This window comes from Pseudophryne corroboree, unplaced genomic scaffold (assembly GCF_028390025.1).
Source record: "Pseudophryne corroboree isolate aPseCor3 unplaced genomic scaffold, aPseCor3.hap2 scaffold_1789, whole genome shotgun sequence".
Taxonomy (NCBI): Eukaryota; Metazoa; Chordata; class Amphibia; order Anura; family Myobatrachidae; genus Pseudophryne; species Pseudophryne corroboree.
In genome coordinates, this window is record NW_026968427.1 from 20,099 (window position 1) to 92,187 (window position 72,089).

The 72,089-nt window shown below is 43.5% G+C and overlaps 5 non-coding genes across 5 annotated transcripts; 1 reads left to right on the forward strand and 4 right to left on the reverse strand.

Annotated features, from left to right (window-relative positions):
• Positions 1-48,389: 48,389 nt before the first annotated feature.
• On the reverse strand, positions 48,390-48,553 carry LOC135002411 (U1 spliceosomal RNA). Its single transcript, XR_010203608.1, has one exon. It is a non-coding gene; the product is annotated as a U1 spliceosomal RNA (small nuclear RNA).
• A 1,965-nt stretch (positions 48,554-50,518) lies between these two features.
• Positions 50,519-50,681, reverse strand: LOC135002413 (U1 spliceosomal RNA). The gene has a single exon (XR_010203610.1). It is a non-coding gene; the product is annotated as a U1 spliceosomal RNA (small nuclear RNA).
• A 152-nt stretch (positions 50,682-50,833) lies between these two features.
• Positions 50,834-50,997, reverse strand: LOC135002410 (U1 spliceosomal RNA). Its single transcript, XR_010203607.1, has one exon. It is a non-coding gene; the product is annotated as a U1 spliceosomal RNA (small nuclear RNA).
• Positions 50,998-51,672: 675 nt separating this feature from the next.
• On the reverse strand, positions 51,673-51,835 carry LOC135002412 (U1 spliceosomal RNA). Its single transcript, XR_010203609.1, has one exon. It is a non-coding gene; the product is annotated as a U1 spliceosomal RNA (small nuclear RNA).
• Positions 51,836-55,733: 3,898 nt separating this feature from the next.
• Positions 55,734-55,807, forward strand: TRNAN-AUU (transfer RNA asparagine (anticodon AUU)). The gene has a single exon. It is a non-coding gene; the product is annotated as a tRNA-Asn (tRNA).
• The last annotated feature ends 16,282 nt before the right edge of the window (positions 55,808-72,089 follow it).

Below are 72,089 nucleotides of genomic sequence, written 5' to 3' on the forward strand. Positions count from 1 at the left end.
CACTGTGCATATGTCATCATTCCAGTCACAGTGATATCTGGTATCTATCTAGTGGTATCTAATTCCAGACATTACCACCGTCTAATTCCAGATATATTACTGGCATATAATTCCACACATTAAAAAATGGAGAACAAAAAGGTGGAGGGTAAAATAGGGAAAGATCAAGATCCACTTCCACCTAGTGCTGAAGCTGCTGCCACTAGTCAAGGCAGAGACAATTCAATGCCATCAACATTATGTAATGATTATACGATACATTATATATCATATCATTGTATGGTTGTAAAATACAACTTAAAAACTTTAATGAATAAATACATAAAGTAGCTTTTATGTAACCTTTTTAAACCTATTAGCATAGACCGAATCTCATCGTGTGTATAGGCCTTTAGTTCAACAACAGCATGGGACCAGTTAGTGTGTTTTGACCACTGCACAGCACCTGGTGTTATATAGTAAGCACCACTATGGCATAGTATACAGCATTATGGGCCTGATATGAGTGTGACCAGCGGTGATGTGGAATGCAGTAGGAGGTGCTGTTTAGCAAGCACCACTTCTATATTCACCATGCAGTATATTGTGTGAATATAGAAGTGTTGGCTGTGTTATGTATTAGAGTAATTATTGCAGCTCCCAGCTAAAATTGCAACAATGTAATTTAGTGACAAGCTGCAGAGATTAACCCTTTCTGTGGCTGCTGCACAACCTCTATTCATATCGCTGAATTCAATTAGGGAGATGTTCTCACCCCGCGAGCAAGCGCAGGTATATGCCACACTTAAATGTATGGGTATGGTCTCCATAAAATGAGCGTAGCCTTGCAGGCAAAGACTACCTTACACCCTAGTTCTTGACCCTGCACCAACAGACCTCGGCCACCACAGGGAAAAAAGTACAGTAATTTCCACCATGTTAAGCCCCACACATTAATGCCCTTTGGAACATATTATGTCACACACCACAATATCTGTGATACACTATGCCCTACAGTAAAGCTTCTAATTACTTTTACAAAAACTGCTCAACGCCAAGAGTTTCACGTGCTGGGTGTCATGCTCATTGCCAGGGGTTTCACTCTCTGGGTGTCATGCTCATTGCCAGGGGGAACGCAGTAGGAGGTGTTATATAGTAAGCACCACTATGGCATAGTATATAGCATTATATATATTGTGAGCACTGGTGATGTTGAGTGCAGTAGAGCTGCTGCTGGGTAATTACAATTTACTTCAACCACCAATATATTCTGCTGCACTATATATATGAAGATCTAATTCTGCTGGGTAATTACAATTGACTACAACCACCAATATATTCTGCTGCACTATATCTATATTTGCAAAGCTAATTCTGCTGGGTAATTACAATTGACTACAACCACCAATATATTCTGCTGCACTCTATCTATATATGCAAAGCTAATTCTGCTGAGTAATTACAATTGACTACAACCACCAATATATTCTGCTGCACTATATCTATATATGCAAAGCTAATTCTGCTGGGTAATGCAAATTGAAACATTATTGCATAGTATGTGATTTTTAAGTACTTTTTTAAAGTTTTGAATGATAAAGACCCAGTTTAATCTTTGTGGAATGCCTGGTTGTTGTTTTTAAGGTAATTTATTGCCTGGCATTTGAGGTGGGGGGGGGTTTGGTTACAGATTTCAATTATTGATTTTACTTGTAATAGTCTTCTACTTAAGTCCAATGGTGTAGGCTGTGCAAAGCCGTTTGGCTGTGCATTTATTGATCCAAGCGTGCATTTTTATCAAAGCGTGATAAAATTGACACATAACAGCAGCGTTCAATCAGCGTTAATTTATCTTCAGCTGATATCGATTGTGAATTGACGTTTCTTCTCTTCTTGTCACCTACAGTTAATTACAATTGACTACAACCACCAATATATTCTGCTGCACTATATCTATATATGCAAAGCTAATTCTGCTGGGTAATGCAAATTGAAACATTATTGCATAGTATGTGATTTTGAAGTACTTTTTTAAAGTTTTGAATGATATAGACCCAGTTTAATCTTTGTGGAATGCCTGGTTGTTGTTTTTAAGGTAATTTATTGCCTGGCATTTGAGGGGGTGGGGTGTGGTTACAGATTTCAATTATTGGTTTCACTTGTAATAGTCTTCTACTTAAGTCCAATGGTGTAGGCTGTGCAAAGCCGTTTGGCTGTGCATTTATTGATCTAAGCGTGCATTTTTATCAAAGCGTGATAAAATTGACACATAACAGCAGCGTTCAATCAGCGTTAATTTATCTTCAGCTGATATCGATTGTGAATTGACATTTCTTCTCTTCTTGTCACCTACAGGTAATTACAATTGACTACAACCACCAATATATTCTGCTGCACTATATCTATATATGCAAAGCTAATTCTGCTGGGTAATGCAAATTGAAACATTATTGCATAGTAAGTGATTTTGAAGTACTTTTTTAAAGTTTTGAATGATATAGACCCAGTTTAATATTTGTGGAATGCCTGGTTGTTGTTTTTATGGTAATTTATTGCCTGGCATTTGAGGGGGTGGGGTGTGGTTACAGATTTCAATTATTGGTTTCACTTGTAATAGTCTTCTACTTAAGTCCAATGGTGTAGGCTGTGCATTTATTGATCTAAGCATGCATTTTTATCAAAGCGTGATAAAATTGACACATAACAGCAGTGTTCAATCAGCATTAATTTATCTTCAGCTGATATCGATTGTGAATTGACGTTTCTTCTCTTCTTGTCACCTCCAGGTAATTACAATTGACTACAACCACCAATATATTCTGCTGCACTATATCTATATATGCAAAGCTAATTCTGCTGGGTAATGCAAATTGAAACATTATTGCATAGTATGTGATTTTGAAGTACTTTTTTAAAGTTTTGAATGATATAGACCCAGTTTAATCTTTGTGGAATGCCTGGTTGTTGTTTTTAAGGTAATTTATTGCCTGGCATTTGAGGGGGTGGGGTGTGGTTACAGATTTCAATTATTGGTTTCACTTGTAATAGTCTTCTACTTAAGTCCAATGGTGTAGGCTGTGCAAAGCCATTTGGCTGTGCATTTATTGATCTAAGCGTGCATTTTTATCAAAGCGTGATAAAATTGACACATAACAGCAGTGTTCAATCAGCGTTCAATCGAAGTGAAAAAGAAGGAAAACAGAAGCACACCAATCTAACAAAACAAAGAAAACTGAAGAACTAATAACAAATGTGAGTCACTTACTCCTCAGATCACTCACCTCCTGATTGTTGCATCTGATTACATAGCACAGAACTACCTTACTTGGACATTTCATAAACCATCCATTTCACCTACAAATGCCTGTATCTGTATTATTGTAATTTTGTTTTTTAAGCACAGCTGCACCAATGCAATTTTGCCTGCAAACACTTAAAACATCTAACATAATTACCATTGCTTCTTAAACCTCTCACAATCCTTTCATTTCTTACACTCCAAATACATTTCTGCACCCACTTTATCTACGCTTTTGACTCATTTCATACTAAATCTACACCCCTTGAGCCTACACTGCTTTTCTCACCTGCATTTCTGCAATTCTTCTGCTCGGATTGCCTTACAGTCTCCTCTCCTACTTCCACTACTTCAACCTATTTACCTACTTAACACTATGTCAAGGTTTTCTTATACTCCCCACATCACTCAGTGTCTACCTAATAATGTATCTTTATCCTTCCCCACTAGTCTCCTCCACCTCCTCCTCTCTCCCCTCCTCTGTCTCCCCTCCATCCCTCTGTTTCCTTCCCCCACCTTTCCTGTTACCCCACTTTCATTCACCTCTGCCCCATGGTCCTGCTACCCCACAACTCAGCCCTGCTCCCTCTCTCCCTTCCCTGTCACCTCCCCACACCCCCATCCACATCACACTGACCTCCCTCCCTGCCCACCTCCTGCAGTTTCCACTCCTAGCTCAGGCACCCGTACCATCACTACTCTCTCATCATCCCTGCCCTCAAAGTTAATCCCACCTCATCGCTACAGCTACCCTGAAAATCTAATTCACATCTCTCCCACAAACTCATACCCCCTATCCTGTGCCCTCTGGAATGCCAGATCTGTTTGTAACAAACTGGTCCCCACTCATGACCTTTTCATTTCCAACTCCCTACACCTACTAGCCATTACTGAAACTTGGATTACGCCCTCTGACACTACTTCTGCTGCTGCTCTCTCTGCTGGGGGCCTTACATTCACACACACACCCCGACCTGGGGGTCGCCATGGGGGTGGTGTTGGGATCCTTTTACCTTCTAGTTACTCCTACCAACTCATACCACCAGAACCATCCCTTATATTCTCTACATTTGAGGACCACGCCATATGCCTCTTCCAACCAGTCCATCTTAGAGTAGCTGTCATTTACCGCCCCCCTGGCACTGCTTCCAAATTCATCGACAACTTTGCTTCCTGGCTTCCTCACTTCCTCTCTTCTGACATTCCCACCATTATCCTAGGCGATTTCAACATCCCTATTGACATCCCCACACAATCCCCTGCCTCTAAACTCCTTAACCTCACCTCTTCACTTGGTCTCTCCCAGTGGACCTCCTCACCCTCCCATGTGAATGGGAGCTCACTGGATCTGGTCTTCACTCACCGCTGTGATATTTCTGATTTTTCCAACTCCCCATTTCCCCTCTCTGACCACCACCTGCTCTCCTTCAACCTATCTCTCTCGACTTCCCCATCTCTACCTCCTAAGGCTACCATCACTAAGCGTAACATTGAAGCTATTGACACCACATTCCTTTCCTCCCTGTTTGACTCACTTCTCTCTCCTATTCTCTCTCTCTCATGCCCTGAACAAGCCACTTCCACATACAATGCTTCCCTTACTTCTGCTCTTGACTCTGTTGCTCCACCAACCACTATCTAGTGAAACCTTTGTTTTTTGATGGCTCAGTGTACACAAACTTTGTTTAATACTCAAAGTTATTAAAAATATTGTATTAAATGAACTTCAGACTGTGTGTATAAGGTGTATATGACACATGAATGAATTCTGTGAATGTACACACACTTTGTTTAATGCACAAAGTTATAAAAAATATTGGCTAAAATGACCTTCAGGCTGTGTGTATAAGGTGTATATGAAACATAAATGCATTATGTGCTTAGATTTAGGTCCCATCACCATGATATCTCGTTATGGTATGCAATTATTCCAAAATACAGAAAAATCCGATATCCAAAATTCCTCTGGTCCCAAGCATTTTGGATAAGGGATACTCAACCTGTAATGCCACTGTATAGGTCCTTGGTACAGCCACATTTAGAATCCTGTGTTCAGTTCCCGAAGCCATATCTCCAGAAGGCTGTAAATACATTAGGGCAACTAAAATTGTGCATGGCCTACATCACAAAACTTACCTGGAAATACTAAAAGATTATGTGTATAGTTTGGAGAAGGGAAGAGGGAACATACAGTAATAGAAACATTTAAATATATAGGGAGGAATGTAATAGGGTGTGAGAATCAGAAAGTGAGAGATTTTGTGTTTTTTCCTGTTGTTTTTTTTTTTTTTATTGTTTGTTTTTTAAAGTGGCAATCCTTTACATGGCAAAACCAGGTTGATATTTGCCATGTAAAGGATTGCCACCGTGGGCATGTGTAGAAGGGGCACTGCTACTGTTGGCATTATGTGTGTAAGCTGCACTGATATGGTGGTTATGTGTATAAAGGGCACTGCGACTGTGGGTATTATTATTATTATTATTATTATTATTATTACATGTGGTGTAATGACAATAAGATAGTGCTACTGTGTGGCGTATTTTGATTTGGGGTGCTATTGTGTGGCCATGCCCCTTCCTTGTGATACCACACCTTCTTTTTTTAAGGAGCGCACTGTCCCTTTATTAAGTATTGGAGAGAGGGCCCAAATTAATAGTTTGCAGGGAGGCGCCAAACACCCTAGCACTGGCCCTTTGGTAGGGGACAGGATTTGCTTCTGCTTGTGCACATATGTTATGATTGCCAGCCAACAGCACTGGTTTTGCACCTTCCTGATCATAGTATCTCACCTGGCAGGTAAGTAGGAGTTGGGCTAGAGCTGGGGAGGGTCGCTGCTCGGGCACCCCCCTGTCAAGTGAAGGAGATCCAACTGAGGCAGCACAAGGGAACTCTCGAAAGCGCAACCCCACAAAGGCCGCCATGCCCTGCGTGACCCTTTTCTCTTTTCATATGCAGACGAGGGTTGCAGCCAACTATGCCCACTGCTTGGATGACATCACTATATGCAAATCCATCTGCTGCAGGCCTTCCCCCAGGAATGCTTGCAGTAGTTGTTGCATTTGGTTTGTTGTTTGGGGGTGCTTCAGTATTAGGCAGCCTTCTGCCCTCCCACATTCGTCTGAAAATGTGTTCTCCCTGCAGTTGTTGTTCCCAGATGAGAGTTCCCTTGTGCTTCCTCAGTTGAATCTCCTTAACTTGACAGGGGTGTGCCCGAGCAGCCGCCCTCCACAGCCCTATCCCAACACATACTTATCTTGCATATGAGATCTCTTGATCATGAAGATAGTTCTCACAGGGTGAGGTTCATCCATTACATTTTAAAGTAGGAAGGTACAAATTACATATTCAAATTACATATATGTGCTGGATTCAAATGTTTTCCCCCCTTCCTTTCTCAATTGTGCCCATCGGCAGCTATTCTAATGTTGCTGCCAATGGGTGTGACGCATTCATTTCTTCTGTGGGGTACACTGGACTCCACAAGGATTCACATTGTATATGTACACCAGAGTAGGATCTTGATCTGAGGCACCAACAGGCTCAAAGCTTTTGACTGTTCCCAAGATGCTCAGCGCCCCCTCCTCTATAACCTCGCTTCCATGAACAGGGAGCTCAGTTTGTAGTTGGTGCCTTCAGTAGCAGGCCACTTAACAGGGGGCTGCCTCAGGCAGCCTATTCTTAGCTATTAATTTTGGCAAGAAAAGAAGAACTTTTTTTATAAGAATCTACAAGGGCTGCAGCAGGCTAGGTCTAATAGACCTCTTTACTGCAGCTCCATCACTCCCAGTGGCGCAGTATACTCCCGTGCCCCGGTTGCTGGGTCACTGCAGCGGAGGCTCCGGTTTCTTCCTAAGGTCAGTCACACACACACCGCCCTCCGGGATCACGAGGCCGCTGATGGGGGCGGGCCGTGTGCGCACTGGCGTGGACACTGATTACTGGGCAGCCGCTCCACTAGCCACCAGGGACAGTTAAGGAGCACAGCTCTGGGGTTTTTTCTCCTATATTAACCCCATTTTGTACTACCCGCAGTGCATTGTGATAGGTAATGGGGCCTGATTCAGGTTGGATCGCAATCCAACTGCAAAAACTGCTAAGAGCATACGCATCCACCTGCATTTTCTGCGGCACCCCGCAGATAATGCGATCACCTCTGCCTGTGAATCGGTGAAGGGGGGGGGGGAGGGGGGTCAACAACACTCCATTTCCAAGTCAGAGATGGAGCGGTGCGGGGCACGGTTTCAAAATGGGGTCAGCAACGGAGAAACAGGAGGCGTGGTCAGAGCAGCTGCATGACATCACATGGGCCGGACTCTGCCAGTGGAGCCCCAGCGTCATGAGGTAGATTTTGTAGAGGCCGGGGAGGACTTCTGTTCCTGGGAACTAGCTGTGTTGTGCAGCTTTATTCCTCTGCACCTACCTCTGGCAAGAAAGGACGCACCTCGCACTTTCTTGTTTCTTTGTGACCGAAAGGACTGCATTTGATAATGCGGAGCTTTCTTATGCTGTGAGGGAACATAAGGTAAAAAATTTGATTTTCCAACTGTAGCTGTGCGTGTTAATGCTTTGTCCATCCTACGGGAGGATTTCCATCGTAACCTATCCGTTGATGGAAAAGGATACGCCATAAGAATCCTTTTGGAAATCTGCAGTCTTTTATCTGGAGATTCCAAAGCTTTTTCACATAACTCGTTCAGCTCGTGTGACCCCCTCAAAGGTTACCTCAGGCTTCTTTCCCTTGTACATATGTACCCTCTTGTCAGGGACAGGGGGTTCCTCTGTGATGTGCAAAACATCTTTTATTGCCATAATCATATATCGAATGGATTTTGCCAATTTTGGCTGTAACTTTGCATCATCGTAATCGACACTGGAGTCAGAATCCGTGTCGGTATCTGTGTCAACAATCTGGGATAGTGGGCGCTTATGAGACCCTGACAGTCCCTGCAACATAGGATCAGGCATGGGTTGAGTCCCTGACTGTCCCAAAGCTTCAGCCTTGTCTAATCTTTTGTACAATGAGTTTACACTAGCATTTAAAACATTCCACATATCCATCCAATCAGGTGTCAGCGGAGACACCACATTAATTTGCTCCCGCTCCTCTCTAATATAGCCTTCTTCCTCAGACATGTCGACACACGTGTACCGACACACCACACACACAGGGAATACTTTTTCTGAAGACAGTTTCCCCACAAGGCCCTTTGGAGAGACAGAGAGAGAGTATGCCAGCGCACTCCCCAGCGCTATATAACCCAGGAATAACACAGTAACTTAATGTTTGTCCAGTAGCGCTGCTGTATGTAATTTGGGCCGAATTATGTGCCCCCCCTCTCTTTTCAACCCTCTTCTCTACCGTGGTATAAGCAGGGGAGAGTCCGGGGAGCTTCCTCTCAGCGGTGCTGTGGAGAAAAAATGGCGCTGGTGAGTGCTGATGGAGAAGCCCCGCCCCCTCGGCGGCGGGCTTCTGTCCCGCTTAAACTGTAAAATTGGTGGGGGCTCATACATATATACAGTGCCCAGCTGTATATATGTTATATTTTTGCCAAAAAGAGGTTTATATTGCTGCCCAGGGCGCCCCCCCTGCGCCCTGCACCCTTACAGTGACCGGAGTATGTGAGGTGTATGGGAGCAATGGCGCACAGCTGCAGTGCTGTGCGCTACCTCAGTGAAGATCATGAACTCTGTGGAGCCCGTCTATCCCCATGGTCCTTACGGAGTCCCCAGCATCCTCTAGGACGTTAGAGAAACTAGGATTTTAATACCTACCGGTAAATCCTTTTCTCTTAGTCTGTTGAGGATGCTGGGCACCCGTCCCAGTGTGTACTGTGTCTGCAGTTATTAAATGGCCCTTAACTCCAGAACATTTATGTGGAGACAACTTTCCTGACTTGACCATCTTCCTTGGACGTTTTCCCCAGCCTCGGAGGGTTGCATCTGTGGTCCCTAGGATCCAGTCCTGGATCCCGAACCATCGCCCCTCTAGGAGGTGAGAACTGTGCAGCCACCAATGGAGTGAGATTCTGGTCTTGGAAGACAGGATTATCCTCCGGTGCATGTGTAGGTGGGATCCGGACCAATTGTCCAACAGGTCCCACTGGAACACTCTGGCATGGAACCTGCCAAACTGAATGGCCTCGTAGGCCACAACCATCTTCCCCAGCAACTGAATGCATTGATGGATTAACACTCTTGCTGGTTTCAGAATTTGTTTGACCAGACTCTGGATCTCCATAGCCTTTCCACTGGAAGAAAACCTCTTCTGTGTCCAGTATGTGTTATGATTCCAGCACTCTGGTCAGAGAAGATCTTATGGCAAGGACCGGAGCACTGGAACGGAATGCTGGGGAAGGGAGCAGGACAGGAAAATAGCCCCTGGCGCCCTAACTCTGTTGTCTCACCCGTGTTGTCAGAAATCCCCTGCGAGACTATGGTTTCTTGAGCCCTTGGCAGCCGCGTTTGAAGGGCGGATTATGTCTGCCCAACTTCGATGCCCCCCGGTCTTAATGAGAGACAAAGGGAAACCCGAGACAGGGTGATAACAAGAGGCCCTCTAACTAAACAACCAGGCCAGGGGCTAAGCAAACTCAAAACTATAATATGTGCGGAGAAACCGCCAGGAAAAAGGACAACCAAAATATCCACTTGTCCAATTCTCCTACCCGGCACCGCCGAGTACCAGAGAGGACTTGTGGAAGCGGAACCCTCCGCAAATGCTCCAAACACAAAATATAAAAGGTAAAGCGGCTGAGCCGCAACACATGGCAGAGCCGCAACTCACGAACACCACTGGATATAAAACGGTGATCAGTCAGGACTCCAGGGAACCAAACGACCTCTTGGGATGAGATGACAACTCCCGAATACCGGACTTCTGTGGACTGGAATGACCGGATACAGCAGGACTGGAAACAGACTCTCAGCAAACAAAGGCAGCATGCAGGAAGCTATTACCAGCATCTGTGAGAAGCCCTGGGAGTGTATTTAACAAGGAGTCCTCCAATCAGCTGCTAAAGGCTGATTAGAATAAATGCCGTGCAGCTGCCTTGCTGCACGGCCAGAGAGCAGGTGAATATCTTAATTTCCTAAAGCCTAGCAACGGGGAACGCGGTCCACCAGTGGCGTCCCCGTTGCTAGGGTCCGTGCGGCTCAGCGCGCCCGGCGTCTAGCATTGCTTGGGAGCCGGCGGCTGTACGTGCATGGCATCTCTAGTTGCTAGGCGCCGGGCCGCGCAGACCATCAAGCGGACCCCGGCGCCTAACAGTACCCCCCCCTTGAGGAGGGGTCAAGGAACCCCTAAAGCCAGGTTTCTGAGGAAATTCCCGAAAAAATGCCCTCTTGAGCCTCGGGGCATGAAGATCCTTATCCAGGACCCAAGACCTTTCCTCCGGACCATAGCCTTTCCAGTGAACCAGAAAATACAGCCGATCCCGGGACAATTTGGAATCGAGAACCTTCTCTACCAAGAACTCCTGTTGTCCCTGTACATCCACTGGAGATCTACCCTGAGAGATCTTCCGAGGAAATCTACTGGAAGAAACGTATTGTTTCAACAGGGAACAATGAAACGTATTTCCAATCCTGAGAGATCTTGGTAAACGTAACCGAAAGGCAACTGGGTTGACTCTTTTAATAATAAGAAATGGCCCAATAAATTTGGGTCCCAGTCTAGCTGAGGATTGTCGAAGCCTGATGTTGCGAGTCGACAACCACACCCTATCTCCCACCTTAAAAGTGCAAGGACGTCGGAGCCTGTCAGAAAATTTCTTCTCTCGAAAGGCCGCTTTTCTGAGAGCAAGGTGCACCTTTTTCCAAATGGCTCTGAGATGGGAGGTTAAGGTAAGCGAGGAGACTGAGGAATGATGAAAAAAAGAATTAGATCTGGGGTGAAAACCAAAAACTGAAAAGAATGGAGACTCTTTAGTGGAGGAATGACAAGAATTATTGTAAGCAAATTCAGCCAACGGAAGAAACTCGGACCAATCATTCTGGAGTTTGGCTGAATACAAGCGCAAATATTGTTTCAATGATTGGTTAACTCGTTCGGTTTGCCCGTTGGATTGTGGGTGGTAACCGGATGTTAACGACAATTTCATCTTCAATGAGGCACAAAAACATTTCCAGAATTGTGCGATGAATTGTGGACCCCGATCAGAAACAATATCAGTAGGCAACCCATGAAGCCTGAATACATGGCGGAGAAACAAAACTGCCAACCCTTGGGCAGAAGGCAATCGGGGAAGAGCAATAAAATGAGCCATTTTACTAAAACGGTCCACTACCACCCATATGACTCGGAATCCGGCTGAAAGGGGAAGGTCAACCACAAAATCCATGGAAATATGAGACCACGGCCGGAGAGGAACATTTACGGGCATAAGTTGCCCGATGGGCAAGGAACGGGGAACCTTATGCTGTGCACAAACCTGACTTGAATAAACAAATTCCTTGACGTCTTTAGAAAGACCAGGCCACCATACTGAGCGAGAGACTAACTCCAATGTCTTAGAGACTCCTGGATGCCCTGAAACTTTGTTATCATGGAATTCCGTTAAAACAGTAACTCTCAAAAACTCAGGGACGTAAAGACGACCAGCAGGAGTAATTCTAGGAGCTTGGTGTTGAAGCTGTTTTAACTGGGTAAATAAATCTTGTGTGAGGCCCGCCCAGATGACCGAAGATGGAAGTATGGGGGTAACAGGATTGTTATTGTGAACCGGAAGAAAGCTATGTGACAGGGCATCAGCCTTAGTATTCTTGGAACCAGGCCTGAAAGTGATTATAAATTTGAAACGCGTAAAAAATAATGCCCAACGTGCCTGCCGGGCATTAAGCCGCTTAGCCGATTCAATCTATTGCAGGTTCTTATGGTCAGTCAATACCGAAATAGTATGTTTTGCTCCCTCCAGCCAATGCCTCCACTCCTCGAAAGCCCATTTTACCGCCAGTAACTCCCGATTACCAATGTCATAGTTGGATTCAGCGGAGGAGAATTTCCTGGACATAAAGGCACAAGGATGTAACTCCAGAGACTCCGGATCCTTTTGAGAAAGGATAGCCCCCACTCCAACCTCCGAGGCATCAACCTCCACCACAAAGGGCAATTCCGGATTAGGATGTCAGAGGACTGGAGCCGAGACAAAGGCTTGTTTCAAGGCCCGGAAGGACAACTCAGCTTCACGCGACCAGTTGGTAGGATCCGCTCCTTTCTTTGTCAGAGCTACAATGGGAGCAACCAGGTCAGAAAAAGAATGAATGAACCTCCTATAATAATTCGCAAACCCTAAAAAACGCTTAATTGCTTTTAAATTGGTGGGTTGCGCCCAACTAAGGATGGCCTGGAGTTTCTTTGGTTCCATGGAAAATTATGTACCCTAAAAAAGATACTTCCGTGACATGAAACTCACACTTCTCCAGCTTGGCATATAAATGATTCTCACATAACTTTTGAAGAACCAGACGCACCTGGGTAACATGTTGTTCCATTGATTTAGAAAAAATCAGGATGTCGTCTAAGTAAACGACCACGAATTTCCCTAGGAAGTCACGGAGCACATCGTTAATGAGGTCTTGAAAAACTGCCGGAGCATTGGACAGGCCGAACGGCATCACCAGGTATTCGTAGTGACCCGACTGAGTACTGAAGGCCGTTTTCCACTCATCTCCAGATTTAATTCGGATGAGGTTGTACGCTCCTCTAAGGTCAATTTTAGAAAAAATCACAGCAGAACGTAACTGATCAAAGAGTACAGAAATCAACGGCAAAGGATAGGTGTTTTTAACTGAGATCTTATTCAGGGCTCTAAAATCAATGCAAGGTCTAAGCGAGCCATCCTTTTTCTCCACAAAGAAGAAGCCTGCACTTAAAGGAGATTTTGATGGTCTAATAAATCCTTTCTCAAGGCTCTCCTTTACATAATCATTCATAGCCGCAGTTTCTGGCCCGGATAATGCATATAATCTTCCCTTTGGCAATGCGGCACCAGGAATTAACTCAATAGCACAATCATAAGGCCGATGGGGAGGCAGAATGTCCGCATTGCCTTTGGAGAAAACATCAGCAAACTCCTGGTATTCCACCGGAATGAGTTCTGGAATGATAGCTGCTACTCTGACTGGAAACGTGATACATTCCTTATCACAAAAAGTACCCCAATGTGAAATCTTCCCCGACCGCCAATCAATGGTGGGATTATGAAAGGCCAGCCAAGGGTGACCCAGAACAACTGGAACTGCTGGGCAATGTGTAAGAAAGAACTCGATTTTCTCGGAATGTAGAGCTCCTACTGTAAGTAGTACAGGGGGTGTACGGAGAGAAATAATCCCATTAGACAGCGGACTCCCATCTAAGCCATGCATGGTGACACACCTACCCTACAAGGTGAAAAAGCCTGAGGTAACCTTTGAGGGGGTCACATGAGCTGAACGAGTTATGTGAAAAAGCTTGGGAATCTCCAGATAAAAGACTGCAGATTTCCAAAAGGATTCTTATGGCGTATCCTTTCCCATCAATGGATAGGTTACGATGGGAATCCTACCCTAGGGTGGACAAAGCATTAACACGCTTATCCAAGAAGGTAGCCCTCCCGTCCCAGTATACGGCTACCCTCAAAGAGTCTGCTGACCGCAAACAGGAGATTACCCTGAAGTCCATTTATACACATTCAGGTACCTTACTCAGACCGGCAATTGCGTCGGCCTGGGTGTGTAGTGCTGTAGCGGCATGGACGGATACCTTATCTGAGGGGATGGATACCCTAGATAAGGATACTATTTTATTGACCCTGGGGCATATAAGAGATGCCGGGCATTAAGCCGCTTAGCCGATTCAATCTATTGCAGGTTCTTATGGTCAGTCAATACCGAAATAGTATGTTTTGCTCCCTCCAGCCAATGCCTCCACTCCTCGAAAGCCCATTTTACCGCCAGTAACTCCCGATTACCAACGTCATAGTTGGATTCAGCGGAGGAGAATTTCCTGGACATAAAGGCACAAGGATGTAACTCCAGAGACTCCGGATCCTTTTGAGAAAGGATAGCCCCCACTCCAACCTCCGAGGCATCAACCTCCACCACAAAGGGCAATTCCGGATTAGGATGTCAGAGGACTGGAGCCGAGACAAAGGCTTGTTTCAAGGCCCGGAAGGACAACTCAGCTTCACGCGACCAGTTGGTAGGATCCGCTCCTTTCTTTGTCAGAGCTACAATGGGAGCAACCAGGTCAGAAAAAGAATGAATGAACCTCCTATAATAATTCGCAAACCCTAAAAAACGCTTAATTGCTTTTAACTTGGTGGGTTGCGCCCAACTAAGGATGGCCTGGAGTTTCTTTGGTTCCATGGAAAATTATGTACCCTAAAAAAGATACTTCCGTGACATGAAACTCACACTTCTCCAGCTTGGCATATAAATGATTCTCACATAACTTTTGAAGAACCAGACGCACCTGGGTAACATGTTGTTCCATTGATTTAGAAAAAATCAGGATGTCGTCTAAGTAAACGACCACGAATTTCCCTAGGAAGTCACGGAGCACATCGTTAATGAGGTCTTGAAAAACTGCCGGAGCATTGGACAGGCCGAACGGCATCACCAGGTATTCGTAGTGACCCGACTGAGAACTGAAGGCCGTTTTCCACTCATCTCCAGATTTAATTCGGATGAGGTTGTACGCTCCTCTAAGGTCAATTTTAGAAAAAATCACAGCAGAACGTAACTGATCAAAGAGTACAGAAATCAACGGCAAAGGATAGGTGTTTTTAACTGAGATCTTATTCAGGGCTCTAAAATCAATGCAAGGTCTAAGCGAGCCATCCTTTTTCTCCACAAAGAAGAAGCCTGCACTTAAAGGAGATTTTGATGGTCTAATAAATCCTTTCTCAAGGCTCTCCTTTACATAATCATTCATAGCCGCAGTTTCTGGCCCGGATAATGCATATAATCTTCCCTTTGGCAATGCGGCACCAGGAATTAACTCAATAGCACAATCATAAGGCCGATGGGGAGGCAGAATGTCCGCATTGCCTTTGGAGAAAACATCAGCAAACTCCTGGTATTCCACCGGAATGAGTTCTGGAATGATAGCTGCTACTCTGACTGGAAACGTGATACATTCCTTATCACAAAAAGTACCCCAATGTGAAATCTTCCCCGACCGCCAATCAATGGTGGGATTATGAAAGGCCAGCCAAGGGTGACCCAGAACAACTGGAACTGCTGGGCAATGTGTAAGAAAGAACTCGATTTTCTCGGAATGTAGAGCTCCTACTGTAAGTAGTACAGGGGGTGTACGGAGAGAAATAATCCCATTAGACAGCGGACTCCCATCTAAGCCATGCATGGTGACACACCTACCCAAAGGTAACTGAGGAATGCCTAAGGCCTTAGCCCAAGTTAAATCCATAAAGTTTCCTGCAGCTCCACTGTCAACAAAAGCCGACACCAAAGAACTGAGGCTGCCAAAGGAAACTTTAACTGGGACTAAAAGGGAGTTATTCGAGGAGATAAGCTGCAGACCTAGGTGAACCCCCTCACAATTCACCTGGTCAAAGCGTTTCCCGACTTGTTCGGACAATTACGAGCAAAATGTCCCTTACCCCCACAGTACAGACAAAGACCAGAATTTTGCCTTCTGGCTCTTTCTTCAGGAGACAGCCGGGAGAGACCCATCTGCATGGTCTCCTCTACGTCTTCAGGAATGGAATATACACACGGACTTGTCCTTACAGGTGCTCCTTTTTCAGCCCTCCGCTCTCTGAGACGACGATCAATCTTAATAGAAAGCTCCATGAGTTTATCGAGAGTCTCAGGAGCAGGGTACTGAAGGAGACTGTCTTTTATAGACTCTGATAAGCCGAGGCGAAACTGACTGCGCAGGGCTGGGTCATTCCAGCCACAGTCGTTCGACCAACGGCGAAACTCCGTACAATAAACCTCTGCAGGATTTCTACCCTGTCTGAGAGGGCGCAACTGACTTTCAGCGGACGCCTCTCTATCAGGGTCATCATACAAGAGCCCTAAAGACTCAAAAAAAGCGTCAATTGACAACAATGCCGGATCCTCTGCTCTTAAACCAAATGCCCAGGTCTGAGGATCCCCCTGGAGCAAAGAAATAATAAACCCGACCCGCTGAGATTCAGTACCCGAGGAAGTCGGTCTTAAACGAAAATAAAGTTTACAGGATTCTTTAAAATTAAAAAACTCTTTTCTATCACCAGAAAAACGGTCAGGCAAATGCATCTTTGGTTCAGGGACTACCCTTGGGGAAGCTCGCAAAAGATCTTCCTGCGACTTCACCCGAAGAGAAAGATCCTGAACCATCTGAGTAAGTTCTTGAATCTGGCTGACTAAGAGCTGACCAGGATTTGGCCCTAAACCTGTTGGATTCATGAGGCCGATAAACTCTCACAAAACTGAATGAGAAAAAATTAAACCCCGTTTAATTTTAAGTTTTGGTATGGCCGGTAATAATGTTATGATTCCAGCACTCTGGTCAGAGAAGATCTTATGGCAAGGACTGGAGCACTGGAACGGAATGCTGGGGAAGGGAGCAGGACAGGAAAATAGCCCCTGGCGCCCTAACTCTGTTGTCTCACCCGTGTTGTCAGAAATCCCCTGCAAGACTATGGTTTCTTGAGCCCTTGGCAGCCGCGTTTGAAGGGCGGATTATGTCTGCCCAACTTCGATGCCCCCCCGGTCTTAATGAGAGACAAAGGGAAACCTGAGACAGGGTGATAACAAGAGGCCCTCTAACTAAACAACCAGGCCAGGGGCTAAGCAAACTCAAAACTATAATATGTGCGGAGAAACCGCCAGGAAACAGGACAACCAAAATATCCACTTGTCCAATTCTCCTACCCGGCACCGCCAAGTACCAGAGAGGACTTGTGGAAGCGGAACCATCCGCAAATGCTCCAAACACAAAATATAAAAGGTAAAGCGGCTGAGCCGCAACACACGGCAGAGCCGCAACTCACGAACACCACTGGATATAAAACGGTGATCAGTCAGGACTCCAGGGAACCAAACGACCTCTTGGGATGAGATGACAACTCCCGAATACCGGACTTCTGCGGACTGGAATGACCGGATACAGCAGGACTGGAAACAGACTCTCAGCAAACAAAGGCAGCATGCAGGAAGCTATTACCGGCGTCTGTGAGAAGCCCTGGGAGTGTATTTAACAAGGAGTCCTCCAATCAGCTGCTAAAGGCTGATTAGAATAAATGCCGTGCAGCTGCCTTGCTGCACGGCCAGAGAGCAGGTGAATATCTTAATTTCCTAAAGCCTAGCAACGGGGAACGCGGTCCGCCAGTGGCGTCCCCGTTGCTAGGGTCCGTGCGGCTCAGCGCGCCCGGCGTCTAGCGTTGCTAGGGAGCCGGCGGCTGTACGTGCACGGCGTCTCTAGTTGCTAGGCGCCGGGCCGCGCAGACCATCAAGCGGACCCCGGCGCCTAACAGTATGACTCCCAAAAACAACAACCGCGTCATTGGGACCAACTGCGATTTTGGCAAGTTTAGGAGCCAACCATGTTGTTGAAGAACTGTCAGGGAGAGTGCAATGTTTTGCACCAACTGGTCCCTGGATCTCACCTTTATCAGGAAATCATCCAAGTACGGGATAATTGTGACTCCTTGCTTGCGAAGGAGAACCATAATTTCCGCCATCACCCTGGTGAAAATCCTCGGAGCCGTGGACAGACCAAACGGCAATGTCTGAAATTGGTAATGACAATCCTGAATTGCAAACCTTAGGTAGCTTGAGGCAGTGGCTAAATGGGAACATGTAAGTAGGCATCCTTTATGTCTACCAAAACCATGAAATCTCCGTCCTCCGGACTGGAGATCACTGCCCTGAGAAATTCCATCTTGAAATTTAATTTCTTTAGGAAGAAATTGAGGGATTTCAGATTTAAGATTGGTCTGACTGAGCCGTCCGGCTTCGGGACCACGAAGAGGCTTGAATAAAAACCTTCTCCCTGCTGACTAAGGCCAATTTGAACAATCGGTGAGGGGGAACGTCTTGAAACCCCAGTTTGTACCCTTGGGACACTATTTGTAAAACCCACGAGTCCAGGTCCGAATGAATCCAGAACTGACTGAAGAGTTTTAGACGTGCCCCCACTGGTGTGGGCTCCTGCAAGAAAGCCCCAGTGTCATGCAGTGGATTTGGCAGAAGCAGAGGACAATCTCTGGTCCTGCGATCTTGAAGAGGCTACAGACCTCTTCCTTTTCCTTCCTCTACCTGCAAAGAAAGGGGAATCTAAACTTCTTGCATATCTATTGGGCCAAAATGACTGCGGTAGATAATGATGCGTCTTCATCCGTTGACAGGGAACATAGGGCAAGAAGGTTGACTTACCATTGAAATGAGGATGCATCTTGCTGCCTTTCCAATGAAGCAAGTTTAATTTAGTAATAGGTGAAAAACCATCCTTACAAAGGTGTTAATCAGAGACTTGGCTTTGTGGACACTTTTCAGAGAACAAATTTGTTAGCATAAAAATAAAGCCAGAAAATGAAGAGCTGTTTAATCACTCAATTGGATTTTTCTGCCAGCATATTTTTTTTCTCTGCAACCCACTGCTAAATTGTGCTTCCTAGCTGTTTTTATAAAATCACTGAATCAAATCTAACTCTGATTACATCAGAGAAGGCCAGGTACCCTACACCATAACAGGGGGTTTGAAATTTTGACTTGTCTACTTAAAGATCACCAAAATCTGATAACAAGGTCAATTAGGTCCCTGGGTGGGATTGAACCACCAACCTTATGGTTAATAGCCGTACATACTAACTGATTGCGCCACAGAGACACTTTGCGAAAGACCATACTGACAAAGGCTAATAAGCATTCATCTAAAACGTTTCCTAGAAAAACTTTAAAAAGTCAATAATCTGGAGAGTTTTTGTAAGATGTTTCTTCCATCAACCAACGAAGAAACACATTGGTACTTTCCCATGATGAGTGAGTGCTTCAGGATCTCTTGCACTTACATGTGCAGCAGAGTACTGCAATGGAAGCATGCTGGGCCCATAACCCAGAGGTAGGCAGATTGAAACTATCCTCTGCTATTTGCATTTTTTTTTGTTAATTAAAGTAATCCAAAACTGGGATTGATATTTTGGCTCTTTTATTTTTACTTAAAGTACAATAACTTTTACCATTTTAATTTGTTTTAATAGTATATTGACAGTATTGTTTTCTTTCAAAAATCCACTTCATTTTCTTTACCCTATTATTAAAATGGTAATTGACAAAAACAAACTACATTGTCACCAGAAGAGCAATACAAAATGTACAAGTGATATATTAAAATCATCTTTCCAGCTTGAATTTCAATGATGCATTGGGGCAACGATTTTGTGAGAAACATCTTCACCCTTAAATAAAGATTTTCTTAATTCCTTACCTGTGTGCTAATTAGATATCACCTTGTTTTCACATTAAACAGACTTCCACATGAGAAAGCAGCAAGGATGCAGTGGCGTTAATGTTTCCTGGTGTCAACCTGTATTATTTCAGTAGACATTGAAATGAGGATGCATCTTGCTGCCTTTCCAATGAAGCAAGTTTAATTTAGTAATAGGTGAAAAACCATCCTTACAAAGGTGTTAATCAGAGACTTGGCTTTGTGGACACTTTTCAGAGAACAAATTTGTTAGCATAAAAATAAAGCCAGAAAATAAAGAGCTGTTTAATCACTCAATTGGATTTTTCTGCCAGCATATTTTTTTTCTCTGCAAACCACTGCTAAATTGTGCTTCCTAGCTGTTTTTATAAAATCACTGAATCAAATCTAACTCTGATTACATCAGAGAAGGCCAGGTACCCTACACCATAACAGGGGGTTTAAAATTTTGACTTGTCTACTTAAAGATCACCAAAATCTGATAACAAGGTCAATTAGGTCCCTGGGTGGGATTGAACCACCAACCTTTTGGTTAATAGCCGTACATACTAACTGATTGCGCCACAGAGACACTTTGCAAAAGTACATACTGACAAAGGCTAATAAGCATTCATCTAAAACGTTTCCTAGAAAAACTTTAAAAAGTCAATAATCTGGAGAGTTTTTGTAAGATGTTTCTTCCATCAACCAACGAAGAAACACATTGGTACTTTCCCATGATGAGTGAGTGCTTCAGGATCTCTTGCACTTACATGTGCAGCAGAGTACAGCAATGGAAGCATGCTGGGCCCATAACCCAGAGGTAGGCAGATTGAAACTATCCTCTGCTATATGCATTTTTTTGTTTGTTAATTAAAGTAATCCAAAACTGGGATTGATATTTTGGCTCTTTTATTTTTACTTAAAGTACAACAACTTTTACCATTTTAATTTATTTTAATAGTATATTGACAGTATTGTTTTCTTTCAAAAATCCACTTCATTTTCTTTACCCTATTATTAAAATGGTAATTGACAAAAACAAACTACATTGTCACCAGAAGAGCAATACAAAATGTACAAGTGATATATTAAAATCATATTTCCAGCTTGAATTTCAATGATGCATTGGGGCAACGATTTTGTGAGAAACATCTTCACCCTTAAATAAAGATTTTCTTAATTCCTTACCCGTGTGCTAATTAGATATCACCTTGTTTTCATATTAAACAGACTTCCACATGAGAAAGCAGCAAGGATGCAGTGGCGTTAATGTTTCCTGGTGTCAACTTGTATTATTTCAGTAGACATTGAAATGAGGATGCATCTTGCTGCCTTTCCAATGAAGCAAGTTTAATTTAGTAATAGGTGAAAAACCATCCTTACAAAGGTGTTAATCAGAGACTTGGCTTTGTGGACACTTTTCAGAGAACAAATTTGTTAGCATAAAAATAAAGCCAGAAAATGAAGAGCTGTTTAATCACTCAATTGGATTTTTCTGCCAGCATATTTTTTTTCTCTGCAACCCACTGCTAAATTGTGCTTCCTAGCTGTTTTTATAAAATCACTGAATCAAATCTAACTCTGATTACATCAGAGAAGGCCAGGTACCCTACACCGTAACAGGGGGTTTGAAATTTTGACTTGTCTACTTAAAGATCACCAAAATCTGATAACAAGGGAAATTAGGTCCCTGGGTGGGATTGAACCACCAACCTTATGGTAAAAAGCCGTACATACTAACTGATTGCGCCACAGAGACACTTTGCAAAAGTCCTTACTGACAAAGGCTAATAAGCATTCATCTAAAACGTTTCCTAGAAAAACTTTAAAAAGTCAATAATCTGGAGAGTTTTTGTAAGATGTTTCTTCCATCAACCAATGAAGAAACACATTGGTACTTTCCCATGATGAGTGAGTGCTTCAGGATCTCTTGCACTTACATGTGCAGCAGAGTACTGCAATGGAAGCATGCTGGGCCCATAACCCAGAGGTAGGCAGATTGAAACTATCCTCTGCTATATGCATTTTTTTTTGTTAATTAAAGTAATCCAAAACTGGGACTGATATTTTGTCTTTTATTTTTACTTAAAGTACAATAACTTTTACCATTTTAATTTGTTTTAATAGTATATTGACAGTATTGTTTTCTTTCAAAAATCCACTTCATTTTCTTTACCCTATTATTAAAATGGTAATTGACAAAAACAAACTACATTGTCACCAGAAGAGCAATACAAAATGTACAAGTGATATTTTAAAATCATCTTTCCAGCTTGAATTTCAATGATGCATTGGGGCAACGATTTTGTGAGAAAACATCTTCACCCTTAAATAAAGATTTTCTTAATTCCTTACCTGTGTGCTAATTAGATATCACCTTGTTTTCACATTAAACAGACTTCCACATGAGAAAGCAGCAAGGATGCAGTGGCGTTAATGTTTCCTGGTGTCAACCTGTATTATTTCAGTAGACATTGAAATGAGGATACATCTTGCTGCCTTTCCAATGAAGCAAGTTTAATTTAGTAATAGGTGAAAAACCATCCCTACAAAGGTGTTAATCAGAGACTTGGCTTTGTGGACACTTTTCAGAGAACAAATTTGTTAGCATAAAAATAAAGCCAGAAAATGAAGAGCTGTTGAATCACGCAATTTGATTTTTTTGCCAGCATATTTCTTTTTCTCTGCAACCCACTGCTAAATTGTGCTTCCTAGCTGTTTTTATAAAATCACTGAATCAAATCTAACTCTGATTACATCAGAGAAGGCCAGGTACCCTACACCATAACAGGGGGTATGAAATTTGACTTGTCTACTTAAAGATCACCAAAATCTGATAACAAGGTCAATTACGTCCCTGGGTGGGATTGAACCACCAACCTTTTGGTTAATAGCCGTACACACTAACTGATTGCGCCACAGAGACACTTTTCAAAAGTGCATACTGACAAATGCTAATAAGCATTCATCTAAAACGTTTCCTAGAAAAACTTAAAAAAGTCAATAATCTGGAGCGTTTTTGTAAGATGTTTCTTCTATCAACCAACGAAGAAACACATTGGTACTTTCCCATGATGAATGAGTGATTCAGGATCTCTTGCACTTACATGTGCAGCAGAGTACAGCAATGGAAGCATGCTGGGCCCATAACCCAGAGGTAGGCAGATTGAAACTATCCTCTGCTATATGCATTTTTTTTTTGTTAATTAAAGTAATCCAAAACTGGGATTGATATTTTGGCTCTTTTATTTTTACTTAAAGTACAATAACTTTTACCATTTTAATTTGTTTTAATAGTATATTGACAGTATTGTTTTCTTTCAAAAATCCACTTCATTTTCTTTACCCTATTATTAAAATGGTAATTGACAAAAACAAACTACATTGTCACCAGAAGAGCAATACAAAATGTACAAGTGATATATTAAAATCATCTTTCCAGCTTGAATTTCAATGATGCATTGGGTCAACAAATTTGTGAGAAACATCTTCACCCTTAAATAAAGATTTTCTTAATTCCTTACCTGTGTGCTAATTAGATATCACCTTGTTTTCACATTAAACAGACTTCCACATGAGAAAGCAGCAAGGAAGCAGTGGCGTTAATGTTTCCTGGTATCAACTTGTATTATTTCAGTAGACATTGAAATGAGGATGCATCTTGCTGCCTTTCCAATGAAGCAAGTTTAATTTAGTAATAGGTGAAAAACCATCCTTACAAAGGTGTTAATCAGAGACTTGGCTTTGTGGACACTTTTCAGAGAACAAATTTGTTAGCATAAAAATAAAGCCAGAAAATGAAGAGCTGTTTAATCACTGGATTGGATTTTTCTGCCAGCATATTTTTTTTCTCTGCAACCCACTGCTAAATTGTGCTTCCTAGCTGTTTTTTTATAAAATCACTGAATAAAATCTAACTCTGATTACATCAGAGAAGGCCATGTACCCTACACCATAAGAGGGGGTTTGAAATTTTGACTTGTCTACTTAAATATCACCAAAATCTGATCACAAGTTTAATTACGTCCCTAGGTGGGATTGAACCACCAACCTTTCGGTTAATAGCCAAACACACTAACCGATTGCGCCACAGAGACACTTTGCAAAAAGTGCATACTGACAAAGGCTAATAAGCATACATCTAGAACGTTTCCTAGAAAAACATTAAAAAATCAATAATCTGGAGAGTTTTTGTAAGATGTTTCTTCTATCAACCAACGAAGAAACACATTGGTACTTTCCCATGATGAGTGAGTGCTTCAGGATCTCTTGCACTTACATGTGCAGCAGAGTACAGCAATGGAAGCATGCTGGGCCCATAACCCAGAGGTAGGCAGATTGAAACTATCCTCTGCTATATGCATTTTTTTTGTTAATTAAAGTAATCCAAAACTGGGATTGATATTTTGGCTCTTTTATTTTTACTTAAAGTACAATAACTTTTACCATTTTAATTTGTTTTAATAGTATATTGACAGTATTGTTTTCTTTCAAAAATCCACTTCATTTTCTTTACCCTATTATTAAAATGGTAATTGACAAAAACAAACTACATTGTCACCAGAAGAGCAATACAAAATGTACAAGTGATATATTAAAATCATCTTTCCAGCTTGAATTTCAATGATGCATTGGGGCAACGATTTTGTGAGAAACATCTTCACCCTTAAATAAAGATTTTCTTAATTCCTTACCTGTGTGCTAATTAGATATCACCTTGTTTTCACATTAAACAGACTTCCACATGAGAAAGCAGCAAGGATGCAGTGGCGTTAATGTTTCCTGGTGTCAACCTGTATTATTTCAGTAGACATTGAAATGAGGATGCATCTTGCTGCCTTTCCAATGAAGCAAGTTTAATTTAGTAATAGGTGAAAAACCATCCTTACAAAGGTGTTAATCAGAGACTTGGCTTTGTGGACACTTTTCAGAGAACAAATTTGTTAGCATAAAAATAAAGCCAGAAAATAAAGAGCTGTTTAATCACTCAATTGGATTTTTCTGCCAGCATATTTTTTTTCTCTGCAAACCACTGCTAAATTGTGCTTCCTAGCTGTTTTTATAAAATCACTGAATCAAATCTAACTCTGATTACATCAGAGAAGGCCAGGTACCCTACACCATAACAGGGGGTTTGAAATTTTGACTTGTCTACTTAAAGATCACCAAAATCTGATAACAAGGTCAATTAGGTCCCTGGGTGGGATTGAACCACCAACCTTTTGGTTAATAGCCGTACATACTAACTGATTGCGCCACAGAGACACTTTGCAAAAGTCCTTACTGACAAAGGCTAATAAGCATTCATCTAAAACGTTTCCTAGAAAAACTTTAAAAAGTCAATAATCTGGAGAGTTTTTGTAAGATGTTTCTTCCATCAACCAACGAAGAAACACATTGGTACTTTCCCATGATGAGTGAGTGCTTCAGGATCTCTTGCACTTACATGTGCAGCAGAGTACTGCAATGGAAGCATGCTGGACCCATAACCCAGAGGTAGGCAGATTGAAACTATCCTTTGCTATATGCATTTTTTTTGTTAATTTAAGTAATCAAAACTGGGATTGATATTTTTGCTCTTTTATTTTTACTTAAAGTACAATAACTTTTACCATTTTAATTTGTTTTAATAGTATATTGACAGTATAGTTTTCTTTCAAAAATCCACTTAATTTTCTTTACCCTGTTATTAAAATGGTAATTGAAAAAAAAACTACATTGTCACCAGAAGAGCAATACAAAATGTACAAGTGATATATTAAAATCATCTTTCCAGCTTGAATTTCAATGATGCATTGGGGCAACAATTTTGTGAGAAACATCTTCACCCTTAAATAAAGATTTTCGGAATTCCTTACCTGTGTGCTAATTAGATATCACCTTGTTTTCACATTAAACAGACTTCCACATGAGAAAGCAGCAAGGATGCAGTGGCGTTAATGTTTCCTGGTGTCAACCTGTATTATTTCAGTAGACATTGAAATGAGGATGCATCTTGCTGCCTTTCCAATGAAGCAAGTATAATTTAGTAATAGGTGAAAAACCATCCTTACAAAGGTGTTAATCAGAGACTTGGCTTTGTGGACACTTTTCAGAGAACAAATTTGTTAGCATAAAAATAAAGCCAGAAAATGAAGAGCTGTTTAATCACTCAATTGGATTTTTCTGCCAGCATATTTTTTTTCTCTGCAAACCACTGCTAAATTGTGCTTCCTAGCTGTTTTTATAAAATCAATGAATCAAATCTAACTCTGATTACATCAGAGAAGGCCAGGTACCCTACACCATAAGAGGCGGTTTGAAATTTTGACTTGTCTACTTAAAGATCACCAAAATCTGATAACAAGATCAATTACATCCCTGGGTGGGATTGAACCACCAACCTTTTAGTTAACAGCCGTACACACTAACTGATTGCGCCACAGAGACACTTTGCGAAAGTGCATACTGACAAAGGCTAATAAGCATTCATCTAAAACGTTTCCTAGAAAAACTTTAAAAAGTCAATAATCTGGAGAGTTTTATAAGATGTGTTGAATACTGTGACAGAGGCAACCTGCTGAAGGCCTAACAGTTATGTGTGTGCACTATGGGATAGTACGTATATTATGTATACATCCAATAAGCAAAGGGTTCTCATATTCACTAGTATAATATGAAAGCATAACAGAATCCATTTTGATTCTAGCTAGATGATATAGCAAATTCATCTTGAACTTTTTACACACCCTGAGAGAAAAACAACTTTGTTGGCTAAGTATTGTTTCCACATACGCACTTTCTAAAAGCTCATAGAGACCAGATGTAATTCCTAATATGGACACAGTTGAAGCTCACGAGTATCTTTTTAGTATTCTTGACAATTGTCCCAATATTGCATAACTCTATTGCCTAACATTGTATTCCTGGGGTATGAAATCATATGGGAGGAATATACAAAAGGGGTGTAACTGTGTATTATATAAAACTCATTGTTGATACGTGTATGTTGTTGTTAAATGATTTGACACAGGACGAGAGAATGCTACTTCTCCCCTGTATACGGGCGTGGCCCTTTGAATAAATAATAATTGATTTTTATAAATCCATTTTCAATTCATTCTTTTACCTAACAACCCAAACAGCAACAAGATGGTTAATTTAGTTAATCCAAGAGAATTCAACAGATGGGGGCTATGTCCTTGGAACTATAGATCTCGATCTCTTCATCAAATTCTCAAAGGGGTGTGCCAGCCAGCCAGCAGCTGATGATGGAAGGAACATCCCAAGTCATAACAGCACTGGTAAGTATAGAATACCATGGTATGTGCTGTATTCCAGTACATGCTGTTTCTATACCTGCCAGCTGTCTGTGTGATTGTATTTTTTATAATATGAGAATGAGAAGTGGAGAGATTGAAAAAAAACTAGTAAAATAACTCAGGGACCTGTTTGTTGTTGCTTGTTTGTAAAATGAATACCAAAATTATGTCCAAATCGGTTGAAGGACCAAGTAACTCGGAAATGATGATTGACAGATGCTGTTGCATGTAAATAAGAATACCAAAATTAATTCAAAGATTTGAGCAAAGAAACAGTGACCTGTGTTTTTCACTCTATGAATGATTGCATGAATAAGTGCTTTGGACCAAGAGCCAAATAAAGTAAAAAGCACATAGATCACCTCCACTTGTTAGTCAGCTACACGTGTATAAGAAGGGTACATTAGAAAAAAATAGAGTGAACAACCCGAGGTTATAGGGATTATATGTAACTGAGTGTAAGTATATATTGCAATACTGAGCTGCTAAGAGCTGCTGGTTGTTTTAAGCATAACCTAAGCATGTTGCTTTGTGATTGTAGTTGTGATAAGAGGATCTACTGCAGCTTCCCAGTTGACAGACGTGTCGCGTGTGTGAAAAATTGCAGGGATTGCGAATTTTTCCAGCGTATGGGAAGGGCAGGGAGGATTAACCCTAAGTGTGCATATCATGTATGGAAGAAATATTCCATAGAAGCACAAATTTTGTATAGTACTGTGACAAAGGGTACAGTATATGTTTTGCATTTAAATCATGCTGTATAATATTGGCCTGATCAACCAATACTAAGCGTATTTTGAAATCGGCAAAACTGTTGAAATCTGCAAGAAATTGAAGTTTGCAAACTGTATTTAAATTTGTGTGTTATGGTTTTGTGTGTGGGACATAATGTTCAGTTAAGTATATTCTCAGATCTGTGTCTAATGGAAACCTTCTGTCTGTGATTGGCATGGTTACAAGTTTTGAAATAATAAGGTTTGTGGTACCGAAACCGGACGGTTCGGTGAGACCCATTTTAAATTTTAAATCTTTGAACACGTATATAAAACGGTTCAAGTTCAAGATGGAATCGCTCAGGGCGGTTATCTCAAGCCTGGAGGAAGGGGATTACATGGTATCACTGGACATCAAGGATGCTTACCTGCATGTCCCCATTTACTCTCCTCACCAGGAGTACCTCAGATTTGTGGTACAGGACTGTCATTACCAATTCCAGACGCTGCCGTTTGGTCTGTCCACGGCACCGAGGGTGTTTACCAAGGTAATGGCCGAGATGATGATACTCCTGCGAAAAAAGGGAGTTATAATTATCCCGTACTTGGACGATCTCCAGATAAAGGCGAGGTCCAAGGAACAGTTGTTGATCGGAGTAGCACTAGAATTAAAATTTTAAAGCCTCCTGTTAGGCCATCATCTACACGACATAGCCCTGAATTTTCCAATGCGCAGCTCTTTGCAAAAGAGAGATATTGGCAAGGAAAAGCTGTCTTGTACCTTTGCATTTTTCTCCCAAACGAAGGACACTAGAAAGAAAATTTTAAAGCCTCCTGTTAGGCCATCATCTACACGACATAGCCCTGAATTTTCCAATGCGCAGCTCTTTGCAAAAGAGAGATATTGGCAAGGAAAAGCTGTCTTGTACCATTGCATTTTTCTCCCAAACGAAGGACACTAGAAAGAAAATTTTAAAGCCTCCTGTTACGCCATCATCTACACGACATAGCCCTGAATTTTCCAATGCGCAGCTCTTTGCAAAAGAGAGATATTGGCAAGGAAAAGCTGTCTTGTACCTTTGCATTTTTCTCCCAAACGAAGGTCACTAGAAAGAAAATTTTAAAGCCTCCTGTTAGGCCATCATCTACACGACATAGCCCTGAATTTTCCAATGCGCAGCTCTTTGCAAAAGAGAGATATTGGCAAGGAAAAGCTGTCTTGTACCTTTGCATTTTTCTCCCAAACGAAGGTCACTAGAAAGAAATTTTTAAAGCCTCCTGTTAGGCCATCATCTACACGACATAGCCCTGAATTTTCCAATACGTAGCTCTTTGCAAAAGAGAGATATTGGCAAGGAAAAGCTGTCTTGTACCTTTGCATTTTTCTCCCAAACGAAGGACACTAGAAAGAAAATTTTAAAGCCTCCTGTTAGGCCATCATCTACACGACATAGCCCTGAATTTTCCAATGCGCAGCTCTTTGCAAAAGAGAGATATTGGCAAGGAAAAGCTGTCTTGTACCTTTGCATTTTTCTCCCAAACGAAGGACACTAGAAAGAAAATTTTAAAGCCTCCTGTTAGGCCATCATCTACACGACATAGCCCTGAATTTTCCAATGCGCAGCTCTTTGCAAAATAGAGATATTGGCAAGGTAAAGCTGTCTTGTACCTTTGCATTTTTTTCCCAAACGAAGGACACTAGAATTAAAATTTTAAAGCCTCCTGTTAGGCCATCATCTACACGACATAGCCCTGAATTTTCCAATGCGCAGCTCTTTGCAAAAGAGAGATATTGGCAAGGAAAAGCTGTCTTGTACCTTTGCATTTTTCTCCCAAACGAAGGACACTAGAAAGATAATTTTAAAGCCTCCTGTTAGGCCATCATCTACACGACATGGCCCTGAATTTTCCAATGCGCAGCTCTTTGCAAAAGAGAGATATTGGCAAGGAAAAGCTGTCTTGTACCTTTGCATTTTTCTCCCAAACGAAGGACACTAGAATTAAAATTTTAAAGCCTCCTATTAGTGCTTCATCTAAACGGCATAGCCCTGAATTTTCCAATGCGTAGCTCTTTGCAATAGAGAGATATTGGCAAGGAAAAGCTGTCTTGTACCTTTGCATTTTTCTCCCAAACGAAGGACACTAGAATTAAAATTTTAAAGCCTCCTGTTAGGCCATCATCTACACGACATAGCCCTGAATTTTCCAATGCGCAGCTCTTTGCAAAAGAGAGATATTGGCAAGGAAAAGCTGTCTTGTACCTTTGCATTTTTCTCCCAAACGAAGGACACTAGAAAGAAAATTTTAAAGCCTCCTGTTAGGCCATCATCTACACGACATAGCCTTGAATTTTCCAATGCGCAGCTCTTTGCAAAAGAGAGATATTGGCAAGGAAAAGCTGTCTTGTACCATTGCATTTTTCTCCCAAACGAAGGACACTAGAAAGAAAATTTTAAAGCCTCCTGTTAGGCCATCATCTGCACGACATAGCCCTGAATTTTCCAATGCGCAGCTCTTTGCAAAAGAGAGATATTGGCAAGGAAAAGCTGTCTTGTACCTTTGCATTTTTCTCCCAAACGAAGGTCACTAGAAAGAAAATTTTAAAGCCTCCTGTTAGGCCATCATCTACACGACATAGCCCTGAATTTTCCAATGCGCAGCTCTTTGCAAAAGAGAGACATTGGCAAGGAAAAGCTGTCTTGTACCTTTGCATTTTTCTCCCAAACGAAGGTCACTAGAAAGAAAATTTTAAAGCCTCCTGTTAGGCCATCATCTACACGACATAGCCCTGAATTTTCCAATGCGCAGCTCTTTGCAAAAGAGAGATATTGGCAAGGAAAAGCTGTCTTGTACCTTTGCATTTTTCTCCCAAACGAAGGACACTAGAAAGAAAATGTTAAAGCCTCCTGTTAGGCCATCATCTACACGACATAGCCCTGAATTTTCCAATGCGTAGCTCTTTGCAAAAGAGAGATATTGGCAAGGAAAAGCTGTCTTGTACCATTGCATTTTTCTCCCAAACGAAGGACACTAGAAAGAAAATGTTAAAGCCTCCTGTTAGTGCTTCATCTACACGGTATAGCCCTGAATTTTCCAATGCGCAGCTCTTTGCAAAAGAGAGATATTGGCAAGGAAAAGCTGTCTTGTACCTTTGCATTTTTCTCCCAAACGAAGGACACTAGAATGAAAATTTTAAAGCCTCCTGTTAGTGCTTCAGCTACACGGCATAGCCCTGAATTTTCTAATGCGTAGCTCTTTGCAAAAGAGAGATATTGGCAAGGAAAAGCTGTCTTGTACCTTTGCATTTTTCTCCCAAACGAAGGACACTAGAAAGAAAATTTTAAAGCCTCCTGTTAGGCCATCATCTATACGACATAGCCCTGAATTTTCCAATGCGTAGCTCTTTGCAAAAGAGAGATATTGGCAAGGAAAAGCTGTCTTGTACCTTTGCATTTTTCTCCCAAACGAAGGACACTAGAAAGAAAATTTTAAAGCCTCCTGTTAGGCCATCATCTACACGGCATAGCCCTGAATTTTCCAATGCGCAGCTCTTTGCAAAAGAGAGATATTGGCAAGGAAAAGCTGTCTTTACCTTTGCATTTTTCTCCCAAACGAAGGTCACTAGAAAGAATTTTTTAAAGCCTCCTGTTAGTGCTTCAGCTACACGGCATAGCCCTGAATTTTCTAATGCGTAGCTCTTTGCAAAAGAGAGATATTGGCAAGGAAAAGCTGTCTAGTACCTTTGCATTTTTCTCCCAAACGAAGGACACTAGAAAGAAAATTTTAAAGCCTCCTGTTAGGCCATCATCTATATGACATAGCCCTGAATTTTCCAATGCGTAGCTCTTTGCAAAAGAGAGATATTGGCAAGGAAAAGCTGTCTTGTACCTTTGCATTTTTCTCCCAAACGAAGGACACTAGAAAGAAAATTTGAAAGCCTCCTGTTAGGCCATCATCTACACAGCATAGCCCTGAATTTTCCAATGCGCAGCTCTTTGCAAAAGAGAGATATTGGCAAGGAAAAGCTGTCTTTACCTTTGCATTTTTCTCCCAAACGAAGGACACTAGAAAGATAATTTTAAAGCCTCCTGTTAGGCCATCATCTACACGACATAGCCCTGAATTTTCCAATGCGTAGCTCTTTGCAAAAGAGAGATATTGGCAAGGAAAAGCTGTCTTGTACCTTTGCATTTTTCTCCCAAACGAAGGACACTAGAATTAAAATTTTAAAGCCTCCTGTTAGTGCTTCATCTAAACGGCATAGCCCTGAATTTTCCAATGCGTAGCTCTTTGCAATAGAGAGATATTGGCAAGGAAAAGCTGTCTTGTACCTTTGCATTTTTCTCCCAAACGAAGGACACTAGAATTAAAATTTTAAAGCCTCCTGTTAGGCCATCATCTACACGACATAGCCCTGAATTTTCCAATGCGCAGCTCTTTGCAAAAGAGAGATATTGGCAAGGAAAAGCTGTCTTGTACCTTTGCATTTTTCTCCCAAACGAAGGACACTAGAAAGAAAATTTTAAAGCCTCCTGTTAGGCCATCATCTACACGACATAGCCCTGAATTTTCCAATGCGCAGCTCTTTGCAAAAGAGAGATATTGTCAAGGAAAAGCTGTCTTGTACCATTGCATTTTTCTCCCAAACGAAGGACACTAGAAAGAAAATTTTAAAGCCTCCTGTTAGGCCATCATCTACACGACATAGCCCTGAATTTTCCAATGCGCAGCTCTTTGCAAAAGAGAGATATTGGCAAGGAAAAGCTGTCTTATACCTTTGCATTTTTCTCCCAAACGAAGGTCACTAGAAAGAAAATTTTAAAGCCTCCTGTTAGGCCATCATCTACACGACATAGCCCTGAATTTTCCAATGCGCAGCTCTTTGCAAAAGAGAGATATTGGCAAGGAAAAGCTGTCTTGTACCTTTGCATTTTTCTCCCAAACGAAGGTCACTAGAAAGAAAATTTTAAAGCCTCCTGTTAGGCCATCATCTACACGACATAGCCCTGAATTTTCCAATGCGCAGCTCTTTGCAAAAGAGGGATATTGGCAAGGAAAAGCTGTCTTGTACCTTTGCATTTTTCTCCCAAACGAAGGACACTAGAAAGAAAATGTTAAAGCCTCCTGTTAGGCCATCATCTACACGACATAGCCCTGAATTTTCCAATGCGTAGCTCTTTGCAAAAGAGAGATATTGGCAAGGAAAAGCTGTCTTGTACCATTGCATTTTTCTCCCAAACGAAGGACACTAGAAAGAAAATTTTAAAGCCTCCTGTTAGTGCTTCATCTACACGGTATAGCCCTGAATTTTCCAATGCGCAGCTCTTTGCAAAAGAGAGATATTGGCAAGGAAAAGCTGTCTTGTACCTTTGCATTTTTCTCCCAAACGAAGGACACTAGAATGAAAATTTTAAAGCCTCCTGTTAGTGCTTCAGCTACACGGCATAGCCCTGAATTTTCTAATGCGTAGCTCTTTGCAAAAGAGAGATATTGGCAAGGAAAAGCTGTCTTGTACCTTTGCATTTTTCTCCCAAACGAAGGACACTAGAAAGAAAATTTTAAAGCCTCCTGTTAGGCCATCATCTATACGACATAGCCCTGAATTTTCCAATGCGTAGCTCTTTGCAAAAGAGAGATATTGGCAAGGAAAAGCTGTCTTGTACCTTTGCATTTTTCTCCCAAACGAAGGACACTAGAAAGAAAATTTTAAAGCCTACTGTTAGGCCATCATCTACTAGACATAGCCCTGAATTTTCCAATGCGTAGCTCTTTGCAAAAGAGAGATATTGGCAAGGAAAAGCTGTCTTGTACCTTGCATTTTTCTCCCAAACGAAGGACACTAGAAAGAAAATTTGAAAGCCTACTGTTAGGCCATCATCTACAAGACATAGCCCTGAATTTTCCAATGCGTAGCTCTTTGCAAAAGAGAGATATTGGCAAGGAAAAGCTGTCTTGTACCTTTGCATTTTTCTCCCAAACGAAGGACACTAGAAAGATAATTTTAAAGCCTCCTGTTAGGCCATCATCTACACGACATAGCCCTGAATTTTCCAATGCGCAGCTCTTTGCAAAAGAGAGATATTGGCAAGGAAAAGCTGTCTTGTACCTTTGCATTTTTCTCCCAAACGTAGGACACTAGAAAGAAAATTTTAAAGCCTCCTGTTAGGCCATCATCTACACGGCATAGCCCTGAATTTTCCAATGCGCAGCTCTTTGCAAAAGAGAGATATTGGCAAGGAAAAGCTGTCTTTACCTTTGCATTTTTCTCCCAAACGAAGGGCACTAGAAAGATAATTTTAAAGCCTCCTGTTAGGCCATCATCTACACGACATAGCCCTGAATTTTCCAATGCGTAGCTCTTTGCAAAAGAGAGATATTGGCAAGGAAAAGCTGTCTTGTACCTTTGCATTTTTCTCCCAAACGAAGGGCACTAGAAAGATAATTTTAAAGCCTCCTGTTAGGCCGTCATCTACACGACATAGCCCTGAATTTTCCAATGCGCAGCTCTTTGCAAAAGAGAGATATTGGCAAGGAAAAGCTGTCTTGTACCTTTGCATTTTTCTCCCAAACGAAGGACACTAGAAAGATAATTTTAAAGCCTCCTGTTAGTGCTTCATCTACACGGCATAGCCCTGAATTTTCCAATGCGTAGCTCTTTGCAATAGAGAGATATTGGCAAGGAAAAGCTGTCTTGTACCTTTGCATTTTTCTCCCAAACGAAGGACACTAGAAAGATAATTTTAAAGCCTCCTGTTAGTGCTTCCTCTACACGGCATAGCCCTGAATTTTCCAATGCGTAGCTCTTTGCAATAGAGAGATATTGGCAAGGAAAAGCTGTCTTGTACCTTTGCATTTTTCTCCCAAACGAAGGATACTAGAAAGATAATTTTAAAGCCTCCTGTTAGTGCTTCATCTACACGGCATAGCCCTGAATTTTCCAATGCGTAGCTCTTTGCAAAAGAGAGATATTGGCAAGGAAAAGCTGTCTTGTACCTTTGCATTTTTCTCCCAAACGAAGGACACTAGAAAGATAATTTTAAAGCCTCCTGTTAGGCCATCATCTACACGACATAGCCCTGAATTTTCCAATGCGCAGCTCTTTGCAAAAGAGAGATATTGGCAAGGAAAAGCTGTCTTGTACCTTTGCATTTTTCTCCCAAACGAAGGACACTAGAAAGAAAATTTTAAAGCCTCCTGTTAGGCCATCATCTATATGACATAGCCCTGAATTTTCCAATGCGTAGCTCTTTGCAAAAGAGAGATATTGGCAAGGAAAAGCTGTCTTGTACCTTTGCATTTTTCTCCCAAACGAAGGACACTAGAAAGAAAATTTGAAAGCCTCCTGTTAGGCCATCATCTACACGGCATAGCCCTGAATTTTCCAATGCGCAGCTCTTTGCAAAAGAGAGATATTGGCAAGGAAAAGCTGTCTTTACCTTTGCATTTTTCTCCCAAACGAAGGACACTAGAAAGATAATTTTAAAGCCTCCTGTTAGGCCATCATCTACACGACATAGCCCTGAATTTTCCAATGCGTAGCTCTTTGCAAAAGAGAGATATTGGCAAGGAAAAGCTGTCTTGTACCTTTGCATTTTTCTCCCAAACGAAGGACACTAGAATTAAAATTTTAAAGCCTCCTGTTAGTGCTTCATCTAAACGGCATAGCCCTGAATTTTCCAATGCGTAGCTCTTTGCAATAGAGAGATATTGGCAAGGAAAAGCTGTCTTGTACCTTTGCATTTTTCTCCCAAACGAAGGACACTAGAATTAAAATTTTAAAGCCTCCTGTTAGGCCATCATCTACACGACATAGCCCTGAATTTTCCAATGCGCAGCTCTTTGCAAAAGAGAGATATTGGCAAGGAAAAGCTGTCTTGTACCTTTGCATTTTTCTCCCAAACGAAGGACACTAGAAAGAAAATTTTAAAGCCTCCTGTTAGGCCATCATCTACACGACATAGCCCTGAATTTTCCAATGCGCAGCTCTTTGCAAAAGAGAGATATTGTCAAGGAAAAGCTGTCTTGTACCATTGCATTTTTCTCCCAAACGAAGGACACTAGAAAGAAAATTTTAAAGCCTCCTGTTAGGCCATCATCTACACGACATAGCCCTGAATTTTCCAATGCGCAGCTCTTTGCAAAAGAGAGATATTGGCAAGGAAAAGCTGTCTTATACCTTTGCATTTTTCTCCCAAACGAAGGTCACTAGAAAGAAAATTTTAAAGCCTCCTGTTAGGCCATCATCTACACGACATAGCCCTGAATTTTCCAATGCGCAGCTCTTTGCAAAAGAGAGATATTGGCAAGGAAAAGCTGTCTTGTACCTTTGCATTTTTCTCCCAAACGAAGGTCACTAGAAAGAAAATTTTAAAGCCTCCTGTTAGGCCATCATCTACACGACATAGCCCTGAATTTTCCAATGCGCAGCTCTTTGCAAAAGAGGGATATTGGCAAGGAAAAGCTGTCTTGTACCTTTGCATTTTTCTCCCAAACGAAGGACACTAGAAAGAAAATGTTAAAGCCTCCTGTTAGGCCATCATCTACACGACATAGCCCTGAATTTTCCAATGCGTAGCTCTTTGCAAAAGAGAGATATTGGCAAGGAAAAGCTGTCTTGTACCATTGCATTTTTCTCCCAAACGAAGGACACTAGAAAGAAAATTTTAAAGCCTCCTGTTAGTGCTTCATCTACACGGTATAGCCCTGAATTTTCCAATGCGCAGCTCTTTGCAAAAGAGAGATATTGGCAAGGAAAAGCTGTCTTGTACCTTTGCATTTTTCTCCCAAACGAAGGACACTAGAATGAAAATTTTAAAGCCTCCTGTTAGTGCTTCAGCTACACGGCATAGCCCTGAATTTTCTAATGCGTAGCTCTTTGCAAAAGAGAGATATTGGCAAGGAAAAGCTGTCTTGTACCTTTGCATTTTTCTCCCAAACGAAGGACACTAGAAAGAAAATTTTAAAGCCTCCTGTTAGGCCATCATCTATACGACATAGCCCTGAATTTTCTAATGCGTAGCTCTTTGCAAAAGAGAGATATTGGCAAGGAAAAGCTGTCTTGTACCTTTGCATTTTTCTCCCAAACGAAGGACACTAGAAAGAAAATTTTAAAGCCTACTGTTAGGCCATCATCTACTAGACATAGCCCTGAATTTTCCAATGCGTAGCTCTTTGCAAAAGAGAGATATTGGCAAGGAAAAGCTGTCTTGTACCTTGCATTTTTCTCCCAAACGAAGGACACTAGAAAGAAAATTTGAAAGCCTACTGTTAGGCCATCATCTACAAGACATAGCCCTGAATTTTCCAATGCGTAGCTCTTTGCAAAAGAGAGATATTGGCAAGGAAAAGCTGTCTTGTACCTTTGCATTTTTCTCCCAAACGAAGGACACTAGAAAGATAATTTTAAAGCCTCCTGTTAGGCCATCATCTACACGACATAGCCCTGAATTTTCCAATGCGCAGCTCTTTGCAAAAGAGAGATATTGGCAAGGAAAAGCTGTCTTGTACCTTTGCATTTTTCTCCCAAACGTAGGACACTAGAAAGAAAATTTTAAAGCCTCCTGTTAGGCCATCATCTACACGGCATAGCCCTGAATTTTCCAATGCGCAGCTCTTTGCAAAAGAGAGATATTGGCAAGGAAAAGCTGTCTTTACCTTTGCATTTTTCTCCCAAACGAAGGGCACTAGAAAGATAATTTTAAAGCCTCCTGTTAGGCCATCATCTACACGACATAGCCCTGAATTTTCCAATGCGTAGCTCTTTGCAAAAGAGAGATATTGGCAAGGAAAAGCTGTCTTGTACCTTTGCATTTTTCTCCCAAACGAAGGGCACTAGAAAGATAATTTTAAAGCCTCCTGTTAGGCCGTCATCTACACGACATAGCCCTGAATTTTCCAATGCGCAGCTCTTTGCAAAAGAGAGATATTGGCAAGGAAAAGCTGTCTTGTACCTTTGCATTTTTCTCCCAAACGAAGGACACTAGAAAGATAATTTTAAAGCCTCCTGTTAGTGCTTCATCTACACGGCATAGCCCTGAATTTTCCAATGCGTAGCTCTTTGCAATAGAGAGATATTGGCAAGGAAAAGCTGTCTTGTACCTTTGCATTTTTCTCCCAAACGAAGGACACTAGAAAGATAATTTTAAAGCCTCCTGTTAGTGCTTCCTCTACACGGCATAGCCCTGAATTTTCCAATGCGTAGCTCTTTGCAATAGAGAGATATTGGCAAGGAAAAGCTGTCTTGTACCTTTGCATTTTTCTCCCAAACGAAGGATACTAGAAAGATAATTTTAAAGCCTCCTGTTAGTGCTTCATCTACACGGCATAGCCCTGAATTTTCCAATGCGTAGCTCTTTGCAAAAGAGAGATATTGGCAAGGAAAAGCTGTCTTGTACCTTTGCATTTTTCTCCCAAACGAAGGACACTAGAAAGATAATTTTAAAGCCTCCTGTTAGGCCATCATCTACACGACATAGCCCTGAATTTTCCAATGCGCAGCTCTTTGCAAAAGAGAGATATTGGCAAGGAAAAGCTGTCTTGTACCTTTGCATTTTTCTCCCAAACGAAGGACACTAGAAAATAAGAATTTACTTACCGATAATTCTATTTCTCGGAGTCCGTAGTGGATGCTGGGGTTCCTGAAAGGACCATGGGGAATAGCGGCTCCGCAGGAGACAGGGCACAAAAGTAAAGCTTTTACAGGTCAGGTGGTGTGTACTGGCTCCTCCCCCTATGACCCTCCTCCAGACTCCAGTTAGGTACTGTGCCCGGACGAGCGTACACAATAAGGGAGGATTTTGAATCCCGGGTAAGACTCATACCAGCCACACCAATCACACCGTACAACTTGTGATCTAAACCCAGTTAACAGTATGATAACAGAGGAGCCTCTGAAAGATGGCTTCCTAAACAATAACCCGAATTAGTTAACAATAACTATGTACAAGTATTGCAGATAATCCGCACTTGGGATGGGCGCCCAGCATCCACTACGGACTCCGAGAAATAGAATTATCGGTAAGTAAATTCTTATTTTCTCTATCGTCCTAAGTGGATGCTGGGGTTCCTGAAAGGACCATGGGGATTATACCAAAGCTCCCAAACGGGCGGGAGAGTGCGGATGACTCTGCAGCACCGAATGAGAGAACTCCAGGTCCTCCTTTGCCAGGGTATCAAATTTGTAAAAATTTACAAACGTGTTCTCCCCTGACCACGTAGCTGCTCGGCAGAGTTGTAATGCCGAGACCCCTCGGGCAGCCGCCCAAGATGAGCCCACCTTCCTTGCGGAATGGGCCTTAACAGATTTAGGCTGTGGCAGGCCTGCCACAGAATGTACAAGTTGAATTTTGTTACAAATCCAACGAGCAATCGACTGCTTAGAAGCAGGTGCACCCAACTTGTTGGGTGCATACAGTATAAACAGCGAGTCAGATTTTCTGACTCCAGCCGTCCTTTAAATGTATATTTTTAAGGCTCTGACAACGTCCAACAACTTGGAGTCCTTCAAGTCGTCTGTAGCCGCAGGCACTACAATAGGCTGGTTCAGGTGAAACGCTGATACCACCTTAGGGAGAAAATGCGGACGCGTCCGCAGCTCTGCCCTATGTCGAATGGAAAATTAAATATGGGCTTTTATAAAACAAAGCCGCCAGTTCAGATACTCTCCCGGCCGAAGCCAGGGCCAGTAACATAGTCACTTTCCATGTGAGATATTTCAAATCCACATTCTTTAGTGGTTCAAACCAATTGGATTTGAGGAAATCTAAAACTACATTTAGATCCCACGGTGCCACCTTAGGCACCACAGGAGGCTGTATATGCAGTACTCCTTTGATAAAAATCTGGACCTCAGGGACTGAGGCCAATTCTTTTTGGAAGAATATTGATAGGGCCGAAATTTGAACCTTAATAGATCCCAATTTGAGACCCATAGACAATCCTGATTGCAGGAAATGTAGGAAAACGACCCAGTTGAAATTCCTCCATCGGAGCACTCCGCTGCTCGCACCACGCAACATATTTTCGCCAAATACGGCGATAATGCTTCGCGGTGACTTCCTTCCTTGCCTTTATCAAGGTAGGAATGACTTCTTCTGGAATGCCTTTTCCTTTTAGGATCTGGCATTCAAACGCCATGCCGTCAAAACGCAGCCGCGGTAAGTCTTGAAAAAGACAAGGACCCTGCTGAAGCAGGTCCCTTCTCAGAACTAGAGGCCACGGATCGTCCGTGACCATCTCTTGAAGTTCCGGGTACCAAGTCCTTCTTGGCCAATCCGGAGCCACTAGTCTTACTCCTCTTTGCCGTATAATCCTCAATACCTTTGGTATGAGAGGCAGAGGAGGAAACACATATACCGACTGGTACACCCAAGGTGTTACCAGCGCGTCCACAGCTATTGCCTGCGGATCTCTTGACCTGGCGCAATACCTGTCCAGTGTTTTGTTGAGGCGAGACGCCATCATGTCCACCATTGGTTTTACCCAACGGTTTAATAGCATGTGGAAAACTTCTGGATGAAGTCCCCACTCTCCCGGGTGAAGGTCGTGTCTGCTGAGGAAGTCTGCTTCCCAGTTGTCCACGCCCGGGATGAATACTGCTGACAGTGCTATCACGTGATTCTCCGCCCAGCGAAGGATCCTGGCAGCTTCTGCCATTGCCCTCCTGCTTCTTGTGCCGCCCTGTCTGTTTACATGGGCGACTGCCGTGATGTTGTCCGACTGGATCAACACCGGTCTTCCTTGAAGCAGAGGTTCCGCCTGGCTTAGAGCATTGTAGATTGCTCTTAGTTCCAGAATGCTTATGTGAAGAGACTTTTTCAGGCTCGACCACACTCCCTGGAAATTTCTTCCCTGTGTGACTGCTCCCCAGCCTCTCAGGCTGGCATCCGTGGTCACCAGGATCCAATCCTGCATGCCGAATCTGCGGCCCTCCAATAGATGAGCCTCCTGCAACCACCACAGAAGGGATACCCTTGTCCTCGGCGACAGGGTTATCCGCAGGTGCATCTGAAGATGCGACCCTGACCATTTGTCCAACAGATCCCTTTGCATGGAATCTGCCGAAAGGGATTGCTTCGTAAGAAGCTACCATTTTTTCCCAGGACTCTTGTGCATTGATGTACAGACACCTTTCCTGGTTTTAGGAGGTTCCTGACCAGGTCAGATAACTCCTTGGCTTTTTCTTCGGGAAGAAAAACCTTTTTCTGAACTGTGTCCAGAATCATCCCCAGGAACAGCAGACGAGTTGTCGGCATTAATTGGGATTTTGGAATATTCAGAATCCATCCGTGCTGCTTTAGCACCTCTTGAGATAGTGCTAAACCCATCTCTAGCTGTTCTCTGGACCTTGCCCTTATTAGGAGATCGTCCAAGTATGGGATAATTAATACGCCTTTTCTTCGAAGAAGAAATATTATCTCGGCCATTACCTTTGTAAAGACCCGAGGTGCCGTGGACAAACCAAACGGCAGCGTCTGAAACTGATAGTGACAGTTTTGTACAACGAACCTGAGGTACCCCTGGTGTGAGGGGTAATTGGAATGTGGAGATACGCATCCTTGATGTCCAAGGATACCATAAAGTCCCCTTCTTCCAGGTTCGCTATCACTGCTCTGAGTGACTCCATCTTGAACTTGAACTTCTTTATGTACAGGTTCAAGGACTTCAGATTTAGAATAGGCCTTACCGAGCCATCCGGCTTCGGTACCACAAAAAGAGTGGAATAATACCCCTTCCCTTGTTGTAGAAGAGGTACCTTGACTATCACCTGCTGAGAATACAGCTTGTGAATGGCTTCCAAAACCGTCTCCCTTTCTGAGGGGGACGTTGGTAAAGCAGACTTCAGGAAACGGCGAGGTGGCTCTGTCTCTAATTTCAACCTGTACCCCTGAGATATTATCTGCAGGATCCAGGGATTTACCTGCGAGTGAGCCCACTGCGCGCTGTAATTCTTGAGACGACCGCCTACCGCCCCCGAGTCCGCTTGCGAAGCCCCAGCGTCATGCTGAGGCTTTTGTAGAAGCCGGGGAGGGCTTCTGTTCCTGGGAAGGAGCTGCCTGTTGCTGTCTCTTCCCTCGTCCTCTGCCTCGTGGCAGATATGAATAGCCCTTTGCTCTCTTATTTTTAAAGGAACGAAAGGGCTGCGGTTGAAAGGTCGGTGCCTTTTTCTGTTGGGGAGTGACTTGAGGTAGAAAGGTGGATATCCCGGCCGTAGCCGTGGCCACCAAATCCGATAGACCGACCCCAAATAACTCCTCTACGCATCGCCTGTCCACTGTCGTGTCCATAAAGCTCTTCTGGCCGAAATGGACATAGCACACTTACCCGTGATGCCAGTGTGCAGATATCTCTCTGTGCATCACGCATATAAAGAAATGCATCCTTTATTTGTTCTAACGACAGTAAAATATTGTCCCTGTCCAGGGTATCAATATTTTCGATCAGGGACTCTGACCAAACTACCCCAGCACTGCACATCCAGGCAGTCGCAATAGCTGGTCGTAGTATAACACCTGCATGTGTGTATATACCTTTTTGGATATTTTCCATCCTCCTATCTGATGGATCTTTAAGTGCGGCCGTCTCAGGAGAGGGTAACGCCACTTGTTTTGATAAGCGTGTTAGCGCTTTGTCCACCCTAGGAGGTGTTTCCCAGCGCTCCCTAACCTCTGGCGGGAAAGGGTATAAAGCCAATAACTTCTTTGAAATTAGCAGTTTTTTATCGGGGCACCCCACGCTTCATCACACACGTCATTTAATTCTTCTGATTCGGTAAAAACTACTGGTAGTTTTTTCACACCCCACATAATACCCTGTTTAGTGGTACCTGTAGTATCAGCTAAATGTAACATCTCCTTTATTGCCAAAATCATATAACGTGTGGCCCTACTGGAAAATACGGTTGATTCGTCACCTTCACCACCGGAATCAGTGCCTGTGTCTGGGTCTGTGTCGACCGACTGAGGCAAGGGGCGTTTTACAGCCCCTGACGGTGTTTGAGGCGCCTGGACAGGCACTAATTGAGTGTCCGGCCGCCTCATGTCGGCAAACGACTGCTTAAGCGAGTTGACGCTATCCCGTAATTCCACAAATAAAGGCATCCATTCTGGTGTCGACCCCCTAGGAGGTGACATCCTCATATTTGGCAATTGCTCCGCCTCCACACCAATAACGTCCTCATACATGTCGACACACACGTACCGACACACAGCAGACACACAGGGAATGCTCTATACGAAGACAGGACCCACTAGCCCTTTGGGGAGACAGAGGGAGAGTCTGCCAGCACACACCAAAAAGCGCTATATATGACAGGGATAGCCTTATGATTAAGTGCTCCCTTATAGCTGCTTTTATATTAATATATTGCCATTTATTTTGCCCCCCCTCTCTGTTATACCCTGTTTCTGTAGTGCAGTGCAGGGGAGAGACCTGGGAGCCTTCCTGACCAGCGGAGCTGTGACAGAAAATGGCGCCGTGTGCTGAGGAGATAGGCCCCGCCCCTTTTTCGGCGGGCTCGTCTCCCGCTATTTAGTACATTTAGGCAGGGGTAAATATCTCCATATAGCCTCTGGGGCTATATGTGAGGTATTTTTAGCCTTTTTAAAGGTTTTCATTTGCCTCCCAGGGCGCCCCCCCCCCCAGCGCCCTGCACCCTCAGTGACTGCCGTGTGAAGTGTGCTGAGAGGAAAATGGCGCACAGCTGCAGTGCTGTGCGCTACCTTAAGAAGACTGCAGGAGTCTTCAGCCGCCGATTCTGGACCTCTTCTTGCTTCAGCATCTGTGAGGGGGCCGGCGGCGTGGCTCCGGTGACCATCCAGGCTGTACCTGTGATCGTCCCTCTGGAGCTTCATGTCCAGTAGCCAAGAAGCCAATCCATCCTGCACGCAGGTGAGTTCACTTCTTCTCCCCTCTGTCCCTCGTTGCAGTGATCCTGTTGCCAGCAGGAATCACTGTAAAATAAAAAACCTAAGCTAAACTCTCTAAGCAGCTCTTTATGAGAGCCACCTAGAATTGCACCCTTCTCGGCCGGGCACAAAAATCTAACTGGAGTCTGGAGGAGGGTCATAGGGGGAGGAGCCAGTACACACCACCTGACCTGTAAAAGCTTTACTTTTGTGCCCTGTCTCCTGCGGAGCCGCTATTCCCCATGGTCCTTTCAGGAACCCCAGCATCCACTTAGGACGATAGAGAAAGATAATTTTAAAGCCTCCTGTTAGGCCATCATCTACACGACATAGCCCTGAATTTTCCAATGCGCAGCTCTTTGCAAAAGAGAGATATTGGCAAGGAAAAGCTGTCTTGTACCTTTGCATTTTTCTCCCAAACGAAGGACACTAGAAAGAAAATTTTAAAGCCTCCTGTTAGGCCATCATCTACACGGCATAGCCCTGAATTTTCCAATGCGCAGCTCTTTGCAAAAGAGAGATATTGGCAAGGAAAAGCTGTCTTGTACCTTTGCATTTTTCTCCCATACGAAGGACACTAGAAAGAAAATTTTAAAGCCTCCTGTTATTCCATCATCTACACGACATAGCCCTGAATTTTCCAATGCGCAGCTCTTTGCAAAAGAGAGATATTGGCAAGGAAAAGCTGTCTTGTACCATTGCATTTTTCTCCCAAACGAAGGACACTAGAAAGAAAATGTTAAAGCCTCCTGTTAGGCCATCATCTACACGACATAGCCCTGAATTTTCCAATGCGTAGCTCTTTGCAAAAGAGAGATATTGGCAAGGAAAAGCTGTCTTGTACCTTTGCATTTTTCTCCCAAACGAAGGACACTAGAAAGATAATTTTAAAGCCTCCTGTTAGGCCATCATCTACACGACATAGCCCTGAATTTTCCAATGCGCAGCTCTTTGCAAAAGAGAGATATTGGCAAGGAAAAGCTGTCTTGTACCTTTGCATTTTTCTCCCAAAAGAAGGACACTAGAAAGAAAATTTTAAAGCCTACTGTTAGGCCATCATCTACAAGACATAGCCCTGAATTTTCCAATGCGTAGCTCTTTGCAAAAGAGAGATATTGGCAAGGAAAAGCTGTCTTGTACCTTTGCATTTTTCTCCCAAACGAAGGACACTAGAAAGAAAATTTTAAAGCCTACTGTTAGGCCATCATCTACAAGACATAGCCCTGAATTTTCCAATGCGTAGCTCTTTGCAAAAGAGAGATATTGGCAAGGAAAAGCTGTCTTGTACCTTTGCATTTTTCTCCCAAACGAAGGACACTAGAAAGATAATTTTAAAGCCTCCTGTTAGGCCATCATCTACACGACATAGCCCTGATTTTTACAATGCGCAGCTCTTTGCAAAAGAGAGATATTGGCAAGGAAAAGCTGTCTTGTACCTTTGCATTTTTCTCCCAAACGAAGGACACTAGAAAGATAATTTTAAAGCCTCCTGTTAGGCAATCATCTACACGACATAGCCCTGAATTTTCCAATGCACAGCTCTTTGCAAAAGAGAGATATTGGCAAGGAAAAGCTGTCTTGTACCTTTGCATTTTTCTCCCAAACGAAGGACACTAGAAAGAAAATTTTAAAGCTTCCTGTTAGGCCATCATCTACACGGCATAGCCCTGAATTTTCCAATGCGCAGCTCTTTGCAAAGGAGAGATATTGGCAAGGAAAAGCTGTCTTGTACCTTTGCATTTTTCTCCCAAACGAAGGACACTAGAATGAAAATTTTAAAGCCTCCTGATAGTGCTTCATCTACACGGTATAGCCCTGAATTTTCCAATGCGCAGCTCTTTGCAAAAGAGAGATATTGGCAAGGAAAAGCTGTCTTGTACCTTTGCATTTTTCTCCCAAACGAAGGACACTAGAAAGATAATTTTAAAGCCTACTGTTAGGCCATCATCTACACGACATAGCCCTGAATTTTCCAATGCGCAGCTCTTTGCAAAAGAAAGATATTGGCAAGGAAAAGCTGTCTTGTACCTTTGCATTTTTCTCCCAAACGAAGGACACTAGAAAGAAAATTTTAAAGCCTCCTGTTAGGCCATCATCTACACGACATAGCCCTGAATTTTCCAATGCGCAGCTCTTTGCAAAAGAGAGATATTGGCAAGGAAAAGCTGTCTTGTACCTTTGCATTTTTCTCCCAAACGAAGGTCACTAGAAAGAAAATTTTAAAGCCTCCTGTTAGGCCATCATCTACACGACATAGCCCTGAATTTTCCAATGCGCAGCTCTTTGCAAAAGAGAGATATTGGCAAGGAAAAGCTGTCTTGTACCTTTGCATTTTTCTCCCAAACGAAGGACACTAGAAAGAAAATTTTTAAGCCTCCTGTTAGGCCATCATCTACACGGCATAGCCCTGAATTTTCCAATGCGCAGCTCTTTGCAAAAGAGAGATATTGGCAAGGAAAAGCTGTCTTGTACCTTTGCATTTTTCTCCCAAACGAAGGACACTAGAAAGAAAATTTTAAAGCCTCCTGTTAGTGCTTCATCTACACGGTATAGCCCTGAATTTTCCAATGCCCAGCTCTTTGCAAAAGAGAGATATTGGCAAGGAAAAGCTGTCTTGTACCTTTGCATTTTTCTCCCAAACGAAGGACACTAGAAAGAAAATTTTAAAGCCTCCTGTTAGGCCATCATCTACACGACATAGCCCTGAATTTTCCAATGCGCAGCTCTTTGCAAAAGAGAGATATTGGCAAGGAAAAGCTGTCTTGTACCTTTGCATTTTTCTCCCAAACGAAGGACACTAGAAAGATAATTTTAAAGCCTCCTGTTAGGCCATCATCTACACGACATAGCCCTGAATTTTCCAATGCGCAGCTCTTTGCAAAAGAGAGATATTGGCAAGGAAAAGCTGTCTTGTACCTTTGCATTTTTCTCCCAAACGAAGGACACTAGAAAGATAATTTTAAAGCCTCCTGTTAGGCCATCATCTACACGACATAGCCCTGAATTTTCCAATGCGCAGCTCTTTGCAAAAGAGAGATATTGGCAAGGAAAAGCTGTCTTGTACCTTTGCATTTTTCTCCCAAACGAAGGTCACTAGAAAGAAAATTTTAAAGCCTCCTGTTAGGCCATCATCTACACGACATAGCCCTGAATTTTCCAATGCGCAGCTCTTTGCAAAAGAGAGATATTGGCAAGGAAAAGTTGTCTTGTACCTTTGCATTTTTCTCCCAAACGAAGGACACTAGAAAGAAAATTTTAAAGCCTCCTGTTAGGCCATCATCTACACGACATAGCCCTGAATTTTCCAATGCGCAGCTCTTTGCAAAAGAGAGATATTGGCAAGGAAAAGCTGTCTTGTACCTTTGCATTTTTCTCCCAAACGAAGGACACTAGAAAGAAAATGTTAAAGCCTCCTGATAGGCCATCATCTACACGACATAGCCCTGAATTTTCCAATGCGCAGCTCTTTGCAAAAGAGAGATATTGGCAAGGAAAAGCTGTCTTGTACCTTTGCATTTTTCTCCCAAACGAAGGACACTAGAAAGAAAATTTTAAAGCCTCCTGTTAGGCCATCATCTACACGACATAGCCCTGAATTTTCCAATGCGCAGCTCTTTGCAAAAGAGAGATATTGGCAAGGAAAAGCTGTCTTGTACCTTTGCATTTTTCTCCCAAACGAAGGACACTAGAAAGATAATTTTAAAGCCTCCTGTTAGGCCATCATCTACACGACATAGCCCTGAATTTTCCAATGCGCAGCTCTTTGCAAAAGAGAGATATTGGCAAGGAAAAGCTGTCTTGTACCTTTGCATTTTTCTCCCAAACGAAGGACACTAGAAAGATAATTTTAAAGCCTCCTGTTAGGCCATCATCTACACGACATAGCCCTGAATTTTCCAATGCGCAGCTCTTTGCAAAAGAGAGATATTGGCAAGGAAAAGCTGTCTTGTACCTTTGCATTTTTCTCCCAAACGAAGGTCACTAGAAAGAAAATTTTAAAGCCTCCTGTTAGGCCATCATGCTTCGTGTGTCAGGAGCATGTGAGTGTCAGGTGCGTGTGTGTGTCAGGCGCTGCGTGTGTCAGGCGCTGCGTGTGTCAGGCGCTGCGTGTGTCAGGCGCTGCGTGTGTCAGGCGCTGCCTGTGCGTTAGGCGCTGCGTGTCTGTGTGTGTCAGGCGCTGCGTGTCTGTGTGTGTCAGGCGCTGCGTGTGTGTCAGGCGCTGCCTGTGCGTGTGTGCCAGGCGCTGCCTGTGCGTGTGTGTCAGGCGCCGCGTGTCTGTCAGGCGCCGCGTGTGCGTCAGGCGCCGCGTGTGCGTCAGGCGCCGCGTGTCTATGTGCGTCAGGCGCCGCGTGTCTATGTGCGTCAGGCGCCGCGTGTGAGTGTGTGCGTGTGTGTCAGGTCCGTGTGAGTGTCAGGTGCTGCGTCTGTGTGTGCGTGTGTCAGGTGCTGCGTGTGAGTGTGTGCGCGTGTGTCAGGTCCGTGTGAGTGTCAGGTGCTGTGTGTGTGTGTGTCAGGTGCTGTGTGTGTGCGTGTGTGTCAGGTGCTGTGTGTGTGTGTGTGTGTGTGTCAGGTGCTGTGTGCGTGTGCGTCCAGCGCTGCATATGCGTATGCGTGTCAGGCGTTGCATGTCTGTGTGTGTCAGGCGCTGCGTGTCTGGGGGGGGTGGCCGGACACACAGCTGAGAGGGGGGGGGGGTGGCTGGACACACAGCAGAGAGGGGAGGGTGACCGGACACACGGCAGGGAGGGGAGGGGGTAGGGGGTGGCCGAACACAGCAGGAAGAGGGGGGAGTTGACCAGAAGAAAGCACAAACACAGTCCCCCACTACCACAAATAATGCAGTTGAGTTTCCCACATTTGGGGAAATCACAGGTGTCAGCATACCCAGAATGCAATGAATGAACCTCACCCTGGGAGAACAATCTTCATGACCATGGTATCTCCTATGCAAAATAAGTATGATTTGGGATAGGGCTGGGGAGGGCCGCTGCAGCCCTTGTAGATTCTTATAAATAAAAGTTCTTCTTTTCTTGTCAAAATTAATAGCTAAGAATAGGCTGCCTGAGGCAGCCCCCTCTTAAGTGGCCTGCTACTGAAGGCACCAACTACAAACTGAGCTCCCTGTTCATGGAAGCGAGGTTATAGAGGAGGGGGCGCTGAGCATCTTGGGAACAGTCAAAAGCTTTGAGCCTGTTGGTGCCTCAGATCAAGATCCTACTCTACACCCCAATGTGAATCCTTGTGGAGTCCAGTGTACCCCACAGAAGAAATGAATGTGTCACACCCATTGGCAGCAACATTAGAATAGCTGCTGATGGGCACAATTGAGAAAGGAAGGGGGGAAAACATTTGAATCCAGCACATATATGTAATTTGAATATGTAATTTGTACCTTCCTACTTTAAAATGTAATGGATGAACCTCACCCTGTGAGAACTATCTTCATGATCAAGAGATCTCATACGCAAGAAAAGCATGTGCTGGGATAGGGCTGTGGAGGGCGGCTGCTCGGGCACACACCCGTCAAGTTAAGGAGATTCAACTGAGGAAGCACAAGGGAACTGCAGGGAGACCACATATTTTCAGATGAACATGAGAGGGCGGAAGGCTGCCTAATACTGAAGCACCCTCAAACATCAAACCATATGCAACAACTAGTACAAGCATTCCTGGGGAAAGGTCTGCAGCAGATGGATTTGCATACGGTGATGTCATCCAAGCAATGGGCATAGTTGGCTGCAACCCTCGTCTGCATATGAAAAGAGAAAATGGTCACGCAGGGCATGGCGGCCTTTGTGGGGTTGCGCTTGGATGACCCCTAGATCGCTTTATACACCCCCATCAGTGTGGGGCTCATGTTGGCCATGCCCAAGCCCCTGAAGCATTCAAGCTGATTTCTTGCAGCAGCTGGACCCAGTAACAGCTCCAGAGTTGCTCTACAAGACAAGTAAAAGGGTGTGAGCCCTGCAGCACCACCTGTAGTTTGCATACACACATATATAGGACAGCATCTCTTATATGCCCCAGGGGCAATAAAATAGTAGCCTTATCTAGGGTATCCGTCCATGCCGCTACAGCACTACACACCCAGGCCGACGCAATTGCCGGTCTGAGTAAGGTACCTGAATGTGTATAAATGGACTTCAGGGTAATCTCCTGTTTGCGGTCAGCAGACTCTTTGAGGGTAGCCGTATCCTGGGACGGGAGGGCTACCTTCTTGGATAAGCGTGTTAATGCTTTGTCCACCCAAGGGGAGGATTCCCATCGTAACCTATCCGTTGATGGGAAAGGGGAATCCTTTTGGAAATCTGCAGGAGATTCCCAAGCTTTTTCACATAACTCGTTCAGCTCGTGTGAGGGGGGAAAGGTTACCTCAGGCTTCTTTCCCTTGTACATATGTACCCTCTTGTCAGGGATAGGGGGCTCCTCTGTGATGTGCAAAACATCTTTTATTGCCATAATCATATATCAAATGTATTTTGCCAATTTTGGCTGTAACTTTGCATCATCGTAATCGACACTGGAGTCAGAATCCGTGTCGGTATCTGTGTCAACAATCTGGATAGTGGGCGCTTATGAGACCCTGACAGTCCCTGCGACATAGGATTAGGCATTGGTTGAGACCCTGACTGTCCCAAAGCTTCTGCCTTGTCTAATCTTTTGTGCAATGAGTTTACACTAGCATTTTAAACATTCCACATATCCATCCAATCAGGTGTCGGCGGAGACACCACGTTCATTTGCTCCCGCTCCTCTCTAATATAGCCTTCTTCCTCAGACATGTCGACACACGTGTACCGACACACTACACACACAGGGAATGCTTTTTCTGAAGACAGTTTCCCCACAAGGCCCTTTGGAGAGACAGAGAGAGAGTATGCCAGCAGACAGCAAACTAGGCTGGAGAGAGACCTAAGACAAAGAAATCTGAATTATATGAAAGCCGACCAGTGGAAACACAAATTATGCAGCCAAGTTTCCCACATTTGGGGAAATCACAGGGGCAGCACACCCAGAGTGCAATGGGTGAGTCTTGCCCTGGGAGAAGCACCTTCATGATCATAGTATCTCACCTGGCAGGTAAGTAGGAGTTGGGCTAGAGCTGGGGAGGGTCGCTGCTCGGGCACCCCCCTGTCAAATGAAGGAGATCCAACTGAGGCAGCACAAGGGAACTCTCGAAAGAAGAACAAGGCTAGAGGAAGATCTGAGACAAAGAAATCTGACTTTTACCAGAGCTGACCAGAGGAAAGCACAAACACAGTCCCCCACTACCACAAATAATGCAGTCGAGTTTCCCACATTTGGGGAAATCACAGGGGTTAGCATACTCAGAATGCAATGAATGAACCTCACCCTGGGAGAACAATCTTCATGACCATGGTATCTCCTATGCAAAATAAGTATGATTTGGGATAGAGCTGGGGAGGGCCGCTGCTCAGGCACATCTCTGTCAAGTAAAGGAGATTCAACTGAGGCAGCACAAGGGAACTCTCATCTGGGGACAACAACTGCAGGGAGAACACATATTTTCAGATGAACATGGGAGGGCAGAAGGCTGCCTAATACTGAAGCACCCCCAAACAACAAACCAAATGCAACAACTAGTACAAGCATTCCTGGGGGAAGGCCTGCAGCAGATGGATTTGCATACGGTGATGTCATCCAAGCAGTGGGTCAAAGTTGGCTTCAACCCTCATCTGCATATGAAAAGAGAAAAGGGGCGTGCAGGGCATGGCGGCCTTTTGCGGCGCTTGGATGACCCCTAGTTCGCATTAAACACCTCCACCCTCCTTCGGTGTGGGGCTCATGTTGGCTATGCCCCAGCCCCTGAAGCATTCAAGCTGATTTCTTGCAGCAGCTGGGCACTGTAACAGCTCCAGAGCTGCTCTGTAAGGCAAGTAAAAGGGTGTGGGCACTGCAGCACTACCTGTAGTTCGCATTGTGCGTTGGAAGGCACAAAGTAAGCAGACAGGAGGAGAAGTCAGGATAGTGCACAAGGGTATAGAAGGGAGGGGCTCAAAAAAAAAAGAAGTGGAAACAGACAGCAAACTAGGCTGGAGAGAGACCTGAGACAAAGAGATCTGAATTATATGAAAGCAGACCAGTGGAAACACAAATTATGCAGTCAAGTGTCCCACATTTGGGGAAATCGCAGGAGCAGCACACCCAGAGTGCAATGGGTGAGCCTTGCCCTGGGAGAAGCACCTTCCTGATCATAGTATCTCACTTGGCACGTAAGTAGGAGTTGGGCTAGAGCTGGGGAGGGTCGCTGCTCGGGCACCCCCCTGTCAAGTGAAGGAGATCCAACTGAGGCAGCACAAGGGAACTCTCAAAAGAAGAACAAGGCTAGAGGAAGATCTGAGACAAAGAAATCTGACCTGTTTTTCCCAAGAGGAAACTATATTAGGAATGCAGACATATGATGGTGGCCCTGTTGGCACCACCGATAACTGACTGGGTAAATGTTTCAGTAATATCAGAGTAAGGTTGGATAAATCTGTGTCCCAGACACAGACGTAGAGAATAGATGTGATATTCATGGCTATGTTTCTTTTCCCTCAGGCCCCGCTGGGTCGCAAAAATGTTATTTTGCCCAGTTACTACACACTGATACTGACACGGATACTGATACTTATGTCGACCATAAGTTTCCTGATTAGATCCAATATTGGCAAGGAGCATTCAGTACATGATTGTGGATATTATGGACATATTAAAATCACTGAAGACCCTGCTGTTCCTGACAAAGGGGTCTATATGTATGTATATATAGATATATAATGAAAGCTGATGTAACGTTCCTCCATCTCTGTTTGAGAAAGTCTGGGCCAGCTCGACAAAATGGTTTCAAATCCCCAAAAGGATTCTGGTTGTTTATTCATTTCCCGCCGCGGACAGAATACAAATACATGTGCATGGGTGAGTAGTAGTATTCAAGAATTGGTCGAATACCTTGTCATCCGATATAGATACCCTGGAGAGATGGGATACTCCTTACGTTGTATCATATCAAGGACACTGCAGCATACTTACGTGAGACTGCAAGGGATATAGGACTCTTGAGTTCACGGGCCAATTTCATGGCAGTGTCGGATAGGAGGGCATTGTGGATTCACCAAGAGAATGCTGATGCTGACTCCAAGAAGAAAGGGAGTCTCTTCCCTATGAAGGTGAAGCCTTGTTTGGTGATATCTAATTAGCACACAGGTAAGGAATTAAGAAAATCTTTATTTAAGGGTGAAGATGTTTCTCACAAAATCGTTGCCCCAATGCATCGTTGAAATTCAAGCTGGAAAGATGATTTTAATATATCACTTGTACATTTTGTATTGCTCTTCTGGTGACAATGTAGTTTGTTTTTGTCAATTACCATTTTAATAATAGGGTAAAGAAAATTAAGTGGATTTTTGAAAGAAAACAATACTGTCAATATACTATTAAAACAAATTAAAATGGTAAAAGTTATTGTACTTTAAGTAAAAATAAAAGAGACAAAATATCAATCCCAGTTTTGGATTACTTTAATTAACAAAAAAAAATGCATATAGCAGAGGATAGTTTCAATCTGCCTACCTCTGGGTTATGGGCCCAGCATGCTTCCATTGCTGTACTCTGCTGCACATGTAAGTGCAAGAGATCCTGAAGCACTCACTCATCATGGGAAAGTACCAATGTGTTTCTTCGTTGGTTGATAGAAGAAACATCTTACAAAAACTCTCCAGATTATTGACTTTTTTAAGTTTTTCTAGGAAACGTTTTAGATGAATGCTTATTAGCATTTGTCAGTATGTACTTTTGCAAAGTGTCTCTGTGGCGCAATCAGTTAGTATGTACGGCTATTAACCAAAAGGTTAGTGGTTCAATCCCACCCAGGGACGTAATTGACCTTGTTATCAGATTTTTGTGATCTTTAAGTAGACAAGTCAAATTTCATACCCCCTGTTATTGTGTAGGGTACCTGGCCTTCTCTGATGTAATCAGAGTTAGATTTGATTCAGTGATTTTATAAAAAAAGCTAGGAAGCACAATTTAGCAGTGGGTAGCAGAGAAAAAAAATATGCTGGCAGAAAAATCCAATTGAGTGATTAAACAGCTCTTTATTTTCTGGCTTTATTTTTATGCTAACAAATTTGTTCTCTGAAAAGTGTCCACAAAGCCAAGTCTCTGATTAACACCTTTGTAAGGATGGTTTTTCACCTATTACTAAATTAAACTTGCTTCATTGGAAAGGCAGCAAGATGCATCCTCATTTCAATGTCTACTGAAATAATACAGGTTGACACCAGGAAACATTAACGCCACTGCATCCTTGCTGCTTTCTCATGTGGAAGTCTGTTTAATGTGAAAACAAGGTGATATCTAATTAGCACACAGGTAAGGAATTAAGAAAATCTTTATTTAAGGGTGAAGATGTTTCTCACAAAATCGTTGCCCCAATGCATCATTGAAATTCAAGCTGGAAAGATGATTTTAATATATCACTTGTACATTTTGTATTGCTCTTCTGGTGACAATGTAGTTTGTTTTTGTCAATTACCATTTTAATAATAGTGTAAAGAAAATTAAGTGGATTTTTGAAAGAAAACAATACTGTCAATATACTATTAAAACAAATTAAAATGGTAAAAGTTATTGTACTTTAAGTAAAAATAAAAGAGCCAAAATATCAATCCCAGTTTTGGATTACTTTAATTAACAAACAAAAAAATGCATATAGCAGAGGATAGTTTCAATCTGCCTACCTCTGGGTTATGGGCCCAGCATGCTTCCATTGCTGTACTCTGCTGCACATGTAAGTGCAAGAGATCCTGAAGCACTCACTCATCATGGGAAAGTACCAATGTGTTTCTTCGTTGGTTGATAGAAGAAACATCTTACAAAAACTCTCCAGATTATTGACTTTATTAAGTTTTTCTAGGAAACGTTTTAGATGAATGCTTATTAGCCTTTGTCAGTATGTACTTTTGCAAAGTGTTTCTGTGGCACAATCAGTTAGTGTGTACGGCTTTTAACCAAAAGGTTGGTGGTTCAATCCCACCCAGGGACGTAATTGACCTTGTCATCAGATTTTGGTGATATTTAAGTAGACAAGTCAAAATTTCAAACCCCCTCTTATTGTGTAGGGTACCTGGCCTTCTCTGATGTAATCAGAGTTAGATTTGATTCAGTGATTTTATAAAAACATCTAGGAAGCACAATTTAGCAGTGGGTTGCAGAGAAAAAGAAATATGCTTGCAAAAAAATCAAATTGCTTGATTTAACAGCTCTTAATTTTCTTGCTTAATTTTTATGCTAACAAATTTGTTCTCTGAAAAGTGTCCACAAAGCCAAGTCTCTGATTAACACCTTTGTAGGGATGGTTTTTCACCTATTACTAAATTAAACTTGCTTCATTGGAAAGGCAGCAAGATGCATCCTCATTTCAATGTCTACTGAAATAATACAGGTTGACACCAGGAAACATTAACGCCACTGCATCCTTGCTGCTTTCTCATGTGGAAGTCTGTTTAATGTGAAAACAAGGTGATATCTAATTAGCACACAGGTAAGGAATTACGAAAATCTTTATTTAAGGGTGAAGATGTTTCTCACAAAATTGTTGCCCCAATGCATCATTGAAATTCAAGCTGGAAAGATGATTTTAATATATCACTTGTACATTTTGTATTGCTCTTCTGGTGACAATGTAGTTTTTTTTGTCAATTACCATTTTAATAACAGGGTAAAGAAAATTAAGTGGATTTTTGAAAGAAAACTATACTGTCAATATACTATTAAAACAAATTAAAATGGTAAAAGTTATTGTACTTTAAGTAAAAATAAAAGAGCAAAAATATCAATCCCAGTTTTGATTACTTAAATTAACAAAAAAAATGCATATAGCAAAGGATAGTTTCAATCTGCCTACCTCTGGGTTATGGGTCCAGCATGCTTCCATTGCAGTACTCTGCTGCACATGTAAGTGCAAGAGATCCTGAAGCACTCACTCATCATGGGAAAGTACCAATGTGTTTATTCGTTGGTTGATGGAAGAAACATCTTACAAAAACTCTCCAGATTATTGATTTTTTTATGTTTTTCTAGGAAACGTTCTAGATGTATGCTTATTAACCTTTGTCAGTATGCACTTTTTGCAAAGTGTCTCTGTGGCGCAATCGGTTAGTGTGTTCGGCTATTAACCGAAAGGTTGGTGGTTCAATCCCACCCAGGGACGTAATTAAACTTGTGATCAGATTTTGGTGATATTTAAGTAGACAAGTCAAAATTTCAAACCCCCTCTTATGGTGTAGGGTACATGGCCTTCTCTGATGTAATCAGAGTTAGATTTGATTCAGTGATTTTATAAAAAAACAGCTAGGAAGCACAATTTAGCAGTGGGTTGCAGAGAAAAAAAATATGCTGGCAGAAAAATCCAATCGAGTGATTAAACAGCTCTTCATTTTCTGGCTTTATTTTTATGCTAACAAATTTGTTCTCTGAAAAGTGTCCACAAAGCCAAGTCTCTGATTAACACCTTTGTAAGGATGGTTTTTCACCTATTACTAAATTAAACTTGCTTAATTGGAAAGGCAGCAAGATGCATCCTCATTTCAATGTCTACTGAAATAATACAAGTTGACACCAGGAAACATTAACGCCACTGCATCCTTGCTGCTTTCTCATGTGGAAGTCTGTTTAATATGAAAACAAGGTGATATCTAATTAGCACACAGGTAAGGAATTAAGAAAATCTTTATTTAAGGGTGAAGATGTTTCTCACAAAATCGTTGCCCCAATGCATCATTGAAATTCAAGCTGGAAATATGATTTTAATATATCACTTGTACATTTTGTATTGCTCTTCTGGTGACAATGTAGTTTGTTTTTGTCAATTACCATTTTAATAATAGGGTAAAGAAAATGAAGTGGATTTTTGAAAGAAACCAATACTGTCAATATACTATTAAAACAAATTAAAATGGTAAAAGTTGTTGTACTTTAAGTAAAAATAAAAGAGCCAAAATATCAATCCCAGTTTTGGATTTCTTTAATTAACAAAAAAAATGCATATAGCAGAAGATAGTTTCAATCTGCCTACCTCTGGGTTATGGGCCCAGCATGCTTCCATTGCTGTACTCTGCTGCACATGTAAGTGCAAGAGATCCTGAAGCACTCACTCATCATGGGAAAGTACCAATGTGTTTCTTCGTTGGTTGATGGAAGAAACATCTTACAAAAACTCTCCAGATTATTGACTTTTTAAAGTTTTTCTAGGAAACGTTTTAGATGAATGCTTATTAGCCTTTGTCAGTATATACTTTTACAAAGTGTCTCTGTGGCGCAATCAGTTAGTATGTACGGCTATTAACCAAAAGGTTGGTGGTTCAATCCCACCCAGGTACCTAATTGACCTTGTTATCAGATTTTGGTGATCTTTAAGTAGACAAGTCAAAATTTCAAACCCCCTGTTATGGTGTAGGGTACCTGGCCTTCTCTGATGTAATCAGAGTTAGATTTGATTCAGTGATTTTATAAAAACAGCTAGGAAGCACAATTTAGCAGTGGTTTGCAGAGAAAAAAAATATGCAGGCAGAAAAATCCAATTGAGTGATTAAACAGCTCTTTATTTTCTGGCTTTATTTTTATGCTAACAAATTTGTTCTCTGAAAAGTGTCCACAAAGCCAAGTCTCTGATTAACACCTTTGTAAGGATGGTTTTTCACCTATTACTAAATTAAACTTGCTTCATTGGAAAGGCAGCAAGATGCATCCTCATTTCAATGTCTACTGAAATAATACAGGTTGACACCAGGAAACATTAACGCCACTGCATCCTTGCTGCTTTCTCATGTGGAAGTCTGTTTAATGTGAAAACAAGGTGATATCTAATTAGCACACAGGTAAGGAATTAAGAAAATCTTTATTAAAGGGTGAAGATGTTTCTCACAAAATCGTTGCCCCAATGCATCATTGAAATTCAAGCTGGAAAGATGATTTTAATATATCACTTGTACATTTTGTATTGCTCTTCTGGTGACAATGTAGTTTGTTTTTGTCAATTACCATTTTAATAATAGGGTAAAGAAAATTAAGTGGATTTTTGAAAGAAAACAATACTGTCAATATACTATTAAAACAAATTAAAATGGTAAAAGTTATTGTACTTTAAGTAAAAATAAAAGAGCCAAAATATCAATCCCAGTTTTGGATTACTTTAATTAACAAACAAAAAAATGCATATAGCAGAGGATAGTTTCAATCTGCCTACCTCTGGGTTATAGGCCCAGCATGCTTCCATTGCTGTACTCTGCTGCACATGTAAGTGCAAGAGATCCTGAAGCACTCACTCATCATGGGAAAGTACCAATGTGTTTCTTCGTTGGTTGATAGAAGAAACATCTTACAAAAACTCTCCAGATTATTGACTTTTTTAAGTTTTTCTAGGAATCGTTTTAGATGAATGCTTATTAGCAATTGTCAGTATGGACTTTTGCAAAGTGTCTCTGTGGCGCAATCAGTTAGTGTGTACGGCTATTAACCAAAAGGTTGGTGGTTCAATCCCACCCAGGGACGTAATTGACCTTGTTATCAGATTTTGGTGATCTTTAAGTAGACAAGTCAAATTTCATACCCCCTGTTATGGTGTAGGGTACCTGGCCTTCTCTGATGTAATCAGAGTTAGATTTGATTCAGTGATTTTATAAAAACATCTAGGAAGCACAATTTAGCAGTGGGTTGCAGAGAAAAAGAAATATGCTGGCAAAAAAATCAAATTGCGTGATTAAACAGCTCTTCATTTTCTGGCTTTATTTTTATGCTAACAAATTTGTTCTCTGAAAAGTGTCCACAAAGCCAAGTCTCTGATTAACACCTTTGTAGGGATGGTTTTTCACCTATTACTAAATTAAACTTGCTTCATTGGAAAGGCAGCAAGATGTATCCTCATTTCAATGTCTACTGAAATAATACAGGTTGACACCAGGAAACATTAACGCCACTGCATCCTTGCTGCTTTCTCATGTGGAAGTCTGTTTAATGTGAAAACAAGGTGATATCTAATTAGCACACAGGTAAGGAATTAAGAAAATCTTTATTTAAGGGTGAAGATGTTTCTCACAAAATTGTTGACCCAATGCATCATTGAAATTCAAGCTGGAAAGATGATTTTAATATATCACTTGTACATTTTGTATTGCTCTTCTGGTGACAATGTAGTTTGTTTTTGTCAATTACCATTTTAATAATAGGGTACAGAAAATGAAGTGGATTTTTGAAAGAAAACAATACTGTCGATATTCTATTAAAACAAATTAAAATGGTAAAAGTTATTGTACTTTAAGTAAAAATAAAAGAGACAAAATATCAATCCCAGTTTTGGATTACTTTAATTAACAAAAAAAAATGCATATAGCAGAGGATAGTTTCAATCTGCCTACCTCTGGGTTATGGGCCCAGCATGCTTCCATTGCAGTACTCTGCTGCACATGTAAGTGCAAGAGATCCTGAAGCACTCACTCATCATGGGAAAGTACCAATGTGTTTCTTCGTTGGTTGATGGAAGAAACATCTTACAAAAACTCTCCAGATTATTGACTTTTTAAAGTTTTTCTAGGAAACGTTTTAGATGAATGCTTATTAGCCTTTGTCAGTATGAACTTTTGCAAAGTGTCTCTGTGGCGCAATCAGTTAGTATGTACGGCTATTAACCATAAGGTTGGTGGTTCAATCCCACCCAGGGACCTAATTGACCTTGTTATCAGATTTTGGTGATCTTTAAGTAGACAAGTCAAAATTTCAAACCCCCTCTTATGGTGTAGGGTACCTGGCCTTCTCTGATGTAATCAGAGTTAGATTTGATTCAGTGATTTTATAAAAACAGCTAGGAAGCACAATTTAGCAGTGGGTTGCAGAGAAAAAAAATATGCTGGCAGAAAAATCCAATTGAGTGATTAAACAGCTCTTCATTTTCTGGCTTTATTTTTATGCTAACAAATTTGTTCTCTGAAAAGTGTCCACAAAGCCAAGTCTCTGATTAACACCTTTGTAAGGATGGTTTTTCACCTATTACTAAATTAAACTTGCTTCATTGGAAAGGCAGCAAGATGCATCCTCATTTCAATGGTAAGTCAACCTTCTTGCCCTATGTTCCCTGTCAACGGATGAAGACGCATCATTATCTACCGCAGTCATTTTGGCCCAATAGATATGCAAGAAGTTTAGATTCCCCTTTCTTTGCAGGTAGAGGAAGGAAAAGGAAGAGGTCTGTAGCCTCTTCAAGATTGCAGGACCAGAGATTGTCCTCTGCTTCTGCCAAATCCACTGCATGACACTGGGGCTTTCTTGCAGGAGCCCACACCAGTGGGGGCACGTCTAAAACTCTTCAGTCAGTTCTGGATTCATTCGGACCTGTACTCGTGGGTTTTACAAATAGTGTCCCAAGGGTACAAACTGGGGTTTCAAGACGTTCCCCCTCACCGATTGTTCAAATTGGCCTTAGTCAGCAGGGAGAAGGTTTTTATTCAAGCCTCTTCGTGGTCCCGAAGCCGGACGGCTCAGTCAGACCAATCTTAAATCTGAAATCCCTCAATTTCTTCCTAAAGAAATTCAATTTCAAGATGGAATTTTCTCAGGGCAGTGATCTCCAGTCCGGAGGACGGAGATTTCATGGTTTTGGTAGACATAAAGGATGCCTACTTACATGTTCCCATTTAGCCACTGCCTCAAGCTACCTAAGGTTTGCAATTCAGGATTGTCATGACCAATTTCAGACATTGCCGTTTGGTCTGTCCACGGCTCCGAGGATTTTCACCAGGGTGATGGTGGAAATTATGGTTCTCCTTCGCAAGCAAGGAGTCACAATTATCCCGTACTTGGATGATCTCCTGATAAAGGCGAGATCCAGGGACCAGTTGGTGCAAAACATTGCACTCTCCCTGACAGTTCTTCAACAACATGGTTGGCTCCTAAACTTGCCAAAATCGCAGTTGGTCCCAATGACGCGGTTGTTGTTTTTGGGAGTCATACTGTTAGGCGCCGGGGTCCGCTTGATGGTCTGCGCGGCCCGGCGCCTAGCAACTAGAGACGCCGTGCACGTACAGCCGCCGGCTCCCTAGCAACGCTAGACGCCGGGTGCGCTGAGCCGCACGGACCCTAGCAACGGGGACGCCACTGGCGGACCGCGTTCCCCGTTGCTAGGCTTTAGGAAATTAAGATATTCACCTGCTCTCTGGCCGTGCAGCAAGGCAGCTGCACGGCATTTATTCTAATCAGCCTTTAGCAGCTGATTGGAGGACTCCTTGTTAAATACACTCCCAGGGCTTCTCACAGACGCCGGTAATAGCTTCCTGCATGCTGCCTTTGTTTGCTGAGAGTCTGTTTCCAGTCCTGCTGTATCCGGTCATTCCAGTCCGCAGAAGTCCGGTATTCGGGAGTTGTCATCTCATCCCAAGAGGTCGTTTGGTTCCCTGGAGTCCTGACTGATCACCGTTTTATATCCAGTGGTGTTCGTGAGTTGCGGCTCTGCCGTGTGTTGCGGCTCAGCCGCTTTACCTTTTATATTTTGTGTTTGGAGCATTTGCGGAGGGTTCCGCTTCCACAAGTCCTCTCTGGTACTTGGCGGTGCCGGGTAGGAGAATTGGACAAGTGGATATTTTGGTTGTCCTTTTTCCTGGCGGTTTCTCCGCACATATTATAGTTTTGAGTTTGCTTAGCCCCTGGCCTGGTTGTTTAGTTAGAGGGCCTCTTGTTATCACCCTGTCTCAGGTTTGGTTTCCCTTTGTCTCTCATTAAGACCGGGGGGCATCGAAGTTGGGCAGACATAATCCGCCCTTCAAACGCGGCTGCCAAGGGCTCAAGAAACCATAGTCTCGCAGGGGATTTCTGACAACATGGGTGAGACAACAGAGTTAGGGCGCCAGGGGCTATTTTCCTGTCCTGCTCCCTTCCCCAGCATTCCGTTCCAGTGCTCCAGTCCTTGCCATAAGATCTTCTCTGACCAGAGTGCTGGAATCATAACATTATTACCGGCCATACCAAAACTTAAAATTAAACGGGGTTTAATTTTTTCTCATTCAGTTTTGTGAGAGTTTATCGGCCTCATGAATCCAACAGGTTTAGGGCCAAATCCTGGTCAGCTCTTAGTCAGCCAGATTCAAGAACTTACTCAGATGGTTCAGGATCTTTTTCTTCGGGTGAAGTCGCAGGAAGATCTTTTGCGAGCTTCCCCAAGGGTAGTCCCTGAACCAAAGATGCATTTGCCTGACCGTTTTTCTGGTGATAGAAAAGAGTTTTTTAATTTTAAAGAATCCTGTAAACTTTATTTTCGTTTAAGACCGACTTCCTCGGGTACTGAATCTCAGCGGGTCGGGTTTATTATTTCTTTGCTCCAGGGGGATCCTCAGACCTGGGCATTTGGTTTAAGAGCAGAGGATCCGGCATTGTTGTCAATTGACGCTTTTTTTGAGTCTTTAGGGCTCTTGTATGATGACCCTGATAGAGAGGCGTCCGCTGAAAGTCAGTTGCGCGCTCTCAGACAGGGTAGAAATCCTGCAGAGGTTTATTGTACGGAGTTTCGCCGTTGGTCGAACGACTGTGGCTGGAATGACCCAGCCCTGCGCAGTCAGTTTCGCCTCGGCTTATCAGAGTCTATAAAAGACAGTCTCCTTCAGTACCCCGCTCCTGAGACTCTCGATAAACTCATGGAGCTTTCTATTAAGATTGATCGTCGTCTCAGAGAGCGGAGGGCTGAAAAAGGAGCACCTGTAAGGTCAAGTCCGTGTGTATATTCCATTCCTGAAGATGTAGAGGAGACCATGCAGATGGGTCTCTCCCGGCTGTCTCCTGAAGAAAGAGCCAGAAGGCAAAATTCTGGTCTTTGTCTGTACTGTGGGGGTAAGGGACATTTTGCTCGTAATTGTCCAAACAAGTCGGGAAACGCTTTGACCAGGTGAATTGTGAGGGGGTTCACCTAGGTCTGCAGCTTATCTCCTCGAATAACTCCCTTTTAGTCCCAGTTAAAGTTTCCTTTGGCAGCCTCAGTTCTTTGGTGTCGGCTTTTGTTGACAGTGGAGCTGCAGGAAACTTTATGGATTTAACTTGGGCTAAGGCCTTAGGCATTCCTCAGTTACCTTTGGGTAGGTGTGTCACCATGCATGGCTTAGATGGGAGTCCGCTGTCTAATGGGATTATTTCTCTCCGTACACCCCCTGTACTACTTACAGTAGGAGCTCTACATTCCGAGAAAATCGAGTTCTTTCTTACACATTGCCCAGCAGTTCCAGTTGTTCTGGGTCACCCTTGGCTGGCCTTTCATAATCCCACCATTGATTGGCGGTCGGGGGAGATTTCACATTGGGGTACTTTTTGTGATAAGGAATGTATCACGTTTCCAGTCAGAGTAGCAGCTATCATTCCAGAACTCATTCCGGTGGAATACCAGGAGTTTGCTGATGTTTTCTCCAAAGGCAATGCGGACATTCTGCCTCCCCATCGGCCTTATGATTGTGCTATTGAGTTAATTTCTGGTGCCGCATTGCCAAAGGGAAGATTATATGCATTATCCGGGCCAGAAACTGCGGCTATGAATGATTATGTAAAGGAGAGCCTTGAGAAAGGATTTATTAGACCATCAAAATCTCCTTTAAGTGCAGGCTTCTTCTTTGTGGAGAAAAAGGATGGCTCGCTTAGACCTTGCATTGATTTTAGAGCCCTGAATAAGATCTCAGTTAAAAACACCTATCCTTTGCCGTTGATTTCTGTACTCTTTGATCAGTTACGTTCTGCTGTGATTTTTTCTAAAATTGACCTTAGAGGAGCGTACAACCTCATCCGAATTAAATCTGGAGATGAGTGGAAAACGGCCTTCAGTACTCAGTCGGGTCACTACGAATACCTGGTGATGCCGTTCGGCCTGTCCAATGCTCCGGCAGTTTTTCAAGACCTCATTAACGATGTGCTCCGTGACTTCCTAGGGAAATTCGTGGTCGTTTACTTAGACGACATCCTGATTTTTTCTAAATCAATGGAACAACATGTTACCCAGGTGCGTCTGGTTCTTCAAAATTTATGTGAGAATCATTTATATGCCAAGCTGGAGAAGTGTGAGTTTCATGTCACGGAAGTATCTTTTTTAGGGTACATAATTTTCCATGGAACCAAAGAAACTCCAGGCCATCCTTAGTTGGGCGCAACCCACCAATTTAAAAGCAATTAAGCGTTTTTTAGGGTTTGCGAATTATTATAGAAGGTTCATTCATTCTTTTTCTGACCTGGTTGCTCCCATTGTAGCTCTGACAAAGAAAGGAGCGGATCCTACCAACTGGTCGCGTGAAGCTGAGTTGTCCTTTCGGGCCTTGAAACAAGCCTTTGTCTCGGCTCCAGTCCTCAGACATCCTAATCCGGAATTGCCCTTTGTGGTGGAGGTTGATGCCTCGGAGGTTGGAGTGGGGGCTATCCTTTCTCAAAAGGATCCGGAGTCTCTGGAGTTACATCCTTGTGCCTTTATGTCCAGGAAATTCTCCTCCGCTGAATCCAACTATGACGTTGGTAATCGGGAGTTACTGGCGGTAAAATGGGCTTTCGAGGAGTGGAGGCATTGGCTGGAGGGAGCAAAACATACTATTTCGGTATTGACTGACCATAAGAACCTGCAATAGATTGAATCGGCTAAGCGGCTTAATGCCCGGCAGGCACGTTGGGCATTATTTTTTTTATGCGTTTCAAATTTATAATCACTTTCAGGCCTGGTTCCAAGAATACTAAGGCTGATGCCCTGTCACATAGCTTTCTTCCGGTTCACAATAACAATCCTGTTACCCCCATACTTCCATCTTCGGTCATCTGGGCGGGCCTCACACAAGATTTATTTACCCAGTTAAAACAGCTTCAACACCAAGCTCCTAGAATTACTCCTGCTGGTCGTCTTTACGTCCCTGAGTTTTTGAGAGTTACTGTTTTAACGGAATTCCATGATAACAAAGTTTCAGGGCATCCAGGAGTCTCTAAGACATTGGAGTTAGTCTCTCGCTCAGTATGGTGGCCTGGTCTTTCTAAAGACGTCAAGGAATTTGTTTATTCATGTCAGGTTTGTGCACAGCATAAGGTTCCCCGTTCCTTGCCCATCGGGCAACTTATGCCCTTAAATGTTCCTCTCAGGCCATGGTCTCATATTTCCATGGATTTTGTGGTTGACCTTCCCCTTTCAGCCGGATTCCGAGTCATATGGGTGGTAGTGGACCGTTTTAGTAAAATGGCTCATTTTATTGCTCTTCCCCGATTGCCTTCTGCCCAAGGGTTGGCAGTTTTGTTTCTCCGCCATGTATTCAGGCTTCATGGGTTGCCTACTGATATTGTTTCTGATCGGGGTCCACAATTCATCGCACAATTCTGGAAATGTTTTTGTGCCTCATTGAAGATGAAATTGTCGTTAACATCCGGTTACCACCCACAATCCAACGGGCAAACCGAACGAGTTAACCAATCATTGAAACAATATTTGCGCTTGTATTCAGCCAAACTCCAGAATGATTGGTCCGAGTTTCTTCCGTTGGCTGAATTTGCTTACAATAATTCTTGTCATTCCTCCACTAAAGAGTCTCCATTCTTTTCAGTTTTTGGTTTTCACCCCAGAGCTAATTCTTTTTTTCATCATTCCTCAGTCTCCTCGCTTACCTTAACCTCCCATCTCAGAGCCATTTGGAAAAAGGTGCACCTTGCTCTCAGAAAAGCGGCCTTTCGAGAGAAGAAATTTTCTGACAGGCTCCGACGTCCTTGCACTTTTAAGGTGGGAGATAGGGTGTGGTTGTCGACTCGCAACATCAGGCTTCGACAATCCTCAGCTAGACTGGGACCCAAATTTATTTGGCCATTTCTTATTATTAAAAGAGTCAACCCAGTTGCCTTTCGGTTACGTTTACCAAGATCTCTCAGGATTGGAAATACGTTTCATTGTTCCCTGTTGAAACAATACGTTTCTTCCAGTAGATTTCCTCGGAAGATCTCTCAGGGTAGATCTCCAGTGGATGTACAGGGACAACAGGAGTTCTTGGTAGAGAAGGTTCTCGATTCCAAATTGTCCCGGGATCGGCTGTATTTTCTGGTTCACTGGAAAGGCTATGGTCCGGAGGAAAGGTCTTGGGTCCTGGATAAGGATCTTCATGCCCCGAGGCTCAAGAGGGCATTTTTTCGGGAATTTCCTCAGAAACCTGGCTTTAGGGGTTCCTTGACCCCTCCTCAAGGGGGGGGTACTGTTAGGCGCCGGGGTCCGCTTGATGGTCTGCGCGGCCCGGCGCCTAGCAACTAGAGATGCCGTGCACGTACAGCCGCCGGCTCCCTAGCAACGCTAGACGCCGGGCGCGCTGAGCCGCACGGACCCTAGCAACGGGGACGCCACTGGTGGACCGCGTTCCCCGTTGCTAGGTTTTAGGAAATTAAGATATTCACCTGCTCTCTGGCCGTGCAGCAAGGCAGCTGCACAGCATTTATTCTAATCAGCCTTTAGCAGCTGATTGGAGGACTCCTTGTTAAATACACTCCCAGGGCTTCTCACAGATGCCGGTAATAGCTTCCTGCATGCTGCCTTTGTTTGCTGAGAGTCTGTTTCCAGTCCTGCTGTATCCGGTCATTCCAGTCCGCAGAAGTCCGGTATTCGGGAGTTGTCATCTCATCCCAAGAGGTCGTTTGGTTCCCTGGAGTCCTGACTGATCACCGTTTTATATCCAGTGGTGTTCGTGAGTTGCGGCTCTGCCGTGTGTTGCGGCTCAGCCGCTTTACCTTTTATATTTTGTGTTTGGAGCATTTGCGGAGGGTTCCGCTTCCACAAGTCCTCTCTGGTACTCGGCGGTGCCGGGTAGGAGAATTGGACAAGTGGATATTTTGGTTGTCCTTTTTCCTGGCGGTTTCTCCGCACATATTATAGTTTTGAGTTTGCTTAGCCCCTGGCCTGGTTGTTTAGTTAGAGGGCCTCTTGTTATCACCCTGTCTCGGGTTTCCCTTTGTCTCTCATTAAGACCGGGGGGCATCGAAGTTGGGCAGACATAATCCGCCCTTCAAACGCGGCTGCCAAGGGCTCAAGAAACCATAGTCTCGCAGGGGATTTCTGACAACACGGGTGAGACAACAGAGTTAGGGCGCCAGGGGCTATTTTCCTGTCCTGCTCCCTTCCCCAGCATTCCGTTCCAGTGCACCGGTCCTTGCCATAAGATCTTCTCTGACCAGAGTGCTGGAATCATAACACATACTGGACACAGAAGAGGTTTTCTTCCAGTGGAAAGGCTATGGAGATCCAGAGTCTGGTCAAACAAATTCTGAAACCAGCAAGAGTGTTAATCCATCAATGCATTCAGTTGCTGGGGAAGATGGTTGTGGCCTACGAGACCATTCAGTTTGGCAGGTTCCATGCCAGAGTGTTCCAGTGGGACCTGTTGGACAATTGGTCCGGATCCCACCTACACATGCACCGGAGGATAATCCTGTCTTCCAAGACCAGAATCTCACTCCATTGGTGGCTGCACAGTTCTCACCTCCTAGAGGGGCGATGGTTCGGGATCCAGGACTGGATCCTAGGGACCACAGATGCAACCCTCCGAGGCTGGGGAGCAGTCACACAGGGGGAAAACGTCCAAGGAAGATGGTCAAGTCAGGAAAGTTGTCTCCACATAAATGTTCTGGAGTTAAGGGCCATTTAATAACTGCAGACACAGTACACACTGGGACGAGTGCCCAGCATCCTCAACAGACTAAGAGAAAAGGATTTACCGGTAGGTATTAAAATCCTAGTTTCTCTAACGTCCTAGAGGATGCTGGGGAATCCGTAAGGACCATGGGGATAGTCGGGCTCCACAGAGTTCATGATCTTCACTGAGGTAGCGCACAGCACTGCAGCTGTGCGCCATTGCTCCCATACACCTCACATACTCCGGTCACTGTAAGGGTGCAGGGCGCAGGGGGGGCGCCCTGGGCAGCAATATAAACCTCTTTTTAGCAAAAATATAACATATATACAGCTGGGCACTGTATATATGTATGAGCCCCCACCAATTTTACAGTTTAAGCGGGACAGAAGCCCGCCGCCGAGGGGGCGGGGCTTCTCCCTCAGCACTCACCAGCGCCATTTTTTCTCCACAGCACCGCTGAGAGGAAGCTCCCCGGACTCTCCGCTGCTTATACCACGGTAGAGAAGAGGGTTGAAAAGAGAGGGGGGCACATAATTCGGCGCAAATTACATACAGCAGCGCTACTGGACAAACATTAAGTTACTGTGTTATTCCTGGGTTATATAGCGCTGGGGAGTGTGCTGGCATACTCTCTCTCTGTCTCTCCAAAGGGCCTTGTGGGGAAACTGTCTTCAGAAAAAGTATTCCCTGTGTGTGTGGTGTGTCGGTACACGTGTGTCGACATGTCTGAGGAAGAAGGCTATATTAGAGAGGAGCGGGAGCAAATGAATGTGGTGTCTCCGCTGACACCTGATTGGATGGATATGTGGAATGTTTTAAATGCTAGTGTAAACTCATTGTACAAAAGATTAGACAAGGCTGAAGCTTTGGGACAGTCAGGGACTCAACCCATGCCTGATCCTATGTTGCAGGGACTGTCAGGGTCTCATAAGCGCCCACTATCCCAGATTGTTGACACAGATACCGACACGGATTCTGACTCCAGTGTCGATTACGATGATGCAAAGTTACAGCCAAAATTGGCAAAATCCATTCGATATATGATTATGGCAATAAAAGATGTTTTGCACATCACAGAGGAACCCCCTGTCCCTGACAAGAGGGTACATATGTACAAGGGAAAGTAACCTTTGAGGGGGTCACACGAGCTGAACGAGTTATGTGAAAAAGCTTGGGAATCTCCAGATAAAAGACTGCAGATTTCCAAAAGGATTCTTATGGCGTATCCTTTTCCATCAACGGATAGGTTACGATGGAAATCCTCCCGTAGGATGGACAAAGCATTAACACGCACAGCTACAGTTGGAAAATCAAATTTTTTACCTTATGTTCCCTCACAGCATAAGAAAGCTCCGCATTATCAAATGCAGTCCTTTCGGTCACAAAGAAACAAGAAAGTGCGAGGTGCGTCCTTTCTTGCCAGAGGTAGGGGCAGAGGAATAAAGCTGCACAACACAGCTAGTTCCCAGGAACAGAAGTCCTCCCCGGCCTCTACAAAATCTACCTCATGACGCTGGGGCTCCACTGGCAGAGTCCGGCCCATGTGATGTCATGCAGCTGCTCTGACCACGCCTCCTGTTTCTCCGTTGCCGACCCCATTTTGAAACCGTGCCCCCGCACCGCTCCATCTCCGACTTGGAAATGGAGTGTTGTTGACCCCCCTCCCCCCCCCCTTCACCGATTCACAGGCAGAGGTGATCGCATTATCTGCGGGGTGCCGCAGAAAATGCAGGCGGATGCGTATGCTCTTAGCAGTTTTTGCAGTTGGATTGCGATCCAACCTGAATCAGGCCCCATTACCTATCACAATGCACTGCGGGTAGTACAAAATGGGGTTAATATAGGAGAAAAAACCCCAGAGCTGTGCTCCTTAACTGTCCCTGGTGGCTAGTGGAGCGGCTGCCCAGTAATCAGTGTCCACGCCAGTGCGCACACGGCCCGCCCCCATCAGCGGCCTCGTGATCCCGGAGGGCGGTGTGTGTGTGACTGACCTTAGGAAGAAACCGGAGCCTCCGCTGCAGTGACCCAGCAACCGGGGCACGGGAGTATACTGCGCCACTGGGAGTGATGGAGCTGCAGTAAAGAGGTCTATTAGACCTAGCCTGCTGCAGCCCTTGTAGATTCTTATAAAAAAAGTTCTTCTTTTCTTGCCAAAATTAATAGCTAAGAATAGGCTGCCTGAGGAAGCCCCCTGTTAAGTGGCCTGCTACTGAAGGCACCAACTACAAACTGAGCTCCCTGTTCATGGAAGCGAGGTTATAGAGGAGGGGGCGCTGAGCATCTTGGGAACAGTCAAAAGCTTTGAGCCTGTTGGTGCCTCAGATCAAGATCCTACTCTGGTGTACATATACAATGTGAATCCTTGTGGAGTCCAGTGTACCCCACAGAAGAAATGAATGCGTCACACCCATTGGCAGCAACATTAGAATAGCTGCTGATGGGCACAATTGAGAAAGGAAGGGGGGAAAACATTTGAATCCAGCACATATATGTAATTTGAATATGTAATTTGTACCTTCCTACTTTAAAATGTAATGGATGAACCTCACCCTGTGAGAACTATCTTCATGATCAAGAGATCTCATATGCAAGATAAGTATGTGTTGGGATAGGGCTGTGGAGGGCGGCTGCTCGGGCACACCCCTGTCAAGTTAAGGAGATTCAACTGAGGAAGCACAAGGGAACTCTCATCTGGGAACAACAACTGCAGGGAGAACACATTTTCAGACGAATGTGGGAGGGCAGAAGGCTGCCTAATACTGAAGCACCCCCAAACAACAAACCAAATGCAACAACTACTGCAAGCATTCCTGGGGGAAGGCCTGCAGCAGATGGATTTGCATATAGTGATGTCATCCAAGCAGTGGGCATAGTTGGCTGCAACCCTCGTCTGCATATGAAAAGAGAAAAGGGTCACGCAGGGCATGGCGGCCTTTGTGGGGTTGCGCTTGGATGACCCCTAAATCGCTTTATACACCCCCACCCCCCATCAGTGTGGGCTCATGTTGGCCATGCCCCAGCCCCTGAAGCATTCAAGCTGATTTCTTGCAGCAGCTGGACCCAGAAACAGCTCCAGAGTTGCTCTAAAAGACAAGTAAAAGGGTATGAGCCCTGCAGCACCACCTGTAGTTTGCATACACACATATATAGGACAGCATCTCTTATATGCCCCAGGGTCAATAAAATAGTATCCTTATCTAGGGTATCCATCCCCACAGATAAGGTATCCGTCCATGCCGCTACAGCACTACACACCCAGGCCGACGCAATTGCCGGTCTGAGTAAGGTACCTGAATGTGTATAAATGGACTTCAGGGTAATCTCCTGTTTGCGGTCAGCAGACTCTTTGAGGGTAGCCGTATACTGGGACGGGAGGGCTACCTTCTTGGATAAGCGTGTTAATGCTTTGTCCACCCTAGGGGAGGATTCCCATCGTAACCTATCCATTGATGGGAAAGGATACGCCATAAGAATCCTTTTGGAAATCTGCAGTCTTTTATCTGGAGATTCCCAAGCTTTTTCACATAACTCGTTCAGCTCGTGTGACCCCCTCAAAGGTTACCTCAGGCTTTTTCACCTTGTACATATGTACCCTCTTGTCAGGGACAGGGGGTTCCTCTCTGATGTGCAAAACATCTTTTATTGCCATAATCATATATCGAATGGATTTTGCCAATTTTGGCTGTAACTTTGCATCATCGTAATCGACACTGGAGTCAGAGTCCGTGTCTGTATCTGTGTCAACAATCTGGGATAGTGGGCGCTTATGAGACCCTGACAGTCCCTGCAACATAGGATCAGGCATGGGTTGAGACCCTGACTGTCCCAAAGCTTCAGCCTTGTCTAATCTTTTGTGCAATGAGTTTACACTAGCATTTAAAACATTCCACATATCCATCCAATCAGCTGTCGGCGGAGACACCACATTCATTTGCTCCTGCTCCTCTCTAATATAGCCTTCTTCCTCAGACATGTCGACACATGTGTACCGACACACCACACACACAGGGAATGCTTTTTCTGAAGACAGTTTCCCCACAAGGCCCTTTGGAGAGACAGAGAGAGAGTATGCCAGCACACACCCCAGCGCTATATAACCCAGGAATACACAGTAACTTAATGTTTGCCCAGTAGTACTGCAGCATGTAATTTGCGCCAAATTATGTGCCCCCCCCCCCCCTCTTTTCAACTCTCTTGTCTACCGTGGTATAAGCAGGGGAGAGTCCGGGGAGCTTCCTCTCAGCGGTGCTGTGAAGAAAAAATGGCGCTGGTGAGTGCTGAGGGAGAAGCCCCGCACCCTCGGCGGCAGGCTTCTGTCCCGCTTAAACTGTAAAATTGGCGGGGGCTCATACATATATACAGTGCCCCGCTGTATATGTGTTATATTTTTGCCAAAAAGAGGTTTATATTGCTGCCCAGGGTGCCCCCCCCCCCCCCCCCTGCGCCCTGCACCCTTACAGTGACCGGAGTGTGTGAGGTGTATGGGAGCAATGGCGCACAGCTGCAGTGCTGTGCGTTACTTCAGTGAAGATCATGAAGTCTTCTGCCGCCTCTGAAGTCTTCTTTTCTTCTCATACTCACCCGGCTTCTATCTTCCGGCTCTGCAAGGGGGACGGAGGCGCGGCTCTGGGACGGACGGCGAGGGTGAGATCCTGCGTACCAATCCCTCTGGAGCTAATGGTGTCCAGTAGCCTAAGAAGCAGGACCTTGCAACTCAGAGAGTAGGGCTGCTTCTCTCCCCTCAGTCCCTCGATGAGGGAGTCTGTTGCCAGCAGTGCTCCCTGAAAATTAAAAACCTAACAAAATACTTTCTGTCAGAAAGCTCAGGAGAGCTCCTGAAAAGCA